The sequence below is a fragment of the Larus michahellis genome, chromosome 1 (genome assembly GCF_964199755.1).
Source record: "Larus michahellis chromosome 1, bLarMic1.1, whole genome shotgun sequence".
NCBI classification, from domain to species: domain Eukaryota; kingdom Metazoa; phylum Chordata; class Aves; order Charadriiformes; family Laridae; genus Larus; species Larus michahellis.
Genome location: NC_133896.1, coordinates 40,377,744 through 40,449,556, shown reverse-complemented (window position 1 = coordinate 40,449,556; position 71,813 = coordinate 40,377,744). Strand labels below are relative to the sequence as shown.

General features: G+C 38.5%; 2 protein-coding genes across 6 annotated transcripts in view; one reads left to right on the top strand and one right to left on the bottom strand.

Moving 5' to 3' along the window:
• The window catches only part of TMEM19 (transmembrane protein 19), a 28,210-nt gene extending 11,537 nt beyond the window's left edge, over window positions 1-16,673 (bottom strand). The window contains exons 1-2 of one of the 2 annotated variants that reach the window (XM_074573334.1): window positions 16,463-16,673; window positions 3,705-3,855 (exon numbers count right to left, since the gene is read on the bottom strand). In XM_074573334.1, the coding sequence (XP_074429435.1) occupies window positions 3,705-3,834 (130 nt within the window). In that variant the 5' untranslated portion in view covers window positions 3,835-3,855; window positions 16,463-16,673. Of the gene's footprint in view, window positions 1-3,704; window positions 3,856-4,093; window positions 4,628-16,462 lie in introns of those variants that run through there. The other variant, XM_074573324.1, reaches the window with a different exon arrangement.
• An 11,301-nt stretch (window positions 16,674-27,974) lies between these two features.
• ZFC3H1 (zinc finger C3H1-type containing) lies at window positions 27,975-71,608 on the top strand. 4 transcript variants are annotated; one of them, XM_074573317.1, is made up of 35 exons: window positions 27,975-28,684; window positions 32,768-33,187; window positions 36,061-36,119; window positions 36,383-36,575; window positions 36,779-37,005; window positions 38,665-38,788; window positions 40,329-40,426; window positions 41,395-41,598; window positions 42,291-42,455; window positions 46,007-46,144; window positions 46,546-46,664; window positions 47,003-47,149; window positions 48,199-48,373; window positions 48,567-48,698; window positions 49,424-49,972; window positions 50,056-50,165; window positions 51,416-51,547; window positions 52,631-52,752; window positions 53,306-53,407; window positions 53,783-53,899; window positions 54,792-54,975; window positions 56,688-56,874; window positions 57,391-57,582; window positions 59,562-59,799; window positions 60,940-61,045; window positions 61,123-61,321; window positions 61,812-61,906; window positions 62,858-62,968; window positions 65,219-65,323; window positions 65,417-65,582; window positions 66,314-66,414; window positions 67,569-67,670; window positions 68,267-68,306; window positions 70,443-70,505; window positions 70,631-71,608. In XM_074573317.1, exons 1-35 carry the CDS (start codon window positions 28,078-28,080, stop codon window positions 70,766-70,768), a joined length of 5,967 nt encoding a protein of 1,988 aa, XP_074429418.1. In that variant the 5' UTR covers window positions 27,975-28,077; the 3' UTR covers window positions 70,769-71,608. The 4 variants fall into 4 exon arrangements, with proteins under 4 accessions (XP_074429418.1, XP_074429409.1, XP_074429401.1 ...); XM_074573308.1 differs by having other exon boundaries at window positions 36,380-36,575; XM_074573300.1 differs by having other exon boundaries at window positions 36,055-36,119.
• The last annotated feature ends 205 nt before the right edge of the window (window positions 71,609-71,813 follow it).

Genomic DNA, 71,813 nt, shown 5'->3' with positions numbered 1-71,813 from the left:
CTGAAGACAGATATTTAAGCTAGGAGATACCCTTCTGTTTCTATGAGTTAATGTGCCCCACATAGTTGGGGAATCCCTTCCACTGATTACTGTTCTCTGACAGCAGCTGCAACAGAATCGCTACGTTACTCAAGTCCTGCCTTGTGATTTCACATAAGTATGGATTTTAGGTTTACATATTTGCTAAGTGAGCAGTACATGGGAATTTAGGGGTGGTAAAATTAACAAGACAGCTCTCAGCTTCCTCTTTACTTTGTTTACTGATTAAGTTAAACTGAGCTTCCCGTGTTACAGCTATTAAAATATTTGATTGTAGCTTATCAGTTTTCTCACAGAGCTAACAATTGCAATATATTACATGGCTTAAATCTATCAATTCCTTGCTTTCATATAAAAACAATTATACTTAATCTAAGCTTCTGTATTTGGAAAGTATACTGCTTTTTGGGAACTGACAAGAAATAAGTCATTTCAAGTCTAGTATTAACATCTAGGCACAAATGGCTTACCTGTTATCCTCCTTGTCACACAGAAAACAAGGATGATAACTTAGGACAACTTAGAAGTATTGAAGTTTTGAAATACTTAACTGGAAATTAGTCAAATCCAAAACTTTTTACAAGAAAAGATTGCTTTTAATGATATTCTTCACTGACAATTCTGAAATTTAAACTGCCAAGACAGACCACTTGAAATATTCCCAAATGAAAAAATGCTGGTTTTCAAAACGACAAATGGTTTACTTTTACAAACAAAACTGAAAATAAAAAATTAAGCTATTTTCACAGTGCCTTCGAAAAAGCTTTTTCTTGAGTTTCCAGTTTGTTCCCTTTGCTTAGTCATTCAAGTCAGTATGATCTGAATTTGAACAAGCTTGCAGAACAGGAAAATATCCCACTCAGCTGCCATAATTCCACACCATTCCATAAAACACTAGTAGTGTCCATAGCAACTTACTTCTAAGGAGACAATTTATTATCAATGTCCTTAACATATGTTTCCTTCTAAAATTCCAAAACACTTACTAAAATAAAAGCAGTTAATAAAGGAGTTGTTGTTGTCCAGTTAAAAGGCATATTACTACCTGACTCAATAAATTATTGCCTTAGCAGTAAGATTCTTACAACCTCCATATTCTAAGACTTTGTTTTGACTTTAAATTGGAATACACAAATTTCATTGCAGAAGATGCCAAAATTACATCTTAAAGAATACTTAAATTTAGAAGTCTGAGAATAAATTGTTCTCTCATACTATAGATTAAAAGTCTTCCATCTTGGCACTCACAAAGACAATAAAGTTATTGATTATAACGTGACCTACACTACTTTGACGGAATTTCACTACCAGAAAAATGACAAGAAAGCCAGTTGACCAGGTGAAAGTGGCATGACCACCTTCTACAACATCAGCCCTTTCAATACTTTTGAACCTGATGTATGGCTCTCAAAAATATACTTTAAACTGATGACTATCTCAGCAAGATTTCAAGTGATAGTTTTTGTTTAAAAGACCCACAATTAAAAAGTAAGCCTAACAGTTAATGTAGCTTTTGAGATTAAAAAAAAATGCCCCAAAACCATGAGAAGTTATTCATCACATCTGCTATACAAATAGAAGACATCACGAGTCTAGCATTAAAGTGGGTCTCAATCTCACAGAAGAAAGATTTCACACAAGCACAGCAGCTTCTCTTCTGGAAGGCTAAACATGACGGTTTTCAACAAGAATTTCTGTGTCAGCAGTAACTAGAGCTTTGCAGATATACAGGCTCCCTGGTGCAAAGTAGGACAAGCATATTTCACAGTAAAAGACTTGTCATTGCAAGCACAAAGATTCACAAGATGAAAACTTCTCTTCTGTGTACCAAAAAGCCCCAGTGCTGTAGGAGGTGTGCAGGGGAGTCTTGCAGACAAGGGCTGCCTCAAAAACTCAAAAGAAAAGCACCACTGCTGTGTATGAAGAGATCTCCAGGGCTGTAGTCTGGTACTGCTAATCACAAACAGAATTTTCATCTTTTTAAGGTAATTTTTAAACTGACCTTTTTTCCTTGGGGGACAAAAAAAGAAAGTATTGGTACTAAATTACTACTAAATGTAAGTAGTTAAGACTAAGATAGAACACATTCATTGGTTTACTATGGATTCTTTGACACTTCCATTTTATCAACATTTTGGTCGCTGTTTGTTGCTTAAGCACTACTACGAACTATAAATTGTAAATTAATAAAGATATATTTGTACTATTTTTATATTTATGGTTTAGGACTGAATTTCATCACTTCCACAGGCTGTAATTATTTAAATTCTCGCTCCCACTTTATTTAACACACTCCTACTATATGCTTCATTCACCTCTTCAAGCCAAGGTCTTTCCATAGTCTCAGGCAAACAAACATGAAAAATTGTATGTCCTTCCTGTTCCATAATCATTCTGTACAAAAAGGAGGATTCATGTGCAGTCTCCTCCTTTGTATCAGTCCCTATCCTGACTGACCTGATACCAGGCCTCTCCACTCTATGCTGTCAACTCTAAATCACATTAGGTTCCAGCAAGGGCTGGAACACCCTAATTAGAGGCAAAACTCAGAGAGATACATCTGGAGAGACCAGACGTGTACAAATAAAAGTGTCTTTAAATCCAACTTGGCTATCTCTAAATGACACTAACAAGACCTGGTTGTGAAGCCTGGTTCTGCATACCTTCTATGTGTCTGGCATCTCACTGCAAACCAAATTACTAGTGGCCAGACAACACAGATTTAATGCTGTACCAAGACTAATATAACCGAAAGCACTGAAAAACACTGATCAGAGACATCCAATTCCCACTGCAAAAGTCAGCTTACACTGGTGGGATATTTATTCTAGCTCTTTCCGGATCCAAGGCGACAGTAGGCACTTGGGGGTGTTCATAATGCAGCCCTAGGCATTTGCAGCAACAGCAACATTGCAATGACACTGGCGCTCTTCCTGCATGAAACTGGCCGAGGTCTTAAGGACAGGTCTTTACCCGTCCTGGGAGAGCAGTTAAACTCTTGTAGGCTTGAACTGACACTGAAGGCAGGCAGTACTGCTGCTTTTGCACATTGCTGTGAAAATGGTCCTAGAACTGAAATGACAGACCACAGAAAGTACTAGCATCCCTGCAACTACACACAACTAACCCACAGCCTGCCTGAGTTGCCCAAACAGAACACAGCTGACAGCGTACACCCACGCCAGAGACTCCATGCATACGTTTCTCTCTTCTTGTACCATTTCCCTCTACCTTGACCAGGGAATTCTTCTCACGTGCTCTGTTCAAAGCCTGCATGTGCATTCTTACAACTGTTTTGAAGGCTTGCACACTCCTCCCTTGCTCTCACAACTTCCTGCCACAGAGGAAGACCTCTATCAGCTCAGTCTTTCTTCTCACTTTTTCATTTTAACCTTGTTTGCTTTCTTTTAGGGAGACAAAGCGCAAAGAGTAGGAGATCGAAAGAAGGGTACAGTGGCTGTTAACACCTTCTGAACTATTATCGGTTGCTGTCAGGGCTGAGGTTTTCAGCTCTACTTGACGATGGCTGGGGCCGTGCGCGCCCCTCTTCCACTCCTCCATCCCCACCAGCCCGCGGGGGCCGGAGGGGAGGGCACGGGGGTGGCCAGTGGCTCGGCTGGCCCCTCGCCGTGCCCCGACAGCCTCTCCCCGGCCTTTGGACTCACCGTAGTACGTATTTGCCGTCATGGACACGATCCAGAACGCCAGAGAAATACAAATGATCAAATTCAGGACGATAATATTCGCCATCATCTTGATGTAGTCTTTGAAGAAATCCTCCTGCTGATAGGACATAGGAAACCAGAGGGAGAACACCTGGTGGGGAAGCACAAGTCGCAGCGCATCAGAGACACCTCTTCTCCCTCCTCCTCCTCCCGCCGGGCCCGAGCCGCGGCCCTGCCCGGCCCGCACCGCCCCCGCCTCTCGCCCCCGGCACCTCGGGGCCCTCATGGCGAGGCGGCTGCGGACACCCCCCGCCCGCTGGGGGCTGGGGCTGCGCGACGCTCGGTGGCTGGATGCCCCCACCCCGTCTCCCCCGCTCCTCGACACCGACCTGCACCCACGGCCCGCCGCCGCCACCATCCCGCCCCGCCGCCGCTCCGCGCATGCTCCGCCGGCCACCGCCTGCGTCTCCGTCGGCGGGGAGAGAGGGAGAGGGGAGGCGGCCTGCGGCCCGTCTGTGCCGGGGCGCTGCCTTCCGCTCCCTGCCGCAGAGCCGTTGCCGCGCCCCGTCAGTTCCTGGCGCTGCTGTCCCCTCAGCGGCGGCTTTTCCCCGCTTTGGTCCTGGGACGCTGCTGCCACGGCATGGGCTCCGCCGGTGCCTGCCCCTCCGCAGGGAGCGGCGGCTGCCGCGGCCGAACGGGATCAGCCGGACTCCCCGGCTGCCCGGGCACCTCCTCCCCGAGCCGCTGCGGCCCTCCCCAGGGCACCCCAGCCCTCTGGGGCGGCCTCTCCCGCCGCAGGGCCGGGTTGAGGGGCGGGCCTGGCGAGCTCGTCGCCCGTGCACAGGCCTCGGTACCGAGCTGGGGCTGCGCTCCCTTCCCCGGAGCCCTTCCCGGCCCCGGGTGGGCTCCCGGGTAGCAGTCCTCGGCGCGACCGGGGGCTGTCCTTGGCGAAACGCCGGGCTGTGAGCCTGCCTCCTCTGCGGCAAGCGACCATCCCTGAGCCAGCCATCTTCCCCCCACCCCGTCAGGCCCGTGGCTGGCCTGTACGCCCCAGCGTTTAGTGCTTTACGCGGTGCGCCCAAATAACAACAATTAGTGTACGTGCCAAAGGAAGAAACATATATATGTCAAATATAAATCCAATTTGTGAAATAAAAACGGGCGACACCACTGTGAAAAGTATTAAATCGGTTGATAATACCAACGTGTATCTGGATGAGGTTTGAAACCTGTTGGAACACCGTGAAGTTCATTAGTGCTAGGAAAAAGAGACTTGAAATGTTTCCTGAAGTTAACTTGGGATGAAAACAAGCCAAACCTGCCTGGTAGCTTTTCTGCGGGCGTGCCAAAATTACTCCCAAAATGCTGGACTATAATGAAGCAGCTAACACGAGTTACCAGGAGGACTCCACGACTCCCCGCTTCCACACATCAGAGACTTTGTCAACAAAGCACAGAAAGAAGTGAAGCTCCACAACTTTTCAAAAACCTGCCCCTTATTTTGAGGCAGCTGCCTATGAAATCAACCAGATTTCAAGCATGACAAAAGATAATTTTGAAGTAGCATTTATATATTCAATGTTTGTTCAGTGGAAGGCAGACCAAAACCCTTCGAGTTTATAAACACTGCTCCAGATGAGTCACCTCCCGAACATCAATAACCTCAGGTGCTTGTTCTCATGGATCTGAAGCAGCAGCAGAATAGAATATTTATTTAAGTATTGAGAGGCAGAGTAATAGGAAAAAGTGAATTAAAATATCTTTTACGTACAACAGGAAAAGTTTTTAAGCTCAAAAGTTCAAGTGAATAATCTTGGTGTAAGAGTTGATAATTTTCTTACTGAATTTAAGACTTTCTGGTTCACTGGTACCCATTCATCTTGCAGGCATGTTCTATTATTTTTCATTCAGCATCCCGAGTAAGTTTCTAACAGGATGTGAACACAGTCCAGGTTGTGGATTCTTTTGCAACACAAACTTAGATATATTTTTGTGTTGTTGTGAAATAAATGCTTAATTATCACTCAGAGCTTTTTCTTTAAATGTTGTCTAAACTAGGGACCATATTCTGCAAAGATTTACAGATACTTGGTTTTAGCTGAAGACAGTAGGCCTATTCTAGATGTTAAAGTTAACACTTAGGTGTTTACAATCTATTGGGTCCAGGCAATTAGATACAACATTTGGACCAGGTGCCTTAGACAAGGGTGTACAGGCTTTACCATATTTTCTGCAATATTTATTTGTAATGAAGACTGGGAACACCCAAATTTTCTCTGAACTAGAGATCCATAAAACATTAATACTCATGTAGCCAGACTGACTTTGGTCTTCCTTCTCACCTCCCAAATTTTCAGTTGTTATGGTTTGAGGAACCCACAACAATTTATTGTCATTTAGACAATTGTTCTATCACCTGATGACCCCTCCAGGAAGGGGAATAGGGAAAAACAAGGAAACCTGTGAGGTGAAATATAAAGAGATTTAATAGAATAAGAATAGATAATTAACATTAATAACACTAAAGAACCAATATTGATCCCGATACCAATATAAAATATACGAGGATTACACTCAGCCAATTCTATCAGCAGGAAGCTGCGCACTCCCAGCAGGGGACAGCAAATGTTGAACACTGCGAGCACTATGGCTCTGGGAGGAAGGGAAGGGCTCAGGGGTCCTGCACTGGGGCAAGAAGTTCTCAGGATCGCAGCCATCACGGGATAGAGAGAACTTCTCAGCAAACTTTCTAATTTATATTGAATGTGACGTTCATGGTATGAAATAATCCTGTTGGCCAGCTTGGGTCAAATGTGCAGGTCTTGCTCCTCCTCATCCCTGCACCTGGCAAGGCTTGAAAACACTGAGACCTTGAAACCCACATACCGTAGCTGGCTATAAAGTAAATATTTTCACAAATTCAGACACTAGAGTCTTCTAAAAGTGCAGTTTTCCCAAGCATTAGAGTAGAAATTAGTCCTGTGTCATTCAAACCAGGACATCATTAAACCTCCATCTGAGATCTGGACTTGAAATCTGAAAATCAGGGGCTCAGTAGCCGGGCTTCTCTGTAAGAACAGGACACCTTTCAAAGAATAAAACCGATATGACATTGCTTAGATGTTCCTGCCAAAATCTAAGTAACCGAATTTTTCAACCAGAACAAGATCAACTCTACTTAGACTGGTGCCTGAACAAGTAGCTGCTTGTTTAGGTGTAACCAACTCATAAATTTATTAATTCAGATACATCCTTCACTGCAATAAATTGCTTTATTTAAATTTATTGCTTACTTTTTGCTTTGGAAACTGTAACAGACTGATACTGGAATTTCTGGTGGAGAAATAAAGGTTCCTCCTATTCCTCCTGTGCAGGAATCTCACAGCCCTGGCTGATAACCTGTGTGACTGTACAACCATGGGACTGTGATTAATGGTAACACACAAGCTGGTGTGAGAGGTTTGTGGAGCTCTAAAGGACCCTTCAGCTTCCTTCATAGATCCCATTCCTGTGTTAAGCAGCACTGATTCAGCGTGCCAGACTATTGCCCTGGCTTATCCACAGACCTTGCGCCTTGGCTTAAAGCCATGGATGCTGCTGCTGGAGTTTACGTGAGCGAGAAAAGCAAAAGAGAGTACTGCTGTCAACACCTGTCGTGAAAAAGGTGGTTCTAGTCATGAAATCTGTATCAACCATTGCATGAATAGTGTTGGCTTTGACTCCGCTTTCAGCTCTGAGACTTTCATGAAATGTGGCTTCATACATCCCTCTCCCAGTGTTTTAGATTATATGAAACCAACACCTTTTCCTGCAGTTGCTTGGTACACAGTAAATGTTACAAGTAGATTAGAAAATGAAAAAAAAAAGGAACCCGAAGTTAGACTGCTTTCTACATTTAGAAACTGGAAGAGGTAGCCACGTTTGTGAAAGTAATGTCTACAGCACTTACTGCCGTTGGCCCAAATACTATGTTTTAAGTCCTCTTTTTTAGATGTTGCCCTTTGGTTTTACTAGGTTCTGCAATTAAAAAAAAATCAAACAACAAAACAAAACCACAGCACTTCTAATGGGCAAAAGTTTTTTTTTTTTAAATTTAAATGTCCAGCTGGACGTTTACAATATTGTGACTTTAGAATTCACATACTTAAAATGCCATCTTGAATCAGTAAGAAGAGTATTATGCATATTTAATACAATACATGCAATACATACATTTCATAAACAATTTTAACTTATAAAAAACCACATATGCCATTCACACTTAATAATATTGATAAACTTGATAACTAAAAAATGGCAAGTAACAGTTGCTTGAGACAAAGAAACCTGAAAGCTTTTCTTCACAATTTCTCACAACTACATACTTGAAATAAGAAAAATCTGAGAAGTTTAAATAAAAAAATAATGTTAGAATTATAAGCTGGCTAATATTGAGAAGAAGAGTTTCTTCTTAACCTTTACCAAGATCTATAGGATGCAAAGCAGGACCAGCGCAGTCTACAAGTAAAAATAAATATGATTTAATAGGAGACAGGAATGTGAAATGATTAAAGGCAGCATGACAAACTGAAGATAATAGCATGTTACTGTACATAGCATCCTAGTCACTCTTTTACATTCATTCTTTTCCGAGGACTACATTAGAATTTAGTAGATTTGCCATAATACAGCATAAAATATCCAAATGTTCATGGAGACTTTAGAAATAGACTTTCTGTTCTGCTTTGCATTTCTGCCTATTTTTTTTTTGTCTCTCTGAGACAGTACTCTCCATTTCTCTTCACTGCTTAAAACATGATTCATGTTTGTGAGGGTTCTGTTTTCATTATGCTAGTCTTTTTTCTTAGTGGCGTAACATTGATAGGAAATGCTGATCTGACCATGGAATAATCCATTTCACCTCGCTCAGTAGTCTTTTTTACAAGATACGAAATATTGTTTATAGTGGAGGCAAGAAGAAAGATAAAGGGAGCTGGACATTGGTTTTTAAAAGCTGAACAGATGACATTATTAAAATTCTGTTTGGAGATAAGTATTGTTTGTGTTATGGCTAATACAGCAATGAAAGGAAAAAAACACCTTTGACGATCCTGATTTTTACTTTCTTTTACTTAGTTATTATGAGAGAAAACACCATACTTGGACATGAACTTTTATGCTCTACTTTCCTTTTTACACTTCACAAGAATTTTTATACATACATATATTTACTTAAGGGAATATTGCTGCTTTTTATCGGTTGCCTTTATAGTTTTTGTGCTTGATAAAATCTATTATGAATAATATAGCTTGAAGCTTAAATAGTAATATAAGCATTTTTTTTATTCCTCTGTTAAACATGTCTTTTCAATAACTAGAGAACTGATTGAAGACAAAATAGTGTTAAATATGTGAGATTAAAAATCTGGAAACATTGTTAACATTGTTCTAAGGATAGCTACTTGAAAGAGGGTACATTTACATTAGATATTAGGAAGACATTCTTTACTGTGAGGGTGGTGAGGCACTAGAACAGGCTGCCCAGGGAAGCTGTGGATGCCCCATCCCTGGAAATGTTCAAGGCCAGGCTGGATGGGGCTTTGAGCAGCCTGGTCTGCTGGGAGGTGTCCCTGCCCATGGCAGGGGGGTTGGAACTAGATGATCTTCAAGGTCACTTCCACCTCTAACCATTCTATGATTCTATGAATGACCGTAAAATTTTATGCTGATAGCATCATTAGATAGTCTACAGAAAACAGAAGGAAAAGCTTAATACTGCATGTAAATACTTGTCTCAAGCAGAGCACCCAAAATTAGTAGTCAGCTGTGAAAATGCTAACCAAATTGCAAACAATCATTTTCATACCACAGAAGTTGCTACACAGATGAATTCATAACATTTCTGAGGCAGTGAAAGTCTTAAGTGATTAACACTGTAGAAAAACCATTCATAGCAGGATTTGGATTGTGGACTATACAGCAACACATGATGAAGAGTAAAGTAAATATCCAACTGCCTCACTGAAAAGAAAAGAACACAGAATGATGCTTCAAATATTAAATTTACTAAATATGTGTGGATAGGCTTTACCTTTGTGTTGATTCAGTATTGTCAAGGATAGTGGCATGAGTTAAATGTATTCATAATATTCTGAAGTGTTTTGGCTTTTTCAGAGCATCCAAAGTATTACTTGAAGCTTTCAAGAATGATTTGGTATTTCACTGGGCATGCCAAATTTATTTTAAAAAAAGTAATTTTTATTTCAAGTTAAGCATTTTGTGCACTTTGCATGCTGTGCAAAACTGAACTTATACCAGATAGAACTATAATCTTCCTTCCCCATCCATAACTTCAGAAAAAGGACTGTGTTTTTCATAAAGCTTGTGAACATGTTTGAGTACTACTGGAAACAACCGTTAGAAGGGGTGGTATAGAGAAATGCTTCATGAATCTGTATCAATGTATTATCCCGGTTTAGCAAACTTCTGCAAGCGCCTGACTCTAAACATATTAACCCTACTGTTTTATGATAAAATGCTTTACTGAGTCAGTTCTGTTCCCTATCTTGATCCCTGATGGTCTGTGAACAAAGGATTTTCCTATGCTTTATTTTAGCACATGTCCCTAATGAGTATAACAAATATTCCCAAACTGACAATGATATTTTGAGTATTTTTTTTATTGTTTGAAAACCTACACTTGATGAGTAGTGATCTATTTATTTCAGTTCCTTTGATTAGATGAACATGAGTCTCTGTTTTCTCTTTGAGATTCTGGGATACTTTCAGAGATGGAAGTCCATCCCTTCTGTTCTCCTGTTTCCTCAGTTGGACACAATTTATGATGGCATTATATGTCCAGAAACTGCCTTATATTGCAGGACAGCTTTCTGATGCAGCAAGATTGTCTTTTTCTAGTGGTGGAAACATTTATTGCACACGACCTACTTTTTTTACAATGTGTTTACTCTGTATTTATCTACTTTAGCAAGTAATTCAGTGAAATAGGGAAGGATCGATATATTGAAAGTAGTGAGTGTTCAGGCTTCTGATACCTCCAGTATATTTGATCTGGGGAGTTTATTTTGGATGAGATAGACTTTGGCCCAGTGCTGCACATCTCCATTGCGCTTGTAGTTTGAAACTGTCTGAAAGATAGACAGCCTACAAAGCTTTCTGTGGGTCCCTCTGGAAACACCAACCCCTTCGTTCATTTAATTCACAACAATGTCATTAACGTATTAGTGCCCATATTATTATCACTAGTATTAAAGATAGCATATGAAAGCCCTTTCAGTGTTATTATTTGTACCATTTCCAAGTGAAACAAGGGCGTGTGCTGTATGGTCTACCTTCCCTGTCCAAGTTTGAACAACATATACGGCAAGGAAGATGTAGGGAAGAATAGTAGACTTAATCCAGCACCTGCAGCAGCAATGCTAGGAAGGCACCATGAACAAAGTGGCCTCCAGTCCTCTGACATGTCCTTTTCGCTGGGGAAGCAGTGGAAGAATGTCCTTCTGATGACCTTGCCTCTCCAGCTGCTTTGCCCATGGTTGACTGGAAATTTATGGGGATGGGAGGTGACCTCAGGCTTGTGGAACTCTATGATCATAACACATGGGATAATGAACACTGGGTGTGAAATTTTCAGATGCGGAGGGGCACCTTTTGAAGGTGTCTCAGCTGGCTGCATTCCTTTGCCGTTCTTGCGTAATATTTTGGAATCCATACTTGTGTTCAAAAGAGTCCACTCCACCTCCTTGTGGAGTCTTGCAACCCCCAACTCCTACTAATCAGTGGCTAACCAGCTTGGCATAGACAAGACCACTGTGGGCAAAACGGTGATCAAAGTCTTCAAGGCCATCCATGAAACACTTTTTGTTTGAATAGTGGCAACCTCCTGGCACTGTTGCTGAGTTATCCTATTGTTTTTGTGATAACTTTGTCACTTTCAGATGAACAAGTAATGTTGTTAATTGGTTTCTGGGAGGTGGAAGGCATTTTACACAGCAGGAAAGTCAAAGAGATTGAACTAGACTGTAAAAATAAGGTAATAAAAAATAAGGGGTTCAGCACTGGGGAAGAGGAACAAGAAGTAAGGCAGGTAAAGATGGGAAAGGACTGTGCACAAGGAACGTGGATGATTGAGGAAGGATCAGCAGAGTTTTAGGAAAGAGTTGAGAGCTGGCAGCTGGCAGTTGAGGCAAATGCTCCCACGGCATTTGGCTCTGTAGAGCATCAGATGGATCCACTGTGTTTGAAAGCTCTGCCTTGCTTGAGAACCTCATATTGGCATTTGTTACGTACATGGTGCAGGACTTTGCGACGGCGTGGTCCTCGTGGGGTCAGGCCCCTCAAGACATTGAGTGTATCTGAGGGGAGACTGGGAAGTTAGGCTCCTCCAGGAGGAATCTAGCTCAGGTACACCAAAACCGCTTTGAGAAACGAATACCAACATGTGGTGGGTAAGAGCAACCACGGGACTGGCGTCAAAGCTGCATCGTTGTTCTGTAACACTGTGCTAGGTAGTCAACCTAGTCTGTGTTGACATAATAACAGCTATGCAAGGGAACAGGATTGGCTGGCTTTTAGATTTAGGTAACTCTTAAATGATTCAGAGTCATTAAGTTACATACATTTTTAGGCTGCAAAAACACATGTCCTTCCACATCTGCCTCAACACAAGTAAGAGGGTGTAACTTGTCATACATAATGACTTAAATCAGCAGTTTGACCTGTTTAGGCAGACGGAGTAGAAGTGATGGAACTATGCACATATATATTTTTTTCTACATAGATCACAGTTAGATTTTAAGACCTTCAGCAAAAGAACTATGTCACATTTATCTCTAGAGTTTTTAGCAGAATTGGTAAATACTGCTAAAGATTTAAGATGACTAACTTTTTGCTGTACTTAAAATAATTTGTAAGAGATACTGAGGGGCAAGGGGATGAACCAAAGCTAAATCACGGGAGGTATGGAACAAAGTCTTAATAAAAAATATCGTCTTCCAGGTTATTAGTGACTAGGCCTGGATTCTTACAGGTTTGCCAAGCTCCCATTGATTTTAGTTGGAAATGGGTGCCCAAATATCTGTGAAGACATAAGCTGTAGTTCTTTAAACAGAAAATACTCAGAAATGCAGTCCAGAGGAAGGGCAGATGGGAAGTATGAAATTGTTGAGCTGGGGCTTCATATAAAAGAAGATTGGTGGCTTCAGGTAAAAAAAAGAAAGTCTAGGACAAAAATGAGGACTGCAAAGAAAAGAAGGGCAGGCAGAATGCCTGGGAAACACTGGTGGAAATAGGCTGGAACATAGGAAGAACCCTCAGGCAGAACAAGAGGTGGAAAAAGCTTTGCTGACTGACACCAGCAAGAAGAAACATAGAGAGGAAGGTAGAAATGGTAACATGATGAGTGGATGCAAAAGTGCAAAGTGGATGTTCCAGCACTTTTTGACACCAATTTTCAGACTTAAATGTGGACAGAGGAAATCCCTTTTTTTTGTTTTCTTGTCAACAAGATCAAATTAAGACCTCAAAAAGAGATTTTTGGCTGCAGACATGACAGTTTCCTCAAAAAAATTAAATTCAGTGCATTTACCTTCAAATGATTTAATGGCCTGGAAATCAGTGGGCACGCAGAAGACCAATGTTTACTCGTCTTTACTTGTCTTCACACAAAGAAGCAGAACAAGGATTAAAATTGGGTTTACTATTTTTGAGCGACTACTCCAATCATCAGACTACTGTATTTTCCAAGGGATGTCCCTATTATAAGAGTTTTATCCACTTTCTGTCCTGACTTCAGGAGTTTCACAACAAAAAAATTAGTCAAAACTGTTTTGATTTTAGCACAACAGCACTTCCCAAAAGGAAAAAAAAAAAGTACGTAAAATTCCTAAACATTTCTTCCTGGTAGAGGAACCACATCAACAGGCTATCAAGTCCGACTATTTGTTGAACTTATGTTTCGTTGTAGAGGTTCAAAAAGTAGACCACCCTATAAGCCATTGGAAGATGAAGAGCAACAGGGAAATATTACTCACATTTCAAAAACGATCTCCTTTAAGAGGACAGTAAACTATGCTTTCCTTGTGCTGTGTCTATGTGAATAGCTTTTAACTAAGATTTTTCAAGCAGTTGCTCATCGTATCTTTATTTGCATCTGAAATTAAACAGTATTGAACTACACAATGGCTGTTTGCAGGGGTAACTGCCAGTGTAATCAAGGGGTGGTGGTGTTTTCATCTGCCAGGTCTCCAATAAGGTGTAACTTCACATCTCCTCCTACTTCCTTTTTCCAACATTTTTTCTGTTGCTGTAAGCTATAGTGGCTCCAGTTCTCTGCCTTTTCCATGTGAAGGAGGGTTGGGATGCTCTTGTGACACAATGGAGACTTACATACATTCTGGGATGAATCCTTTGTGGCTCTATGATGCTGCAACACCAAGCAAGTCACTGAAGATGTGGTGTATTATAGAATGTGCAAGTCTGAACCAAAAACTCAAGGCAGATGCCGTTAATACCATCAAACAAATATTTGCTCACTAATTATTTTTTTAAGAGCAGACCTGATATCAAACAGATCATCAAACAGATATTTGCCCACTAATTATTATTTTAAAAGCAGACTTGCAGTGAGAATTGCTTTTTATTAAAGGAGAGATTGTTTCTCAAACATCACTTAAATGCATTTATTTTCTTGTCTCTGCTTTTTTGCTGCTTGTTCCTTATTATGACCATCTTTTTTAATTGCTTCAGAGAAATAGATATGTGAAGCGGTATTTTTTTATTAGTGATAAATGTTTTCGGAGTGGTAAATCACAAAATGCCTGGGGTTTGTGTTCCCTCTACCTTGTAGATATATCTCCTTTAAACCAGTGGAAGAATTACGCTTAGGTACTTACTAGGCAGCAAAACTATGGGCCACAAAGCCAGCCTTTGCTGAGCTCATGAAGACAGATGACAGCGAAGAACAGATGACGAAGGCACTGTCCCTGCTAGTATATTTTGCTTTAGTTGCCTAAGGCATTACAGCTTGGACTGATATTAGATGACGCATGGATGAAAGTGATACAATTCATATTTCCAGTGAGAAGCGTGTTCATTTCGGTTGAATCATATGATGAATACCGATGTGCTCCTGCTAGTTCTGATAGAAGAAATAAAGTAGTCATCACTTCATGCATTATTGAATGTGCTCTTCATTTGTATTTGTTTCAGTTGATTAAGATTAGAGGCACAATAGAGGTTACTGCACCTGTACTAAATTCCAGGTCTGACTAGGGAAGTATAGAAAAATAGCCTTTGCAACTCTTTTCCGCAAATATGTATTCTTAGATAAAATTTATAAGCCATTTTATAAAATCGAGTGGAGCATGTAAAATGCCTCTTAAATTAACTTCAAAGCAACTTTATTTCACTTTTTTAGCTTACTAAAAAGAAGGGTTAGCTGAAAGCGACGTATCAAAAGTAATCTGAGTTTTAAACTGAATGAATTATGGTATGAAGTCACCTATTAGTGTAACATAATGACTGGATGTTATATGCATCTGAGAGGCAGGGGCACCAATTACGAAGACACAGCTTCAGTACTGCCTCTGAATTAGTAACACACGCTTTGCATTTCCATAGCAGTTCAATCATAAGAGGTTAAAAAGCTTCACAAACATTACATTTCGGCATAGTGTAAGGGAGGGAAAGAATATTGGTAAACGTCTTGTTCCAGACCACACGGGAAACTGAATCAAGAACAACATAAAGCCAGATGGTCTGCCAATTCTTTCATACACAATGAAACATTATATTAAACATTTTATTCAACATTTGGAAAAGACACTGTAAGCCCTAAGCAGAGTCTCTGGATCCTGGAATAAAATAAATGATAAAATCATCCTTCAATGCTTACCTCAATAACTACCAAAGAAACTGTAAGGAAAGTTTATGCTGGAACTATCCAGCTGAGGGGTGTACCTGGATTCAAATCTACAGCACTATGGGACTTCCCACACGTTTCATACATTGTAGAAGAAGCCTTGTATTGATTTGGTCTCAGGACACAGAAGACCCTACACATTAGTAGTAGCCCATTAAAAATGACTACAGACAGCAGTGGTGTCTGATGAGTTTTTAAAGAGAGTTATTTTTCTTAACCTACACTGCAGCATTACTATAAAGATATAAAGTTTAAATTAAACCCCATAATTCTTAGATTTACAGTAGATTGCAAATATGTATTAGATTTACAGTAGATTGCAAATATGTATTTGTAAGGTTATATCTGAAAAACTAGATGTTGTGTAGTTCCTGGACAGATGTTCAGTTTTCTGTTAAACCAGATAAATATTATTTACTTGGAGAGATATATATTAGAGGCCAACACACTTGTTAAGCACACTACAGATTTAACTACATGTTGCAGCTAGATGAAAGCAGCAAGTTCTCCGTGGCCAACAAATTGGATTTCAGGAGATTTGCTTTTAAATAAAGAACAATTTTTGTATCATTAAATACTTCACTCATGCAAATACAATACTTCTGATTTTGGCAGTCCAGAATTTTAGTCCTGGGTTACCTGGGGCAACTACCTGCACATCTAACTGTAAACACTGCTAAGGAGCTGAAGAGTTTTTCACTTTAGAAACTGGATAATTATGTAAGAAATGTGAAGACAACCTGGAAAACCCAAACCACAGAGTGAGGAAGGAAAGTTTTAGGTAAAAGAGGTGATTACAAAAATGTGCACTCAAAAGTTATGCAAAAATATCCCTTACCTTTCAAGACTTCTGTTCAGTCCCGATTCAGTAGAATCAGTGCAGAAAAAGTACTTCAAAAGCAAGATGAGCTTAAGTCCTATGACAAAGAATCGCAGATTCCCAGCGTTGTCAGCAACTGAAGCTTCTCATCAGAAAGAATATTTAACTGCCTATTCTGCTGCTTTGCCATGATAATTTATTCCCATTCTTTCAGTCACAAACAGCAAAGTGATGCCACAGCAAATCATCCTGTCGTGAAGCAGAAGAAAAATGAAGAAATCCAGACACTAACAAACAGGGTGGAGCCCAGTCCACTCTTCTCATGCCAAGACAGTGTCAATTAAAGATTTCTTTTCTTGTTCTCCTGACTTCAGAGATCCACCCAGTGTCATAAATTGGTATTGAAGCTGCAAAGTGCCCTATCACTGTTCACAACACTCTTAGTTACCACTGTTTTAATCTCAGAAAAGATTGTATTTTTGTCTAGCTGTGGGGAAAAAAAAAGAAAAGCATCCTTAATCTGTGAAAGGATTCTGTATTTATTCCCTAACATGGTCATAACAAAAATAAACAAAACTTGGTGCTCTGCTTTTCCACATAAATCTGAGCTACTTCAGTTTTGGGAAGTCTAGGACATCACCATAGCAACAGGAGGTTACCTCACTGCTGCCAAGTCTGGCTACGTTTGATACTTTCTCTTGATGACATAGACATTGGGTAATATGAATGCAGAAAGGAGAATGAATTGGATTCAAACAGTATCTTCTCAGGAGAAATCTGAAGACATAAATAAAAAGTGAGTATTGTTAACATCCGTGATTATTTTAGTGGAATGGGTCATGATTTTTTGATATATTTTGCATTCTTCTGTCTTGAGACTTTACAGAGCCTGCTTTTATGCTAATTATTTGAGCCTCCCACTTTTAAGTCTGTTCAGCTATCTGGAATTCATCTTATATGTTTAATTTCTCTTATGTCAGCCACTGATTTGGTTGTAAGCCTTAGGCAAGCTGGAGCTGTTCCAGTCTTTGTGAGCAAAGTACTTACATAAAAAAAAAACACCTTTTTTTTTTTTTTGCCGAAAAATTCAAACTTTTGTCAAAGGCTTTAGATTCCTCTCTTGCAAACGAAGACCATGAGAACTCTTCCAGAGTCAGTACTGCCACATAGAAAAGCTTCTGATTTATTCTGATCTTACGGTTTCCCTAGAAAATGCTCAGATCCAAAAGATAAATAGTAACGAAAAGTTCTCTATACAACAATCAGGCCAGTGGTAGCTGCTGGCTGATGTAATGTACTAACACTTTTGCAGAGATGGCGAAAGGTATGATGTTCATGGATTTATTTTCTTAGGGCACTTGTGTTGTATATATAAAAGTTAAGTTCAGCCTATGGAAGCCACTCTCCTCTTATTAACACAAGATTCCTGCTATGTGTTACCCCTCTTGAAGTCAGTTGGCATTAGGTGAACTGAAACAACTGGTAGAGAAATTTTTCTCTCTCCATTAACTAAGAGAAGACCTTGGCGATAAATTTATTCTGATAAATAAATAAATAGGACCAGGGTGCAGCTCAAGCACTGACCTCTCCGTAATCGACACTGCTTAATTTGTAAACTTACTCTCCAGCTGCATTTGGACTGCTCCAACTAGTTGTTTCCAGGAGGTCCCTAGAGAGTGGGCTAGTCCTAAGCACCACTTGGCCTTGAGGCCAGGGACTGGACCCAAGCCCACTTATTTAGGAGGACAGACAAAGCCCAGTATTAGCCATCTGTGCTTTAAATTTGGGCTTTTGTGAATATCATCCACTTCTGTTTTCTTTCTGAGTTAAGGTTCCTGAGCTTTCCCGAAGAAAAGATGTTTGGAGCTGGACAAAACATTTCAAATTCTTTAATTTTCATACATATTCATAGTTCAGATTAGGCTGAAGAATAACAGTAAAATGGTGGAAGAAAAGATGAAAAAATTGTCCTGGCACTGAGGGTCGTGACACACCTCTTTACATATCAGTTTAATTCTCCAGGACTGCAATCCCAACACTTTTCACAGCTACCAGCTGAGAAGTAACATGCATACCCCTTTTTTTTAATATAACTTTTATAAGACATTCATTTTTGAAAGTCTGGCTCCCTTGTTGATATGTTTAATAGTATAAATACTCAGGAAACCTGATGGCCCGGGTCCAATGGGATGTCTTTTTCAGCTGGTATGAAAAGACATCCAATGGAAAAAACAAACCAAAACCTAAACAAAAAAAATCACAGAAAGTCACTGCTGCTGGTTTTTTGATTTAACACCCCCCCCGCCAATACTCTGGTCCTGGATCATGCCCTAACTGTTGCCGTTCCCCACCCTGTTACAGCCCTCCTTTTAGAAGAGAAAACACAGCATATTTCCAACTGGCACAAACATATTGTCCAACAAAAACGATTCCTGTCATCAGCCAACTTTTTTTCTTGCTGCTCTGTCCTTAACCCTGCAGCATTCCATCCTGCTCCTTCTGATGGAGACCACCGCCGCGACCGTCTTTTTGTCACAGAACAACCCCTGGCACCCCTCCACGACCTCAGAGATGTTCCCCTACAGAAGACAGACATAATCCTTTTTGTAGATGGATCCTCGTCCTTTCCCCATGGCTCCACAGGGCATCCAGCTGCAGGGTGTGCTGTCTGTACTTGCACCAATGGTCTAGAAGCTTATTCGTTGCCAACCATCTCTTCAGCACAAATTGCAGAACGTGTTGCACTGACTTGCGCCTCTGTCCTTGCACAAGAGCATTCAGCCGCCCCTGAGCAATCAGTGTTTCGCTGATTCCCAATATGCCTTTGGGGCTGTGCACAACTGTAGGCAACTCTGACAACAACTAAACTTCTTAATATCTGGCACTCCTATTCGAAACAGCTGCTACGTTGAAGCTCTTCTGCAAACATTGTTATTACCCTCTCTTTTAGCAACAGTAAAACGCTAAACTCATGTTTTTCCTTATGAAGATATCACATGAGAATATGCCTTAACTGATGAATCAGCAAGGAGAGCGGGACTTCCTGGCCAGCAGGGTCTTGAACATGCTCTCATCAGCCTTTCCTCATTTTGGAATACCCTTGTACTACACAGCAAGCGGGGTACTCATTTCACAGGCCAAGTTGTCCAGCTGGCCTGTAAAGCCCTAGGAATCCAACAGCATTTACCCTGAGGAGCTGCTGAAAGGAAGAATTCTGTTTTAAAAACTAGACTGGCCAAAATTTGTGAAAAAAAAGGCTTTAAATGGCCAGATGCTTTACCATTAGCCCTGATATACATCAAGAGCACCATGAATAAAAAACACACACTACCCCCATACGAAGTTGTAATGGGTAAAGCCATATGGGTACTGCATGGTTACCGCACCTAAGCCACCTCATTGATCCAAGCTACAGATGACTGATGATGTTATGGTGGATTGTTGCAATGAAATGTGTGAGGACTATTCACTCACGGGTAAAAGAGGCACTTCCAGAACCTGCCTCTGAACATGCCACTCTAGGGAATCTGGAGACTTGGGTCTACACCAAGGTGACACACAGACAACTCAAGATCAACAGAATGGAACCCATAAAGATGCCCTGTCTTCTAAGAGTCGAAAGTCCTTATCTCATCACATAAACTATTAAAATACCTTTCTTCAGTTGGCCTACCATTATACTAAAGATGTAGATGTTTCAAAATATTGGGTGTGTTTCCATATCCTTCATCAATCTAATGAATGTGTCACCACCCTTCCTATAGTATGTAATTCATCGGTAAAAAGACCAGTCTGGAATGCCCAGAGGGCAGAAATTTCTTGTCAAAGATTATCGCTAATGACAATACATGGGAACTGATCCAAATTGATCCAACATGGATGTGCATGAAGCTTCAACTCCTGCTCGCCACCTGGCACTGGATGCCCCTGGGGAACATTTGTTACTTGAAAGCAAATGCAACATGCGACGTGTGACACAGTAATTGTACCAAAACTATTAATTTTCAGAATGATACTAGATGTTCATTTGATAACTCATAAAACCGTGAGTTGACATCATCTTCTATACATACTTCCTTGGGACACTATTTCATTAGTGCCACATTTGCATACCTTTGGCTCCCACAGGACTGGTTTGGATCATTACTGGTTATATTGGGTATATAATGCCAGCTGTTCCAGTTGCCGTCTCTCCCCTCTGAGTATTCTCAGAAAAGGCAAGCTATGTCAGCAAAGACAAGAGTGTGAAAAAATCAGGACTGTTATACCTCTCATGTATGAGGTGGCAAGTGCCATTAAAAATGGTTTATTAGCTATTATTTAAACAAAATTGGGAATAACGCTGCAGATTCTTACCAAATAATGATTGAAATGACTGCTACCTGTACAGCCACGCTTCAAAACAGGTTAACACTTGACTTTATGCTGGCTTATAAGGGGGAAACATGCACCTTAAGTGGAAAAGAATGTTTTAGCTCTTTCCCAGCCAATTTTAAACTATTCATAATTTGAGTAAACACATTAACAAAAAAGGCAGCCAAAGCAAAACAACCCAATAACTGTAACATGTGGAGCTGGTTTGAAAACATTTGAAAATGTAGGGTCGCTAGGTAAAAAGAAATTGGATGGTGTTTTATTCATATTCCTGCTGTTCTTTGTACTGTATGTGCTTATTCAAATAATTCCCTGCAGAGTAAAACTGTGTATGAAGAAATGCAGAGACTGTTGCGACCACAGCAGCCCTCGCCTTGCAGATGGGACTCGTGTGCCTTGACATGAAACGAACAGAAGTGGAAAGCGAAGAAGAAATCCAGAAGCAAAGCTGCTTGACACCCAAGCCTAGAGGCAAAAGCAGATGACAAGATGTGACAGTGTTGGTCTTTGGCAGCAGAGCCGTAAAACAGCTGCAGCTTGTCTGCTGCACTCCGTAGCGAGGTGGGGATCGGTCTCTTCTCCCAAGTAACAAGCGATAGGACAAGAGGAAATGGCCTCAAGTTGCACCAGGGGAGGTTTAGACTGGATATTAGGAAAAATTTCTACACTGGAAGTGTTGTCCAGCATTGGAAGAGGCTGCCCAGGGAAGTGGTGGAATCACCATCCCTGGAGGTATTTAAAAGACAGGTAGATGGGGTGCTGAGGGACATGGTTTAGTGGCAACCTGGCAGTGTTAGGTTAACAACTGGACTTGATGATCTTAAAGGTCTCTTCCAACCCTAATGATTCTATGAATCTCAAGTAGCAACACACCATCCTCAGCTGTAAAACTGAGGGGATAAAGCAAAGGGCACTGAGGTTCCTTAGAGGAAACTGCCATTCTTTTTAGCAACATCTAACAGGAGGAAGGTAGCTGCTGGCTGAGTGAGTGCGTTCCATCTGAAGTTATCTGCAGTGATTATTTTATGTTCCTAAAATTAAAGCCTCTTCCAAAACAAAAAAGCTTTGTTCTGGTTTGAGGTAAAACACAACCAACTTTCTGTTCAGTAATTTTTACTTCTTAGCTAGGCCTCTTCTAACTCTCTGAAATTAACAGCATGTTGTGTCTAAAGCGGTTCATTCAGAGTGATAAGACAGTTTGTGCCAAGGAATGGTACGCAGAGAGGCTCTTGCTTATACTTATTGCTATAACAACCAAGGTCAGCTAATTTCGTTATTTTCCCCATTGGAGGGTCAGAAGCAGAAAAGCGTAGAGGGGTCCCACCTGCAGCCAGGAGCGGACAGGACAGGTGACCAAAAATTGACCAACAGGGGTATTCCATCCCATCTGCCCCATGCTCAATATAAAAGCTGAGGGATCGAAGGGTCAACTCTCTTCCTTCAATGGCTGACGTCCGAGGAGGACCCTGTTCATCTGCCTTTGATCCTGATCCCTGTGTTCCTGACTCCAACTCTGGAAGCCGGTTCCGACCTGTTGCTGAGCCCAGCCTGGGACTTCCCCAGTGCCTGCCAGTGACATCATCCTGGGAGCTTAATACGGTTTTGTATATACTGTATCTATTTCATTATTTCCTTTTTATTTTATTATTAATATTTCATTAAAGTAGTTTAGTTTCTTCTAAACTTGTAAATCTCTCTTTATGTCTCCTCCTCCTCTCCGTGCACGGGAGGCTGGGGGGGAGCACCTGTTGCTGGCCATTGGCCAATTTGGCCAAAACCACGACAAGCTTCTTGTACACACTTTGGGAAAGACTGAAGTCACAGAACGAGCTCTTCCATCAAACACTATTATTACCTGAGGTGAAAATCTAAAATCACATTTTAACATCTTCCAGATTTTAAAGAAGTCTTCAACAGTAACTGATGGGCATTGAATAATTAAACACTCAGAAAAAAGATTTTTCTCATCACTGAGTGAATCTCTGAGAGCTTATCAATGTGAGTGATTCATATTTTAGCATTAACTCAGCATAAATACCAAAGTAAAGATTACAGACTAGTTTTTGATTTGAAAATTTTTTCTAAATATTCCTCTTCAGAATATTTAATTTTCATCTCTTATCTCATATAATATCATACTTTTATCTGGTATTTTTAACTCAATGAAGGGAAGGTTCCTTAAGGCATTTAATGTAACCTGCTCAGATATATCTCTTGGTGAAATATTATTTTATTTTAAGCTTTTGATGAGGCAAGTATTTTGATGTATCATTGTACAGCTCCGCCTTCTGTTTGAATGTGATTCTTTATTCTATTTCTTAATCTTACTGTCTCCTCTAATTTTTACTTCTTTTTACTTTCATGGGTCTTTTGAAGGCATTAACTGTGTTCAGTAAGAACTTGTTTACACTTAATGTTTATTTTGAAGTTGGATGTTCCCTCTTGGATATAAACCTCTTTCTTCTTAGGAAGATTTCACACAAGTTTCTGTTGAAAAAAAAAAAAAAAGATGGAAAAAGCCCCAGAAGAAATGAGTTAAGAAACAGAAAAACAAAGTGATGTGAAATTGTGTGACTTGCATCACATCAAATTATGGACTAAGTGAACATAATTCTCATAAATGCAAATACAATCTATACAGTGTTCAACTATTTCTGTAGTGCCTTCATCATAAAAAATGCCTATTTCTGAATGTCTTCATCATAAAATTTGACCCCTTCAGAACCTATGAAGACTCACTTCAGTCACATACTTTGTCCTCACCCCTTCCCCAAATTCAATTTTTAACTGCTTCATGTTTTCTTGAATAAAAAAAATAAAAGATCTCATTATTTAGAGTCCAATGTATTTAGAATTATAATCGTTTGAATACCAAGAAGAAAACAAACAAACAAAAAGGAAACAAAAGGCGCAGAAGTTTCTTAGTTCCAGAAAGGTTTATTGTAGAATCATATAAAAGTTATTACAGTTCATCCTGTCAGATGTTTGGGTGGAAAAAACAGTGAGTACGCAAAAGCAGTAACTAGTAGCACATGTATACGCTGCCCGTGTAGCTGAGGTATCCAGCTGTGCTGGGTTGACCCTTGCCAGCAGCTGAGCACCCACAAAGCTCCTCGCTCACCTTCCCCCCACCAGCGGGATAGGGGGAGTTAACAGGAAGAACAAAAGTGAGCAAACTCACAGATTGAGATAAAAACCTGGTTAACAGGTGAGGTAAAGAATTAAAACCCCCAAGCATTGGAAAGGCAATCGCTCGCCACCTCCCACAAGCAGACTGATGCCCAGCCAGTCTTTGAGCAACAGTCAGCTTGGAGAACAAGTCCCTCACCATCCTCCTTCTTCCTCTACTGTTTTTTATTGCCAAGCATGAGGTTATATGCTGTGGAACATCCCTTTTGGCTGGTTTGGACACACAGCTCTCCTGGCTGCGTCCCCTTCCCATCTCCTGCCACCCCATGGGGTCACGGGCAGAGTGGAAGAAGAGCAAGCCTTGAGGCCGTGCAGGAAAGGTTCAGCAACAGCCAAAACGCTGGTGTGTTATTTACAGTTTTAGACGACCTGAAACACAGCACCGTTCCGGCTGCAATGAAGAAACTCCATCCCAGCCAGACAAAATACATCAATACAAGTTTCAACTTAATGTAAAGTGAATTAAGTTTAAACTTGGCTAGATTAAGTCTCGTGTTGGTGTCAGGCAATTGTAATTGACACTTACAAAGCAGGAATGGAACAGAAATAATCATATAAATAGCCTCAGCCAAACACTATAGTAACAAAAGATACTGCACATCTTTTATATTCTGAAATGTGGCCTAGTCCTTAAGGGTCAGACTGTGCTTATGAAAAACAAGACTCCACTTTACTTGTAGTCATTTAATTTAATTTGTATGGCAAACATGCTAATATTTTTCTGCCTCAAACTTTGAAAATTTGATTTTTTAAATGTTTTGTGGACCAGAAATGAGGTCACTTAAATCAAAAACATCACTGAGACCACTAACTGCAGTATTGTTTTTCAGCCCTGGATAAAGAGTTTGAAACCCGTATTATGAGAAAATGAGAATATGGTAATTATTTATATCAGGGATATTTAAAACTTTAAGAGAAGTAATACTGCTAGGATTAGGATAGCTGCGGTAATGGTCGTAGTTCGCATTTGTAAAATATGCAAATGAGTTGCATTAAAGCTCTGTAACCATCCGTGACCTTTGCTATTTACCTTTAAATACAGAACTTGTTACCAACTGCACCAGCTGAGTTGCAGGAAGAGATCTTGAAGATATCTTTTAATTCAGTGAGTCTTAACTGCTCATGTACACAAATTTCAGTAATTCAAATACATCTTCACAAACATGCTATTTCGCCAGTGCTTTTTTTGCCCATGTCTAGAGGTGCAGCTAATATTCAGGGAATGTGATAAAGAATAAATCAAATTCTGTGCTCCAGTATTAAGATGTATGCTTTCCTATATTTTAAATTCTTAAATCCTTATTTTACTGAAAACATACTCAGTATTTAACACAAAAAATTGTGCTCCAAAACCAATACCAAATCTCAAAGAGAAATGAAGTCAATTGCAGCTAAGATAAAATCACTTTACTTTGGATTTTGTCTTAAATTTACAAATTGCAATGAAACCTCACAAAAAAAATTCTTCATCTATCACCCATGCCATAAGCAAGGAAGTTTCTTAATGTTTTCTCTTTGAATGGCAGCTCCCTCACAGTTTTCAAATGTTTATGGCTTTTTGTTCAAATGTGTAATGCCAAAACCATCAGATCAACACCTCCTTTTTACACATGCCATTTTCTTCTCTTTACAGAAGAGAATTTAACACATCAATTTCCATGTTTATTAACAGTGATGAAAACAGTTGATGAATCCACCTCTTCCTGAAAATTTAGACATAAAATTACTTGCCTGATAACCCTAGACGAGAGAAAAAAGCAGGCAGTATCAGATGACTGAAATAAAAGAAGGGACATATGATACCATAGGATACACAAAACCAGTGGAAGATTCTCAGGATCTTCTTTTTCAGATGGTTAAGTGTCTCAGCTAGAAATTTATAATACAGATCATATAGCATTGTTGAATAAATTCAGCACACTTGTTGGATGAACTGTAGGCAAACACACAGTAACGATCAATAGAGTGGGAATACCCACATCAGGTTAATTTCCCATAGACCTGCTGCTTCTTTGCCAATACTTTACAGTTCTATAAACATTTCCACTCCCACTCTAAAAAATGCTAATTTCCTACTGGTGCGTGAAAGCCTTAGAAATAAAGGTAATTGTACAAAGGAAACTGGAACCAGATATATGAAAAGCTCTGAGATGCCCAAGTAAACAAACGTCTGCTGGGAGGGAAATTTCTGCAGCTTAGGTGTAGCGATATTGAAAATTCTTTTTAACTACAGTAGATCAGATTTCAGACACAGACAAAGGCAGCTAGCACTGTTTAAGAAACTTGCCTGACCTCCAGCTGCGAGTTCAGAAAGTTTTCAGTAGGTCCTATGTCATATCTGCTGGCCCCTTCCAGATGTTGTTATGTAAAATAGTATAAGCCACCAATGAAGTGTGATTTCTAGGGGTAACATCTATTTGAATAGAAGAACTGACACAAATAACACCCTACTGTAGTATGATGGATACCTGTAAAAAAAAAGAAGCAGGCTTTTGCCTTGCTTCATAGTTCCTTGTAATTATCTTACTAGAACCCACACTGTGGAAGAAATTAGAGAAATTTAGTACATGATATACACATTTCATTACTTTACCCTGAGTTTTGTATGAAGTCAAGTCATTGGAACAGTATCTGTTATAAGTCATGTAGTTTGTCCAGTTAGTTCAAAACAAGAGCATGCAAAGTGTTTTGCAAAAAGAAAAGTAAGCTTGTTTGGCATAACATTTCGAACTTTACAAAGCACATCCATTATTTATTCCCCTATTCTTGTTGGATCTAAAGAAAACCTAGAGAGAAAGGCAAAGAAGAAAAATAAATAGTAACATGATGCTGGATTTTATTTTTGGTGCTCATGCTGTCATAGTACATTATTCATGGAAAAAAATCCCTTCATAATTCATCCTCAGGAAAAACTCAAAAAGGCAACAGCCTTTTTCCAAGTATTAGAACCATGGCAAGTCTGCAAAGACTTTTAGCATGCACGATCAAGCAAAGAAACTCTCAGGGACTGTGCCAGAAGTTTTAAAAATCAAGTTTTGTGAGTTTTCCAGGAGACACCAAGTTGACTTAGAAAGGCTGAAAGGCTTTATTTAAAATAAGGTTTCTCCTTCTACCCAAGAAAGCCATGACTGCTTGCCTGGCAACACCCTGCTAGGAGGCTGCATCCCTGGAACAGACAAGGTAGCACCAGAGTACTCAGAAAAGTGAATTTAAACCAAATGATTTAAGGAGCTTATGCAACTGCTTTACTTTTCACTCCCGTCACGAGTCACATTGGGGCCAACCTCAGCTTCAAAGCAATTACAGGTCAGGAGAGTTTGCCAGAAACCTCCCTCTTAAAAATTTTAACAGCAGTTCAGCTACTGGTAGGGAACTGGTGGGTTAAGGATGCGCACCAGGGTGCTGGGCACTGCCAGGACACCCGCTGCTTTTTCTTCTTTAGAAGCCTGTGCACCATTTGAGGGGTGGCAGGACAAGAGCCTCACCAACGGAGAAAAGGGCTGCGGCTTAAAGGAAGGAGCACCCACATGAGTGCCCAGGAGGACCCCTGCTCCAGAAGCGCCGTCGTTTGCGCTGCTCCGGACGGTACTGAGGGAAGCTGCCATTGACACTCTTGTGGTGATACACTCTCTGACACTCCGCCACCATCCTGCCGCTCACCATCGCTTCACCACCACCCTCCTCTTCCAGGCAGCTCACTTCCCTTCAACAAGATGGCGGCCTTTCCACTCGCCTCCTTTACCAACATGGCGAGTCGAACTCCCATTGGCGCCCGCTCCCCGCCACCGCCCCGCTATTGGCTCAGCCACGGGCTTTCCCCGCCCCCCCGCCGTACACGGCCTCGCCCTCGCCCTCAGCTGCGAACTTCATTACCCAGGATACCCCGCGCTCCTCCCGTGCAGCAACGGACGGGGCGCGATCTCGCGAGAGTTCTGGCGGGGCGGGGCGAGGGGAGGGGAGGGGAGGGGAAGCGAGGGGAGGGGAGGGGAGGGGAGGCGAGGCACCGCCCTGCGCAGGAAACGAAAGGGCCCGAGCGGCGCTGCCAGCCCGAAACCGTTGGCCTGGGCCCCATGGCGGCCGCGGAGGCGGCGGCCGCGCCCGGGGAGGCGGTGGCGGCACTGGATCCTAGCGGGCTCTCCCCGAAGGAAGAAGGGGAGCTGGAGGACGGCGAGATCAGCGACGATGACAACAACAGCTTCGGGCCCTATGGCGGTGGCGGTGGCTCCGAGCCCGGCGGCGGCCTCGTCAGCAGCAGGCCCTACTCGAGGCGCAGGCCGCCTCCCGGCCTCCGCGGGGACATCTCCCTCTCCTCCTCCGGCCGGCGTTTCCCCCGCTCACGGCACCAGCCCCCGCCGGAGATGGGGCACCTGCACGGCCACGGCGGATACCGGCCCAAGGACTCGTTCCGCTCCCATCCGCCGCCCATGCCGGCGCCGCGGATGCCGTCGGGCTCGCACTCCGAGACGGGCCCCCGGCTCTCTTTCTGGGAGCGCAGCCACAACGCGCTGGACCGATTCCGCTTCCGAGGCCGGCCCTACAGGGGCGGAGGGCGCTGGGGTAGGAGCCGAGGCGGCGGCGGCGATCGGGGAGGCAACCCTCCGGGGAGGCCGCCCGGAGGGGGAGGCGGTGCCGGATTCAGTAGCAGCCAGGGCTGGAGGGAGCCCTCGCCTCGAAAATGTATCCTTGAGACGTGAGAGGGGGCGGAGGCGGGGCGGCCGTGCTGCTGGGGTGGGCCTGGGTGTGTTAGTGCCGGGTTACGTGGCCGAAAGTCCCTGGGAAGGGACGCTTTTTCCTCCCGTTCTGGCAGTAGGACTCCCGTCGGGGTAACGGGGAGGGAGGCTCCCCTTCCAGTCCCAAGGGCTGGCCAGGACAGCGGGGCCTGCTTCTCAAGGAGAGGCTGCTGGGAAGCCGCATTAGTGCCGTGACCTGGCTTGCCACCCAGCCGATCAGCCCAATGTAGGGAAAAAGTGTAGCCTGAAACAAAGCCTTAGTCGACTGCGTCCCAGGTGGCTGATTTTCTAGCCTGAAGTGCAAGTATTGTGAAGCAGGGTCAGTCTTTTGTGCGGCAGTTTTAGTACGTATAATTAAAGTGTCACGGTTGTAAAACTAAAACCCGAAGCTTGTTAATTTCCCTTATTGGGCAATGAAGGATCCAGTGTTTTTTCATTTTCGCTTCCAGCTCTTCAGAGGCTGTTACACTTAGTTAAAGCTAACTTTAAAGCTAAACCTAAGTTGAACAGGAACCACAGAATGTGGTTTTTGTGGGAGTTTGGAAAGCTCTATTTCTGTATACATACCCAGCATCCCTTGTAGAATGGTCCCTATCGATTGTAGGGATGGTTAGCTGACCTTTTAATAGAGTTCTAATGTTTCCTCCTTTTAGGAGTAGGAACTGCAAAAGTGATGGGAAAAGCTCCTCTCATTTTCCAGGGTTGCTGTAGGGCAGAAAAACCCACACAACTGATGCCCAGTGTAACTAAGGTGCAGCCTGGTACTGAAACTTGATGTAACTGCATTGTTGCCTAACTGAAAATGTAGACAAGTGTAAAAAAACACTGAGTGAGAGAACTAGTGGTTAAAACCTATTCTCCAGGATCTTACAGTGTTTTATTGTCCTCTGTACCAATAGTCAAAGGATGTGCGTTGTTTGCTTGACTCTGCTGGTTGATCCCAGGAACAGGAATTTTGCTACTGGTGCCAGGACTTAAGGCTTTGAAAGCTACTCATTGGATCCTTGTGTTATTTTAGATACAAGATTATCTATCCATGTCATTAATCATTTTTTTTTGTGTCAATGGGATATGTAAACTGGTGATAAAAAGATGCTTTTATTTAATCTCATGTGGTAAAGGTACAACATTACTGAAGCCTTTATAAGAAGCCTTCTTTAAAGGATCTTATCTTGAGATGCAGTGAGTGAAGATGTGATTTGCCCAAGGTCGCACAGTAAGACGGTTCTAGTGTCTTACCATTTAAGCCTAGTCTTTTAATTTGCAGTGTTGCTCTTGAGTACCACAAGATGGTTACTTTCTGTGTAATGGGTAATTTATTTGCAGGGCAAATGTGATGATTGTCATAAACAGACCTTGCAGTGCTTGTTATTACTGATACACAGTCTCCTTCTCTCTTTTAATTAAAAAAGTGTTCAGAAAGTGGTAATTCTATTTTCAAACTGTGAGCTGACAGGCCCGACGCAGGAACAACCACAAAACCACAGATGAGATGCAAAGAGTACATTTATTTTCGTTAACCTTGCAAACTGAGGCGTCTCTGAAGTAGCACCTGGGCAGAGGCACACAAATGGGAATGCAGGCACCATGCAGCTCAATCCTTGCTAGAGAATTTTTGAACGTGTTGCTTTTGCCTATATATCGGGGATTCACACAGGCGTACTTTACCACTGTGCTTTGATCTTTCCCACAGCAGGGCAGGAATCTCAAGCATGTTTGATAGGGTGCCTCTGAGTCTGTCACAGGTCTGTGTTATCTAAACACAGATATTCTACTCGTCAAGCACATGAGACTAAGCAATGATTAGTATGATATAATGTGTTTTTCTGCATCTCAGCTGCAGGTCACTTAAGTGTGTTAATAACCCTCCTTGCCGACCTTTCCTTATTTTCCCCATAAAACCAAAAGCAGAAAAATAGGAAGTTGGGCTTCTGTTATTTTTCTTTAATGTTTTAAGTGTCTGTTAAGAGATACGTCTTTTTTTTTTTTTATCCTTGGAATTAGTACTTTGCACAATGCTCTGTAGAAGTAAGCATATGTATAAATGAAGTAGACGGCACAGTGGAGCACTATAAGAATTCTTGTTACTTCTCTTTGGGTATTAGCCTTTAATAGGCTTTTCTCTTTTAATTCCTAGCAACTTTAACATGAAGCTGTTGGATAGTCATTCTGCAGAAATTCTTGCATGGAGAATTGTGGAATTTTGAGACTGAAATATGGGACCAAAATGTGACTTTCTCTTTCCATTGAATTCTGAACTCTTCACAGTATACTCCTTTTTTTTTTTTTTTTTCTTCTAACCCCCCAGTTTCTTTAGTTGGTCTCTTTTTGGTTGTAGGATGAAGTTTCTCTTGCATTGATTGAAGAGTAGCTGTTGTTTTTAATGTACATGTGCCTGTCTGCTTTTCATAGCATACCACGTAGTCTTGCGTTCTCTCTGTAGAGCCACATATAAAAAAAAATTTCTACATAAGTGAAACACAGAATTTCTGATTAATACTGTTGTGGGAGCTCTAGCAATTGCATTATCCTGAGCACCAAAAACATCTCAAAGCTTTGTCTTGTTACCCAACTCTAGATGACTCCAGAAGCTGTTGAAGTATTTCAGTATCAAAGAATAGTTAGACTTATTTTTATAAGTGATGTTAAATCACTTAATTAACTTCAGATATTCCTGTGACTCACAAAATCACTAATGTAGTTGTCTTTTTGGAAGTAGAAATGTGTTGGAAGTGAGTATGGCAAATATGCTTAGTACATAATTTGGCATTATACTGCACACAGCTCTGAATATTTTCAGCATATTTATGTTTGTTTGCTTACCTTCCAGACTTTATGTAGCTCATCTTTACTAGCTTCTGCTTTTTGTGCTGAGGCTTAAGAAAGCATTGTATAGCAAAACATTTCCTGATATTACAGAAGTTGGTTTTGTGGGATATGTACCAAGATTCTTCATACTTACTTTAGAAGTTAGCATAACGAAACATCCAAGTTGTTGATGCATGATGTGAGCAGAAGACAAATATAAAGTTATATTCCTCTGGATTCAGTATGTCTGTATTCAGAGGACACCTATTTTAGTTTTACTTCGTTTATTGTTTTAACAGATGACGTTGATGAAAAAGCATTTCATGTAACTGGGTGTGAGTCAGCTGTTATCACAGCGGGGTTGATACTGAAAAGTCGAATGAGTCAAACCTGACTTGGTATCCTAAAAGACTTATCCCCGAGCATGATTATTTTACAGGATAGTTTAGTTTTCCAAGTGTCAGGTTAAGGTACGAGAAAGTGAACCTCCAATAGCAAGAACTTTTATTCTGGATACAGTTGCCTAAGAATATTTCCATTGCCTGCCTTGGGCAACATGTTGTCAAGAAAGTGTATCCCTCGTTCATACATAGACAACCTTTTCTGAGTAATTAGTAATTCCCAATCCTTTTAGCATTTTTTTTAAATATTTTGATTGCAAGACTTTAGCCACTTTTTTTTATTCCCTTCGGTTGTTGATTGTTCATTTGTTGAGCTACAATTACTGCAGTGTGTAATTGTGCTGTGACTAGACTTAGCGTTTTATGAAAGGATAAAATAAGTGAGAACTAATTTAACCTGTCTTTTTCAGAATGTCAGATGGGGAGTGAATACTTGAGTTATGAACTATGGAAGTCTGACTTACTCTTTGTGATAGGAAACCTTCTCAGCATTACAGCTGTTATTTCTGGGAGGATGGTGTGAGGAAAAGACAAGACTTCTTGGCAATTCATTAAATTCTTGTCATAAGTAGGATATTTTAAATTGTGGGTTTGAGAAAATGTTTATTTAAGCTGTCAATATGTAATAATGGATATATTTTTTGTATGCTGCTTGTATTTATAAGGGATACTTTTCAAGCTAGCCTTAAGTTAAAATTAAAATAAAATGTATGGGAATGATCTTAAGTTCTGTTTGTCATAATTCAGTCTTCAGTGATAATATTGCCACTGTTTTAAGGTTATACATGTTCTTGTCTTAGTTTTCTTGACCAGTAATTCAGCCAAAACTTTTGGAAGGTCCCCATCTAGAAAGCAGAACTACTCTTCTAAAAATGAAAACTCAGTGGAAGAAAGCTTTGAGGATCTGCTCTTGAAGTATAAGCAGATACAATTAGAGCTTGAACACATTAATAAAGATGAAAGACTGGCTTTGAGCAACAGGGAAGAAAGTGAACAACAAGATGATGATAAAACAGTGGACACTGAGGACCAAATAACTGTAGGAAATGACAGTATTACAACAGATGCTATAAAAGAAGTATCTCCTGAGGAGAAAAATCCGGTTATAGCCTTTCAGGCATTTGAACTGAAACCTCTCAGACAAAAACTGCCTACTCCAGCTGAGAGGAGCAGATTAAAAAAAGGCAAAGAAGGAGCGAAACAGTCATTGCAAAAGTCTGAAGTCGCAGAATCTGGCCAAGGTAAAATTTTGTAAAGTTGTTCTAGCTTGTAAAGTTATTCTTGCTTCCTGTTATCTATCGTATTTATTAGACGTTGGGGAAATTTTTACTTTAATTAAAATACTAATTTTAATTGAAATGTTAAACATTTTAAGTTATAGATTTAATGTACGTAATTCCTGTTTTGTGTAATTCTTTGAATTACATAAACATGCATGGAAGCGTGTTTTTTTCGCTTTTGTTTTTAACTAATGTGTTTTCTTAGACTAACTGATAGTTTGGCAAGAAGCACGAGGACAAGTCTTGAAGGTTTTAATTACTGTTCACAGTAGAAATCATTGGCTTTGACTTAAATTTTTCTCATTTTCCCTTGTTCCTTTTTGCAGAAGCAAAATGTGATTTATTCTTTTTTTTTTTAGCTGAAAAGATAACATTTGGAGACATTTTTTTTGCATTTCATCTTCGTTACGTATTTTCTTCAGTGTAACAAGCCTGTATGAGATTTTCACCAGAATTATTTTGGTCATAATTGCTATTCAGGAATAGTGAAGAAATAGAAAGGATTTGTAGAAGAAATGTAGCCAAAGGGTAGAGTAAGTGTCTTGCCCAGATAGTTCTGGACTGCAGGCCAAAGAGGATAATTGCACAGATGCATGAACCAGTCAGTGAGAAACAAGTTACTGAGTCCAGCTGACCTGTAGTGAAAGTCCTTGAGATTACTTTTAAGTCTGCAGTAAAATAAGGCAGCTAGTTTAAATTTCCTATTCTGAGGCTTCATCTAGTTCTTAAAAGTGTTCACTGTGGTTGAGGGTGTGCTTGTGGATATCACTTGTCATCTCATGTTAGCTAATTTGTCAGTGTGAGGAAACTATCAATTTGAGTGGGAAGAGACTGATTGGTAAGTGGATGGATTAAGAACACAGGTGAGTAATTAGTAGGAATATTAAGAAAGGTAGGACTAGAACACTGAAAGTCAGAATGATATCTACGTAACTTCAGGATGAGAATTTAGAAGACAAAGCCTATAAAAAGAAATCGGAAGAGAAAACTGATAATTGGTAGCCAAATCACCTAATTCTAAGTATTTTTTCCCATAATAAAAAAAGGCTCTGGTATTCTTTAAGAGGTAGCGTAGTTTTTAATGGGAGACGTAAGGAAAAACCACAGATCTTGACTATAGAAGAAAAAAACAGTACTGTGCAAGAAGACAGCATAGCAAGGCAGGAGTAAAAGAGATATTTAAAAAGCAAAACAGTCTCAAAAAAAAAATCCAACTTCAAAACTGAGAAGCACTAATGTTGAAAATACAGTTCATATGATAGTGAAAATAGATTCTATAGCATGGACGTTAAGAGCATCTTAATTTTTGCACACCACTCAGTGTAAGACACAAAAATGATCTGAAAGCAGACAGATTATGTATGAGGGTAACTGTTTGCGACAATGTAATACAGGCTTCTGAAGTAAAAAACCCAGCTGATTTCAGTTATTGTGGATTCATGTGTATCAAGTGAATGTATACTACTTGGTTATGCATATATTAGGAAATGAGCAAAACTTGTTTTCCCATTGTATTTATTTTTAAATGGTGTACTGGATGCTCTCTAGACCTGTTCAAGATGAAGAACTTGTCTTAAAACTCAGGGAAGTTTGTGTCTCCAGAATTCATTCTCTGTGGTTCAGCTTCTCTGACAGAGGCTTTCCTTCCCTTCTTGCCCATTAGTCTGTTTTGCCTCTGTTGTCCTCTTGTTTGAAAGAGCGTTTTAGTTGTGTAGTATGTCCCTGCATGTGTCTGCCTGCATCACAGAAACTACTGTACCAGCTGTGTCTCCCTACTTCCATTCTGTGGACTGAAAGGTTAGGATTGTTGCTTAGTGTAATAACTCTTTTGAATTTTCTTTTATAATATGTATGGGTATTAGATGTTATTTTTCTTCCTCTTGTATGTGTGCTTTTAAAAAATAGATGCATATGCAAAAAGGAAGACCTTCAGCATTTGCTACATACCATTTTTCTTTAGCTGTAAGGTCTTGGTATATTTTAAACAGTGCTTTTTTGAATGTGACTCTGTAAAAAGCTAGGAAGACTAAAAGCTGTATGGAATGCAAAATTTTTTTCTGCCAATTTGAATTGTGGGAAGGAATCCCTTTTTGAAGAAAGCAAAATTATTTTAATAGCTATTAGCTATAATAATTATATTATTTAATAGTATATGATATACAGCATGTATATTCTATATAAAATAGAATATGTTAATGTATGTATACACTATGTAATAATCAGATGGATATATGGCTTTTGGGCAGTCTAGCAAATTAATATCTCAACATCTTAATGTTTATCAGGAAAGCATTACTATTTGTTATTCATTTCCATAGAATAACTCTTTTCTATTTTCCTTTGGCATGAAATAGAGCAAGTGTGTTCTTACTGCAGCTTTTGGGCTTTATATTTAATTCTGCAAAAGACTAACCAGTTACTCAAAATAGCTTCCAGTGGAATCTGAGATGCTTAGGACAGCAGCTGATATGAGATGGGAGCATAAAACAGATGGCAAGAAGTCATCTTTTCCCCTTGTCTCCAGATCTGTTTTTCTCTGTTTCTTGGGGCAGTATGTGTCAACCTTAAGACAGAGAATTACCAAAAAATGACAAATCTTGCCTTGGGCTTATGGCGTAATGATGATGCGGATTTCATCAGACATGGCAAGTTTATATTAATGTTTGTTAATGTGCTTTTATACATACAACTGCTATTGTGTTTTACACTGTATACCAATGGTACTGGTAAAATATGTCTGTATGGATTAAATTCTGCACATAATTTTAATGTAACTCTGTCTCGTGGGAAACAGCTTGTTCAAAAATACGGTATTTTTCTTTTGGAAGGTGCAGAGGACAAAGAACAAACATCAATGCGAAAGCTTAGCAGTTCAGATGTTACATCTGAAAAGGTAAGAAGGTATTTCTCCATAGATGAGGCATAATTGCATTATGATACTCTGATGGCTTTTTCCAAATTGCAGTCCAGAAGTGTTTCAGTAATAGAAACAGTCCGTTCTTAAGGAATGACACTAGCGCAGTAGGATTTTTTAAGCTTTCTCCTGGTAAAAAATTTGGGACAGACTTCAAAAGACTTTTTAAAAAAAGATTTAGTTATTAAATGATGTTTCTTGACTTTTTGTCTTATCCTTTCTTCTCTTTTCTTCTCAAGAAGCTGCTTGATGATGAGGAGGAGATGTCTGAATTGCAACTTAGGCTTCTTGCACTTCAGTCTGCCAGTAAAAAATGGCAGCAAAAAGAACAACAGGTGATGAAGGAAAGCAAGGAAAAGTTAAAAACGAAAAGTGTAACACAGAAAGTCAAAGCCAATACAAAAGCCCACTCAACAAAAAAAACTAGTGCTACAGGTAATAAGTTTAATACTACTGAAATGGCTACAAATGGCATGACCTCTAAAATAAAAAACATAGTATGTTAAGTGAAGCATTGGGCAATGAGCCTTTAATGCTTCTAAAACCCCATACATCTACTCAAAGCGCTTGAAGAATCTAAGATTGGGGGAACTATTTAGGTAAGGTGGAGTTAATAATTTTTTTTTATTTATTTAAAGCCAAGCAAGCTTTGAGGAAACAACAGACAAAGACATCAAAGAAGATGCAGCAGCAAAAGGAACAAGACAGGCGTCAGAAAGAGGAAGACCTGAGGAAACAAGAAGAGGAGGAGGAGAGAAGAAAGAGAGAAGAAGAAATCAGAAAAATTAGGGACCTCTCAAATCAAGAAGAGCAGTACAATCGATTTATGAAGCTAGTTGGAGGAAAGAGGAGATCAAGAAGCAGGGTAACAAATTTATTATATATGTTGTTCAGGTGTTACATTTGTGATTCATGAGTAATTTCTGTCTTTATGTCCCTCCTGGTTCTATGTGCCTTCTAACCTGCCCCTCCTTTAAAAAAAAAAAAAAAAAACAAACAAACAAAAAGAAAAGCTCAAAGTATTTCAGTGTTTAGAGTGTTTTAATCCCATGCTGGACAGACATTCCCTTTGGGTTTGGTAACATCCGTTTTGTACGAGTTGTACATTTGCAAGTTGGTGGAAGAGCATTTTTCTCCTAAAGATTTTTGAATGTCGTGATCAAAGAGTAGTCTGTAATCTAACACAAAACAGTCAATCAAATTTCCTTGGCTTTGTTCTCTTAGATTGCAGTTTTGTCTCCACGTTTTCAAAGTTTTTGGGTCTATATAACTTCAGTGGCCTCTACTTTCAAAATGTTTTCTGAGGCTTGGTTTCTTTCTAGTGTTTGTTTAATTTGTCAAGGTGAAAAATATGCCGAGAAGCGAAAGATAATTGCTTCAGCCTCATCATAGGATGATGGAATTGTGTCAGATTTATGAAGGAACAGAGTTTCTGCAGGAGTTGTCATGCTGCACTTGTAGGCTGTCTTCATTCTGTCATCTTGAGATTAGCAAAAGGCACTTGAATCACTAATGTTGTGTCTCTAAAACATTGGTACCTTACAGAAAAGAAATTCAGCGTTTCTTCAGCATTAATTCTTTCATCATGGAAGTACAAGCTGCTGCAGCTAGGTGCTTCAAGGGCTTGGAGCTACTGATGCTGTAATGAGAAATGAAATTGCAACTAAGGGAATTGGGACTCCCTATTTGAGGTCATGTTATAGAAGAGTCCCATTTATAACAATAAATGTGGAGAACAGTGGAAAATTGAGGCTAAAAGTGTTCTAATTGTAAACAATAGAAATTCTAAAAGCTACTAAAATGTCTGCTGTATGCACCTGAAAGATATGCATTGGGCAGTCTAAGAAGTCATACATACATGTATGTCACATACAGTCATACATGTTCTGCATATTTTCACTGTTCACTGAACATGGGTTGGCACCCATGCAGTGTTAGGCATTCTTTGAACAATCTGATTTGTTAATTGACAGTCTCTGGGCATGTGGCTCCTTCTGGGACAATAAAAGGATTCTCTACCCAAGACATCAGTTTTAGAACAATCAGAACATGTTTAACCTAAACACACAACCTTTGTCATAGTGAAGATGATTCTCATGCAATTTTGTATTGTTTCTAACAAGGGTAGTTCAAGCACTCTTAGTAACTGCCATGGCAGATTAACAGAAATAATAAAGCATTTAATTCTCTTTCCCTGTTTCAGAAATAGAACCATGGCACTTTCCCGATACATAATAACCTAATAGGTATTTAAAAATTGCTTCTGTGTTATCATGATACCACCTGCCCCTCCCTGAAAAGGTGCAGTTTTAAAACTGCCTGTTAATTTGTCATGTCACTACCTGCTATGGATTTGATTAAAAAGTAACCTTCAGTTTGCTCTTTTTGTACAAGCCAAGTAAATGCATTTATAAAGCCATTAGAAGACAAATTTTAAGTGCCTGTTTCTAAAACTTACTTTTAATTGGTTTGCTCTAAAAGAATAACATATAGCTAAATAAAATACACTTATTTGTGTCTCTAGTCTTCAGATACGGACTTGAGATGGTCTTTGGATAAGCCGTCTACAGATAGTGCAGGAGGCATATATCAGTATGATAATTATGATGAAGTTGCTATGGATACAGATAGTGAAACTAACTCTCCAGGTAAGACTTACTTTCAGTTTTCTTATATGGTGAGTCGTAATAAGAGTTAAAAAGTAGGAAATGAGCTATCATTTTAGAAGGAAAGTCATTCTTTCGGGATGTGGCAGTTTGGAACTAACATTTTAAGGTGGGCTAATTCTATCTTGTTTTAATGCTGACTCTTTCCTCTCATCTCTGCTGTAATGGCATTTTGAAGGTCCTCAAGGTTATACTGTTCTCACTGCAGTACTGTAGAGTTTATTCTTTTACATTCCCAAGCAATACAAAGTAAGGGCCCCAGGGAATTGACTGGATAGACAGCAACTTTGCAAAAAAGGGCCTGTGGCTCCCAATGGACGTTAAGTCATATGTGAGTCAGCAGTGTGGCTTTCGATGATAAAGGCAAACTGCAGCCTTTAAAGATAGTGATGTACTAGAAGGAATCTGATTAAGGGAAACTATCAGGCTTGTTTTTCATAAAGTTCATTGGGGACTGGAGCTCTTGATTTATGGAAAGAGACTGGGAGAGCTGTTTGCATTGAGAAGAGGCGGCTAAGGAAAGCTTTTGCTGCTGTCTTCAACCACCTAGTCAGCAGTTACAGAGAGGACAGAGCCAAACTCTTCTGCGGAGTGTGTGACAGAAGGACAAGGGGCGACACTTAAATTGTAACAAAATAAATTCTGGTTGGATATAAGGGAAAAGTTTCACAGAGGATGGTCAGATGCTAGAACAGGTTAACTGGAAATGTTGTGGAATCTCCATCCTCAAATATACTTTGACTGGACAAGGACCTTAGCAAGCTGACTTTGGGGGCTGCCCTGCTTTGAGCACCTGTGCTGGGGCAAATGCCTTCCAGAGATCTCTTCCGGCCTAAATAATTTAATGACTGAGTTGAGGTGCATTTTAAGGTATTCAGGTTTCTTTGTTCCATCTCAACATGTGGAGTGTTGAGAAAGCTTCATCAAGTATATTACTTTATTGGCCACTTTTATTCTCTTGCTTTTCATCTTCCATCTCTCTCTCTCTTTTTTTTCCACTCCTTTCTTGTCAGGCTTCCTTATGTGTTAGTTTGCTAAAATACTGCACCTGCTGTTTTGGATGTGTAAGCTACATGAATATTCTCTTCATGAAGCATCTCAAGCTTTAGTTTTATGTTTCGGAATTCACTATGAGCTCTGCATTTGGTCTGCTTCTGTCCCAACTTGTATTGCATTTTTGGTAGCCACTAATCAGGAGGCTCTCTGAGATACCTAGTTGAAGATAAATTCTTGCAAATTAAATCAAATATGAGGTCTGAATCATTACCTTAGTAGTACTGTGTGGCTGTACTTGCATTTTGTATGTAAAATAGAAGAAGGACAGATAACTACTCTATTTATATACATATATGTAAAAAATAAATGCACTATACAGGGTCTGATGTTACCTTTCAAATTGGCACATAGCAAAAATATATCTCCTCCTTCTACTGTGTTAAATCAGTTGAAGTATCAGCATGAGTTGGTGTTCAGTAATTACCTGCCACGTTTCTTATGCTCGATAACTTTTTTTTAACTACAGCGTCTTCTCCAGTGCAGCCTCCTTTCTTTGAGTGTCCAATAGGATATTTCCCACCTCCAGTTCCACCAATTTCCTTGCCACTGCCACCTCCAATTCCAGTAAGTAACCTTGAAAGAAGTGTACGCTTCAAAATGTTGGTAATTCTTATTTCTAATGCTAAAGTTAGGATTAAATTTAGATTCTGTTTTTGATGCAATTCTGTTTGGTGATTCCCTTGAACTATCTGATAGACCTGTGGTGGTTTTTTATAAAACTTTTATTTCAGCTATTTTTTTGCTGATCCAATTCCTGTTTAATGGAAGGTCTCCCTATTGAATCAAAATTTTCCCTTCACTTAGAGTTATGCTGTTTCATAACAAAACAAAAATTGTCTGAAGCACATGAGGAAAAATAATGAATTGGAATTGTTAGTGCAAGGCAACTTTCCCTCTTATTTCTAGGCCATGTACGTAGATATGCTTATCCTCTGACTTGTTACCTGGTGGGGGGGAAGCACAAAAATGTAGCTCATCAGTCCTTCCTTCGAACTTTGTGCATTTTGACTATATGCTGTCTGTCTGCTCACTTAAGAGTCCGCATGGAAATTGAATTTGTTTAGTTTTTTCCCCACCACTTTTCACTGTGTGATTCTTACCCTTCTTAGTAAAGCAGTAGAAAGTTGCCATTCCCTGTCATGACAGCTTCTGGATTTTTTGACTAAAGGAAATTGTCATTTTGTTATTCAAGACAAATTCATAAAACTGTTTAAGGACTGTTTTTTCAAGCAGTGTGAACCTATCTGGTCAGCCATACTTCTGTAGCTAGACTATCTGTGGTTCTGAATTCTCATTTATGTTTAGTTTGTATATATGTACTACTTGACTATCCAAATGGAACCTTGTTGTTTTCCATTATCTTCTTTGAGAATTGCTCACTGTTTAGTAACAGCGTTTGACAGTGGTCTGAATCCACTGCAGTTTGAATTAGTTTTAAACCATGAATTAATTTAGGACTCAACCTCTGTTAAATGATCACAAAGTAGTAGTAATTTTCAAGTTTCAAACCCTTGTTTTCTGTTTTATCTCAGCCTGTACCATCTTTGAGCCAACTTTATGTGGAGGGTATTTCTTGTGTTTCTCTTGAGCCGCCTCCACCTCTTCCACCTCTTCCCCCTGAAGAGCCTGAACAGCCACCAAAACCTCCATTTGCAGATGAGGAAGAGGAAGAGGAGATGCTCTTAAGAGAAGAATTACTCAAGTCTCTAGCCAACAAACGAGCTTTCAGATCTGAGGTACTGTATTGGTTTTTGAATGTAAACCTCTAGATGGCAATCTTGACCAAAACTTAAATATGACCTGCTAAGTGAGGATTACAGGCTTTCTCATGCTGCCTTTCTGATGACTTAAAAAAAAACCAAACCAAATTCTGAATTTTCATCACCCTCTACTCCTCCTCCCCACCCCAAAGAAACCAAAACAAAACCCACCCCAGAACACCCTTTAAATCGTAAATCACAGCTTGTCTTTTATTTCTGAAAGAAGTATGAAACTAAAAGTTTCATATGTTCAGGGGAATGGGGATTTTATTTTCTGCAAAAGATGTTTGTTATTTATCAGGTATCAGTTAGAAAACAAGACACCTTTGTTTCAAGCTTCTAGCAAAAGGAGTTAGGAGAGGTTAACTGTTCTGTTTTTTATTGTTTTGGGTTTTTTGAGTGAGAAGCAAAATCTGTGGTTTTGAAAAATTAGATTGTTTTTGACCTCATTAAAAGGTCCAAGATCTTGTGCTGCTGACCTATGAATAACTCATATTCTTCTGTGATTTTTTTTTTAATATTATTGCAGAATTGCATTGTCTAATGTGTTTGGATAGTCTGCCTAAATTACAATTCCAAGTCATGTATGGAACAATCTCATTTATGCTTATGTCTTTTAAAAAGCTGTGTATAGTGTGTATTTTTGACTGTATTTTTTTTTTTGTTAGGAAACCTCAAGTAACAGTGGTCCACCTTCCCCTCCTGTTCCAGATAATTTGCAGTCTGTGCCAAGAAGCAATCTGTCCGCTGTCAGTATTAATACTGTGTCACAGCCACGGGTACAAAACACAAAGTTTGTTAGAGTACCGAGGCCTCCACGAGCAGTGATCACAGTAAGGAAATATTGGTGCTTTCTGTTAATAAGACTATGAGTTGAAGTTGTCCTCAGTTCAAGTGAACAGCAAAAAGACTTAAGGTTTTTTAGTGAGACAGCACAGAATGGTGGAGTTCCAATTAAACATCTGAATTATTAGTAACTTCAAAAATCCACGTGCTGTTCTGGAAAGAATTTGGCACTGAAACAAGAATTTACAGCTTAAGAGAGCATCAAAACATGCCAGCACTCATCTGAACTAAAAGAAACTGTAAATGTAGTTCAATTAATTTATTTTCCAGATTAGCACAGACTAAAGGGTGCTGTTCAATGGTAGCTGAGCCAATCTAATCAGTTTGTTGCCAAAAAAGAGGTGATCTTGCTCTTTCTCCTGCCTCTGGCCAAATGGTGTCTCCCTTTTTTTAAACTGGGGTCTGGAGCATCAGTCCTGTTGCTTACCTTAAATTTAACGTGCTAAACTGTTTAGAAAACTAACCTGGGGGGGGAAAACAGTACTTTTCCTTCTAGGGGGAGTTGAATTTTTTCAGTGAACAGTGTGTGAGCATGAGAGGTAGCACAAAAGTGGTGGCAGATGGCATGTCTGTGGGAGGGTGTGAGACAGGAGAGAGTGTTCTCCTTCAGGCAGCAGCAGACTTCATCACATTAGCTCAAACCATATTCTGTAACTTGACCTTCATTTGAATGGTCATGGGAGCTGTGTGCAGGTAGCATTTGATTTGTGATGTCTGCAGTCTCCTTGGATTGTTGGAAATGTGTTATAAAAACATATTTGCCTGTGTTATGCCAAACTAGAAGCCCATATAGTCTACTGTTCTGTTTATGGGAGTGAACACTACATAGTGGATGGTTTGTGATGATTTTAACACCACATCTTACAGAGCTTGCTTTGTTGTAGCTCTTTCCCATGCAGATTTTCTAATGAATAGTGTGGTTGAGTCCGTACCTCTGCGTTTCTGTCAGTGGATGTTGTTTCTAAAACTTTTTTTAACAAAGTTTGGAGGAATATATAGTATCTTTGAGGCTATTGTATCACTATGAAGTCTAGCTGTAGCTGGCCAACAGCTTGCTTGCCAATGAATACAGACTGTATGATCACTTGATCACTGTATGGTCACTATGATCACTGTATGGTCACCTGATTCCATAATGGAAAAAAAAGCTTTAGATGGTAGAGACCTGTATATTCCTTTTTTGGTCATTCTAAGGCCTACTTTCCTTTCTGTAGGAAAATAGTGCTCTTAAGCTTAAGTGGATGTAGGTGTTTTTTTTTTTCTATACCAATCTTCATAATCTACTTGAAATTCTAGATATAACTAGAGTAATTGTTCAATTTGGGCATGTTCTATCCTTTCTATAGTTGCTTCACGTTTACTTAGATTTTTAAGGGTTCCTATGCTTAAATACTAAACCTATTCTGAAAAAAACCTTAAATTACCACATATTCTGTTGTCCTGAGACTTCATTAACTGCTGTTGCGTAAATGAGGGAGACCACATGTTACTGGGGAGCTGTTGGTTTGTTTTAGTAACTTGATAAATGTCTCTTATCAACTGTACATTATGTAAGCATTAAGAAAAACTGAAATGTAGTGCCTGTTGCTAATGATGGTTAGCTTAGTTAAAGCTGACAGATTAATACCTTGTATTTGAATCAGCTAGCTTGGCTAGGGCCGTTTTTACAAAAGTGATTATAGAAACAAAGCATTTTGCATTTGTTAATTTTTTAATAGCTAGGGATATAGAATATTTTTACATAAAATAAGTGCATGTATCACCAAAAAAGTCTCACAGGAGACTAGTCTGAAAAAGACTATTTGTCTTCTGTGAAAACAATATAAATTACTCCTGTTAGTTTAAGCTTTTAGAAACAACTTGTATTGAATGCTTATGACTCTCTTAGTTTTTGTAGTATTTGGTACTTCTTACTAGAACATAAAAAAAGTGAACTCATGAGAATTTTATTTTGAACTTAACTGATAGTTTTTCTGTGAGCATTTTTGGATATATCCAGAAATTAAAAAAATCACAAATGCAAATTCTTCAGGTTTTGAAATCTAATTTCATAGTTTTGGGGGCTCGGTAGCTTTTGAATGTTTGAGTATGCTGTACCATATTTCAGAAGAGGTTTTCTATTTACAAACCTTGGGATTTCTTCTGTGGAGTTGAGGACCTCTGCATAGTGAAATAGCCTGCAGATACTGGTTTGCTTTTTCAGTGACACCTTGTGACCCTCTTTCAAAGTAGTCATGGACACTCAGGGATCTATTCATCACAGATTGAAAAGAATGTCTTAGAACATCATGGAAAGAGATCTGCCGTTACTGCTGTGGTTCCCCTGCAGTAGAAGTTAAAAGCAGCCTGGCGTCTTTGTTCTTTCAATACCAAGAGCTAGTGATAGGGAAGAGGTGTATCTGGCATCTGAAAATGAGGAGAAGGGTGGGGTGCCTTGCCTGATTAATTTAGGTTTCCATGGAGCTACAATCAGAATATTTGTGAGGAGAGGACCAGTGCCTTGCTTTGTTTTCTTTCACCAATATAAACTGGAATTTCATCTAGTTATGCTATGGTGGTGCCAAAGTGATGTAACTCTAGTACATGCAGGAGTAGTAAATATGATCCTTATTCTAAGAACTGTCCAGAAAGAGAGTATCAGAAACAAACATTAGAAATTGGGTATTTTTCACTCTTTAAAAAGTAGGGGGTGTTGTGGGTTGTGTGCTTTAAAAGACACTTAGAGCTTCAAAGAGGTCCTGTCCTGAGATAAAGGTTAATTGTATAACTGTAATTGTCCAGACCTACACTAGGAGATGGGAAGAGCAGTCCTGGAAATGTGAACTAAATTGCTTCTTTTCAAGCTGTAACTCCAGAGCATTTGAGGTTAATCTAAATTATCTGCTTCTTTCTGCATCTTTCTTTGTGCTGGAACTGGCAGTCATCTGATCTTCAGTGAGCTGTTCCAGTTAGTGATGTTGACAAAAAGTGATGAATCTTTTTTCATATGTTCTTTATGTACTGTTGATGTTCTGCCAATTTAACTGCCTGAGTGGCTCACTGTAAGGTCAGCTAAGTATAACTGTGGGACAAGAGGCATCACAACTGTGTGGCTGAAAGATGAGGGAGTTTTGGTATGTGTGCTGCAGCATTTCTAATGCAGATTTGATTTATTGTTACCTCTCAGTTACTTAAAAAAAAATTGCTTGCAAATGGCAGATCATAATTTTCATTACAATTGAAGTAATTCATGAAGTATAGGAGTCAAAGGTTTGAGATTTGTATGACCATGCAGATGTAAATATGCTGTGGATACTTGGGAATACATTGAAAATGTTGGAGTACCTTTCATGTTACAGTATCAAGAATTGGTATGGTATCTCTGTCTTTTAGTGGAGAAGCACAATATTTTTTCTCTTTTTTTCTTATAATGTCGAATTGGTGTGCCATGCTAACAAAAAGAGTCAACCTCCTTTTTCTCTTCTAGTAAGTATATGCTTAGTTGTATCTGTCTCTAGCTTTTCTTCTTGCTGTGAAACTCTTTTAATTCTCCCCACAGCTTCCAAAACACAAATCTGTTGTAGTTACATTAAATGATTCAGATGATAGTGAGTCCGATGGAGAGCCATCTAACTCAACTAACAGTGTATTTGGAGGACTAGAATCTATGATAAAAGAAGCAAGGAGGAATGTTGAGGTAAGCGTTATCAGCATTTAATAGATTTATTTTGTGATGAATTTGCTTTGTATATGGAATTTAAGCTTTAGAATTTGGTCAAAAAGTACTGGATTACATCAGAAACGGGTAAGAGAGAGTACATTACTTCTGACTGGACCATTGCATTGAAATTTGGATTGCACAAGCCTAATTGAAATTATTTTTTGGTTAAGATGGCGTCTTGAAGATGGAATTCTGGCTTCATTTTTTCAATTAAAATTCAGTGCGTATTTAACTACTAGCAAAAAAGTATTGGCTTAGAAGATGTGGTTAGCCTTGAACAGCTTTAAGTTTGTGCTGAAATGCCTCTTAAAAAATAGTAATTAATAGCTGTATTTTAAATCAGTGTGACTAGCATTAATTTGAACCTCATTGTACAGGCCTCAAAAATCAAAGCCCCTCCAAAATCAGAAAAAGAAAATGATCCAATGAGAACTCCAGAGGCTCTACCAGAAGATAAGAAGATAGAATATAGACTCTTAAAAGAAGAGATTGCCAGGTACAACTGAGTTTCATTGTTAAAGTAAAATGTATATTCTTTGTAGTCCTTTACTAGTCTATTTTTGTAACCAGAAGGGAAATCCAAGTTTGAAAACCTTGCCATTACCTTCGGGGGTTTTTCCCCCCTCAGTTTTTAATAAGACAACATATAAATCTGAAGAAAGTCCTTGGGTTTGAACTGACTTACAGTAGTTGATTGTGGTTGTGGAAAGTTCTTTTTCTTTTAACTTGAAATCTTGTCCTGCTACTTTTTTGAAGACTTTAAAGCTATTGTAAGTGCACCGCGAATTTAATATTGAAGCTGAGGAACATCCTTGCTTTTAATCTCTGTTTTAGTCGTGAGAAGCAACGCTTAATTAAGTCTGATCCACTGAAGAACAGCTCGTCCCCTGCAAATTCTGATGGTGAAGTTGATGGAATTGGGAGAATAGCAGTAGTGACAAAACAAGTTACAGAAGCAGAAGCGAAGCTTAAGAAAAACAGGTGTGTATTTCACTGTCATGTTATATCTTTTTTGCTTAGGATTAAAATTGTAAATAATCTTCTTAAATGTGTGGCATTAAAGTACAGCAAACGATTGTTTTTCTGTTATCTTGAACTATTCACTCTTGAATTCTATTGCCATACTAAAGGAGTTGTGTTTGGTAACTTCTTTAAGTATGGTTTGTTGTGCTGTTTTCAGCTCTGTTTACATTTAGTGACTAGAACATCATCTGTGCCACCTAATAACTCTGAAAGATCAAAAAATGAGTGTGCTTTTCACTACTCAGTACACTTTGAAGGTAGCATGTTTCAATGGGATATGTCTGATATGCATAAATGAATGAGTGTTCCCGCAGGCTAGGTGTGCTGTTTGAAGCTTTTCCTGTATGCCTCTCCTCTTCTAGCATGCCTCTTGTTTCTCACCCTTCTTCCAAGTTACTGTAGAAAATAAAAGTTCTTGGCATTCTTCTCTGCTTCTGTTGCCACTAGACTATTTCTGCATGGTCTTGTGGACAACCTGGTTCCTGGTCAGACATAAATTGAAGGAGATTCTTCTGCCCTGCCTTTATTCATACCCATCTATCTACATCTTTATCTTGCTTCCTTTAATGCATAGGTCTTATACTTAATTACTCTGATACTGTGCCATAACACTATGGCCTGTAATCTGCTAATGTGCGTATGTGCCCTAAGGAAGAATTTGGTTGTTCCTTAACAGAAAGCAACAACATGTGTGTTTGGGATGTCTTAATGTTAAAAACAGTATTAAAGATATACCACTTGCTTACCTTCTCTTGTTCTCATAACTAGGATGTTTTCATACTGACATGCTGAACTTGGGATACTGAAATCTGCTGTATGTACTACCAATATTTAATGTCCTGTGAATGTTAAGACTACCTGGAGAAACTTAGAATGTTGTTTGTTGATAAATGAAAAAGAGCTGTGTTCTTAAATAACTAAGGTTTCAGAAGAACAGTGATAGGTCTGAGAAACTTCATTTTGGAAAAAAACTTGTTACATTACTTTTCTACTTTTTCTACTCTTAGACTTCTGTTGATGAAGGATGAATCTGTCTTGAAGCATTTGTTGCAACAAGAGGCCAAGAAGAGAGAGAATGTTAGAATTGCTGAAAATAAGATTAACAAGCTGGCTGAACAGCTACAAGCAACAGAGAAGATCTTGAATGCTAATAAGATGTTTCTCAAGAAGCTTCAGGAACAAGTAACTTTAATTTTGAAATGTTTCTGTTTCCTAGAGCTGGAAATCTTGAAATGGGAAGCCTGATTTTTGGAGGCAGTAGGCTTTCTTTGAATTGATTATTAACTAATTCCCATGTCTTTTCTGATGATATTTCATTGTGTGGTCACATCTGAAAATTTGCATCTTACTGTAGTATTTCTTTTTTTTTTCTTAGATTCATAAAGTTCAACAACGAGTTACAGTAAAAAAAGCTCTGGCATTAAAATACGGGGAAGAACTTGCTCGAGCAAAAGCAGTAGCAAGTAAGGAAATTGGGAAACGAAAACTGGAGCAAGATCATCTTGGAGTAAGTCTGTTGCATACCTTTGAACCATGCTGTACTTGAAAAGCAGTAGCAATTTTGATTAGCAAATGTAGTTCAAATGGGATTTCAGGAAAATGGGAAAATATTTCAAAAGCACTATAAGAATCTTCCTGTTGGTTTCCTATATTTTTGAGAATTCAACAGAAAAACCACTAGGTATTTAAAAAAGAAAACTGTTCAAAGCCTGCATTTATCTACCAGGGATATATTTTTGTCCCAGTAGATAAATAATAAGAGGAGCTATATGCCTGTGAAGGAAATACTTTACTGTCTATAGACATCAGGGATCTTGTTAAAATTACCTATTAAGGATGCTGAAGTGAGGATCTGATCTTCTTGTTTTGAAAAACAAAATGTAGAAAAACAAGGCTAAAATATTTTTGTACATTTTTTCTTTGTGTTCTCCCTCACCCCTCCAACACCTCTGTGTATGCTTGTTTTATAGCTCACCTTTTAAATGTAGCCACAACTTCTGTTGAAGCCCTGTACATGATGTAGACTAATTTTTATTTAAAAACCTGCAAACATGCCAGTTGAGTTGTGGCAAACTCCTTTGTGGTTTTCCTGCTGTTTGTTTGAAATTTTCTAGCAAGAGTTTAAAATATATTTTTATAAACTCTGAATTAAATATCTTGCCCGTATTTCATTTACATCCTGTTGATAGATCAGTAAATGTGAAAATAAAGGGAACTTTTTTTTCTTTTCAGCCAAGCAAAATGTTGAAGTTGGAGAGCTCCCCTGCATCAAGTCCAAAAAAGCATTCAGCAGAATTGATTGCACTAGAGAAAAAACGACTACAGCAACTGGAGTATGAATATGCTCTGAAGATTCAGAAACTGAAGGAGGCCCGTGCACTCCAAACCAAGGAACAATCAAATATTGCACCTCAGGCAGAAGAGGAGTCTGAATTTGCGTTACCTCAGCCATCACTTCATGATCTTACACAGGATAAGCTGTCTTTGGACAGTGAAGAAAACTACTTTGATGATGAAGTTCTGTCTAATTCAAACCGAGAACGAAGGAGGTCTTTCAGAGAATCTAATTCTTTCACTAAACCAAATCTTAAACACATGGACACTCCGAAACAAGAAACTAAAAACAAACTTTCTAAAAAGGCGTCAGAGGAGCCTGAGCTGTTCCTTGGGTTGAATGTTGATGAACTGAAAAAGCTTTATGCTAAAGCTGACAGCTTGAAAGAGCTCCTAGTGAAAAGTGCTTCCTTTATAGTACCTAAGGAAGATCTGTTGTGTGGTCAGGTAAATGCTTTAAAACTAAATATGAAGGTTTTCTTTATTAGGTGGTATTGCACTTGCTATATAGCTGTTTATCTGTTTCCTAGGAAATTTCAGTGGACATGGATTTTGTTACATCTCAAAACAAACAAACTGAAGTGAAACCATTTCCATTTGGACCCTATCATAGTCCTCTCCTAGTATTTAAATCCTACAGGTATGAAAACTGTAGCAGCTGTTTGACTACTGTGTATATGTGTTCTTGTTCAAGTATTCTTCACTGCTCTTCCTTAATACCCAGGCATGTACAGAAAGACAAATTGCAATGAGAAACTTGACTATCCTGAAACAATTTTGTCTAGTTTAGGGAACCTAAAGATTTAGTTACTTTTTCTGGTATGCTGGAATCCCTTGCTTTTGTGCAGTTTCCTGCTTTTACATTGTATTGTGTACTGTTCCCTTCAACTGAATTGTTTGGTATAACTAAATTAAAAAATAATAGTTAAGCATTTGAAAACAGGATTTTTTCCAGGAAAAAATTAGCAGGAGTGTATTTTGCTTATGCAGTCTTCAAACTTGGCTAGGATTTACATTGCGAGAGTCAAGATTGAGCCAATCACCTGTTTTTAGATTCCTGCTCAGTGGAAAGAAGCATGACTACAGTGATGCATCTTGACTTAAAATAGGCACCTGCAAGTGTAATCAATTTGACACATCTGTTTTTTGACTAAAGAGACTTGTTCCTACACATTAACTTTTAGAAAACAAAAGTTTGGAATTTAAACCGGAGCAGTTGAATCCTACCGTATGCTTCAGGCTTTTTATTTCTGTATTCTTAAGTAGCAAAAGATGGAGTATGCATCATAAAGTATTCATTTTATCTTCTAGTAGGTGATGGCTTCAACTCCTTAAGGAGCTAGAAATCCCAAAATTGACATATTCAAACTTCAGCTAAAGATTTAAAACAAGCATTTGTCTGCTCAGCTCAGACTGTTTTTTGTTTGTTTACATGTTCTAAAATCTGATGGGGATTTTTTCATTGTTTTTTTGAGGTTAATCTTCAATGGTTCTCTTCATACTTCCATTTGACGTTGATCTTACGCTGACCAGAGCATGAGTGCATTTTTTCTAGAACTAAGCTGAAATTTGATTTCAGTAGTTTGCGTTCTCTACTGGATGATTACTACACTTCCTCTTTTAACATGAATGAAGTTCTGCACCCAAGGGGGAAGAGACTGCTAGAGCAGAATCTGTTTAGATTGAGAAGTACTGTTTTGTTCCCCCCCTCTCCCACTGCTTTCACCTGTCTCTTAACTCACTGGTCAGCAATGCCTTTGGTTCGTAGTAGGGGTTTGGAAATAAAGAGATTTAATACAGAAAATGTGATTTTTTTTTTAACTTTTTGTTTAGTAAAACTGATGTCTTACCTTGGAACCTTTGTCAAAATAATTCATTGTTTCGTTTTAGGTTTAGTCCGTATTTTCGAACCAAGGAAAAACTGTACCTCAGTTCAGTAACGTATAGCAATATGATTGAGCCAAAACAGTGTTTCTGCCGTTTTGATTTAACAGGCACATGTAATGATGATGACTGTCAGTGGTGAGTTCTTTCTTAATTTTGTTCATTTAAACTAAACTTCTCTTCTAGATGTCTGACTCAAAGACTGAAATATGCATGATTCTCACTTCTTTAAGAGGTCTGCATTTATGATGCTGTGCACAAGTTCTAGAAAAGTTACTTTTAATACCCTATCGCAGATACTTGGTTGGCAGGAAAGCCATGAAGAAAGGAAGCTCTTTAGATGTAAATTTAGAAAAGCAGTATGCACTGTTAAAGAATATTTGACCTTCTGGTTTCCTTGTAATTCAGATGGGACTCCTCTTGCTTCATTGCTTCAGTATAACTTCAGACCATCATGGAACCTCAGGTGGTGGCTGATACTGTTAGGCACAATAGAGAGGTATCATGCTGCTAATGGGGGGGAAAAAAAGCATATACCAAATATTATGTAATTATGTAAAAAACCAAACAGACAAACTGTTGTAGTAGTGGAATCCTAGTTTTCTGGGAAAATACTGGCTGAGTTTGTTTCTTTGAAGCGTGGTGTTAAATGATATTAAAAATAGTTTGTTAAACAGCGTTGCACAGTCTATTTAAAAAGTTGTTACAAGTATAAGTGGGTATGAATTGGTCAGGAGTAAACTCAATTTGGAAACTTCTAACTACTGGAAAAATATAATAGGAGTGAACTTTATCTCTCTTTTGCCCTTTTCAGTGGCAGGTGGCTTTTTGGATCAGCTTTTAGCTGCTACCATCAAACCATAGTTTGAATCTTTTAAATACAAAGTGATATCTATTTCTTAAAACTACCTTGTTTGAACGAGAAAGTTCTGAATACAGTGTTTTTGTGTTAGTGTGAAACAAGTGTGTAGAGGTTTATTTTAAAGAGTAATGCTTTAGTGAAATAATGAAGACTAGGGTTAAGTTACTGATACAGGCTTTAGCTTAGAGAGAAGACCCAGATATATTTAGCAGAAATTTCAAAGCAGGCTGTAGTGTTTTCTGTGGGTGTCATTTTCTTTATGCCTCACCCTAGTGTGTATCAAAACCAACTTTCTAGTTATAAGCCTCATTAAATTGCTGCTGTGATAAATATATTAATTGCTTATCTGTTTGTTTTAGGCAGCACATGAAAGATTGCACTCTTAGCCGTAAGCAGCTGTTTCAGGATATTCTGTCTTACAACTTAGAACTGATTGGCTGTTCAGAAAAAAGCACTGATGAAGAAATCAGCACTGCCACAGGTTTTCAAGTCTTTTGTTCACTTTTATATCCAAAGATTCATTTCTGAAGGGAATGGCTTTCATCGAAAGCTCTGGGTGCGAGGACTTTGATGTAAAGCAATGTATAAGATACAGCTATACGAAAAAATTGGTTTCTGCAGTTGTCCAATTCAGTCCTTGAAGTGGGTAGTTACCTTGGTGTCTTTACAGAAAGAAAAAGTCATTAATCTGTGGAACACTTCAGTCAAAAAAAAAAAGTATATATTGCTAGGATTTAGGGGACTGGGGAGTGATGGGCATAGTCTTTCCCCCTCTCCTTCCAGACTTTTTGTAACTACTGGACTGGTCTGTTTCAGCGGAGCTAGAATTTTATAATAATGCTGTTGCCATATAGGCAAGTTGCTGAACAGAACTCTTTCAGTTTTTCATTTCTTTGTTCTAGTATGTTAAATTACTATACCTCTCGAAGCAGTTATATTTTGTGAATTCAGCATAAGTTGTGCTAAATTGCTCTTAAGTTACCTATCCATTTTCATTTATGTGTTTACCTAAGATACAAATATTCTTGTTCCAGAAAAATATGTTGAAAAACTTTTTGGTATAAACAGAGACCGTATGTCAGTGGATCAGATGGCCGTTCTTCTGGCCAGCAACGTCAACGAGAGTAAAAGTCACAGTAAGTAACTTTGGTAGATTAAATACAATATAAACTTTTAAAATTACATAAGTACCTGGATGATTTTTTGTAGACCAAGAATATTTTTTGTTGTTGTTTCTTGGTTTATTTATATCAGTATTATGTATTCAGCTTGTGGTACATTAAAGGCAGCAGAGTTTGTTTTAAGGCGGTAATATAGTAGTTTTGGAGTCCAACTTGGAAAAAGTGACTTACGTACTCGAGCGCAATTGATTTTTAAATAAGTAGTGTTGAAACTTATACACTTGTATTGCACTCACAGAATGTTTTTTATCTAAAATCTTTATAAGCAAAGAGGACTTAATCTTGAATATAGAAAAGTAAAAGAATTTCTACTACTTTGCTTGTTTACAGCACCTCCGTTTACAACATGGAAAGATAAAAGGAAATGGAGACCGAAGTACTGGAGAAAACCTCTGTTAGATAGTAGCAGCAGTGAAGAGGAACAGTTCGTTGGACCTATTAAATACGGTAAGCTGGATTGTGGCATCCATTAAAAGAGTACTCGGTGTGTGGGGGGGAAATACCTACCAGCCTCTTCCCAACACCTAATTTTTAAAGTGGTTCTTAAGAAAATCAGTGCTTTTAATATCTCTCTTAACTTTGTATTTCCTGTACGCAAACTTTATTTTGCATAAACTTTTGGGTAAAGTTTGACCTTAATTTGTTGTATGTAAGGAAAAAAGCTATCTAGTATAATGTGTGACTGGAAGTTGAAGTGGAATTTCTACTTACCTGTTCTTAAAAGGAATGTAAGGAACTGTTTCCCTAGAATGTTTCAACTTTGCCCATAGACCATTAGGGTGGGTTACTTTTTTAATTTTTATTTTTCCTTCACAGAACTAGAGGTAGTAAAACTTTGTGCTCAGTTATCCTAAATTTGTACAGAATTAATGTTTGGTGTTGAGGTCAGGAGTTAAAAAAAGCTGCTGTTTAAATGGCATTTGAGAAGCAAGCTTGCTAAAGCATCAGTAACCCAACAGTGTTTAATGTGTGACTCATGCAAGTAGGAGCTTTAGGATTTGTTTAGCAAATGCTGTAAAAAGAATTCTTAGAGACTTAGAGTTGAGATAAATTTTGCTTTGTCAGATGTGTTTATTTCCTAATGCTGCCTAATGAACTACCTTAATTGGTGTCTGTTGATAAAAGCAGCCTTTTACGGCTATTTATTTCTTGCCTTTGCATTTGAAAGACAACCAGTTTTCTACAGACTACACAGCTCTAAGTTTAAGAGGATGTTGAAATAACCATATTTTGCTCTGGTCAATGGCTATACTTGAAATACATAAATGCCACCCCTTGTGAGTTCTAATCTTGCAGGTCACTTCTGTTTTGAAAAGAAATATATTTCTTCTTATTGCAGCCCATCCCACAGAACATAAAAAAAGAGTTCCAGCTCTTGATGCTGTGGTGACTCCAGATGATGTTCGATATTTTACAAGTGAGACTGATGACATTTCCAACTTGGAGGCAAGTGTTCAGGAAAATCCCTGTGATGTACAGCTTTGGATTAAACTTGCATACAAATACTTGAATCAAAATGAAGGGTAAGTCTGCTACATTTTAGATTTGATTTTGTGCTTTACGCATGTTGCTGTGATCATTTCCTTTCTGATGTTTAAGAACTTTCTTCAACAATGTGACTTAAAAGCAGGTTAAAAAGTAGATTAGATTTCCTGTTGTATGCAGTATAGTATGTGAGTAATAAATGGCAGTGATGTTTTACCTTTAGGCAGGTTCTGATTCCAAATGGAATTTGATGGAAAGTAGTGTGGGAGAAATAATTGCTGGTGTTTGAAAAGTGCACAACCTAATGTATTCCAAAGATTGCAGTGGAATGTGGTACTTCCAGTGATAAAGTAGTGGACCGATGAACTCAAATCCATTTCTCCTCTATGGAGTGAATGGTTGGAATAATGTTTAAAATTGCTTTCATCGGAAAGCTTTGTTATAAGAACAGTTCTGCTATATGGTTTTATCCCTGTACAAATTATGCAGTTGAGCACTTAATTTCTTATTTTGTCATTTTTTAACTTTTTGGATTTCTAAGTTTATCTAGTTTATGTTCCTTTAAATTATTCTGCAGGGTACCACATTTTTATTGGCAATTTCAGTAGGAATTTTGTCATGATGGTTTCATGCTAGAGATTGACTAGGTACTGGCTTAAGCAGCTGCAGCAGGGAGGAAAATGTAGGAAAAGATTGGTTTATCTGTATCAGTGGCTTCCTGAACACTAGAAGGGATAAAATTGGAAAGGCCAGTACTCAAAAGAAAATACTACCAGCAAGTGGTAGGGTGAGGAGAGCACACTTTTTAAATATAAGCATACTTGGAAAAATACCAAGAAAAGAAGGGAGAAAACCTAATGTAAGACAATGCATCCTTTTCTTAAAACAGCCACCTCCCCCATTCCCTACCTGCCCCCCAACCTCAGTATTCTGAAGAGACTGGTTTAGTAGGTGGCAGTGGTGACAGAAGGGGTTGTGAAGGCTTCAGACTTATACATGGTTAACTGCGTTAATTTTATTTTGGGACATCTGTTTTTCCTCTCATAAATGTCTATGCAAAGTAATTTCTGAAGATGTTTTCAGAATAAGTGTGACCTTGGAAGCTTTCTGTGGTTTCATGGAAGCTTGTTTATGAATTAAAGCTCAGCTCTGTGGTTTGAAATATAGTCAGTTATTTGAGCTAATCTTGTATTACTTTGCTGGTATCATCTCATGATGGTTATCTCAAAAAGTAAAATTTTTTTTAATGATTTAGAGGCAGAGAAAATCTGTGTGACATGCATAGAAACCTGAAATAAAGGCTTGTATTTGAAGACTGTAGAAAGTAAATTAAATGTGTAACAAAAATATTCAAACTTACTTTACTAAGCCTTTGAAATTTCCACTTAAGTTTTTAAGTTTGTGTTATGTAAATGCCTTTATATGATTGCAGCTTGAGACTTCTGCTTACAGGTGAATCCTATCCATTTTCAATTAAACTAGACTCTTATTTGAATTGGCACTCCTCCTAGAAACAATATTTTTTCCATCCACCATGGTAATTGCACCTAATAATAACTTCTGAAGGGTGAAGAGTTACTGAAACTTCGAAACTTTCATAGTAAAGGACAGCACATGTTTAAAATAAAAAAAGACTGACAGTCACTTCGATTCTAATCATATAAGCATCTATTTTCATGTTTGATATCATGTAAGTCATGATACTAACACAGTTGATGTGAATGCCTTTTTAATTTTTTCATTTTTACAGCTCATCGTCTGAGTGTTTAGATTCTACTTTAAATGTTTTGGCCCGAGCCCTTGAGAACAACAAAGAAAATCCTGAAATTTGGTGTCATTACCTCAGACTCTTCTCAAAAAGAGGAACCAAGGAGGAGATACAGGAAATGTGTGAAACAGCAGTGGAATATGCTCCCTCTTATCAAATCTGGTGGACAGTAAGTAAAAAAAACCAAAGTGTATGTGAAATGTTCGTGTTAATTTTCTACTGTGGAAAACCAGTATGTATGACAGGGGAACTGCGAAATGAAAAGCACTATAGCCTTCTGAAAACTCAAAAGTTCCTCAGAAAATGAAGTGATTCAAAGTTCTGTTTGTAGGATATTTGTAGAAATCATCACTCTTCCTCAGGTAATAAAAGGTGTTTAAAATCAAGATAGAATCATAGTATAGTTAGAGTTGGCAGGGACACCTCCCACTAGACCAGGTTGCTCAAAGCCCCACACAACCTGGCTGTTGCATTTCTTATTTTTTGTTACTTAAGTTTGCAAATTTTAACTTTGACTACTTGATCTTTAAACAATATTTTTGAGGTTTAATGTGAAAATTCAGTGTGAGGTAGGGTGATATGGTTCATAAGGTGGTGTAAGACATTATGTGAAGTTTGTGACTTTGACTTGGAAGCTTTATTAATAATCTGATTATTATTAGTAATATGAATTATTTCTCTCTAGTTTTTGAATTTGGAGAATTCCTTTGATGGAAAAGACTATGTATGTGGGAGGATGCTACAGTTCCTAATGGAGGTGACAGATGGAGAAGAAAATCCAAATCTCGTGTCCTTTCAGCTGCTGGAGACTCTCTTGTACAGAGTTCACTTAAGCCTGTTTACAGGAAGACAGCAGAATGCTCTTGTTGTGCTGCAGGTAACTTCCAAGTTACCACCCCAGGAACTGTCTTCATACCTTCACCTTTATAATGCCTGTGACTCCGATAGTGTCAAATCTAGAACTGTTCCTTCCTTTATTTGCTGAAGGAATTCTTCTAGAGGCTTCTGTTTTGAGATATAATGCTGTTATAAAATTTGGATATACCTTTGGGGTTTTTGTTACCTGTTTTGCTTTGCTTGTGTAGCTAATAGCCTGGACCACTACATCTCAAATAATTCCCAAGGAACTGCTTTACTTGATTCCTGGTAAGCCCTAGAACACTTTTCTGCAGTGAAGTAATAGAAGCCATAGAATGTTTTTCTGCCTGTGAGTAATGGATTGCCTCAGGTGCTCAAATATTTATTGCTACAGAAATGTTCCAACCAGTAGTTCTTGGGAAGAACGTAGTATGATGTTATTTAATAGTATTGCTCTGCTCCAAAACTTGGAGACTCTTAAATCGGATGTTATTGATCCTATGAACTGCAGAGTCATGCAGTTATCTCAGGCTTTTATTGTGACTGTAGAAAGTATTTAAGTCACTGTTACCGTCAATAGAAGTGGTGCACGAAGGTGGGAAATTGAAAGCTGAAATCAGCTCCTACTAGAAGTGGGAGCTGCTGTAGCTTTAGTTGCAAGTTTTTTCATGCCTACCAGCAGGTGGCACCTGTTGCTTGCTACACCCTAAAACACTTTTCTCAATTGTGTGGTTTAAGGCTGTCATGCGTTTTTCTGGCTCCAGTTTAAATAGAAAAGTGTAATACTATGTTGACTTCCTCCAAAAGCTATTCTAAAGACAGCAGTACTGATAAATGTAATGCTGAATGTTTGACTGAATGAGCGAAAAGAACAGAGGGAGGAAAAAAACTCGGTTTGTGTCAAATTGACATGGAAATCCAGTGTTTATGGGGCAATAACGTGTTGGTTTCCCTTACCTTCCCATCATCACAAAACCAAACGCTTTTCATATTAATTGGAAAGGTGTAGTTGAAAAGAATATCTTTGGGAGAGATTATTTAGCCATATTTGAGAGAAGATAATTTCTAAGTAAATGCTACTTCAGAGTAAGTAGCAATGTGTCTCTCTGAAAATTTGGGAGCAAATTTTCAAGTAAGTATGTATTTTGAATGGTGAATAAGTTAAATGGCTTTGAAACTTCAGGTTTTTGCCTATTACAGGAGAAGTGTCCTGCTGAATTTTGTCTAAATTTGCAAGTGCTTTCATTCCCTGGGAAGTACATTCTCTGATTGTACTCCATTTATCCAGAAAAAAGTTAGTATGTTGCTAGCCAGGAGAGTCTGTTCTTGTTTAGGAGCAATTGTGTTTAGACTTTGTCTAGTTGCATGCTCTAAGGACTTTATTTGGGATCTGCCAGTTTAACTGGATTATTCTAGTTTTTGCATATGACTGGCAGGAAAATTCGAAGCTGTATCCTTGTTCGCAGTAACATTTCCAACACTTTTATAAACAATATGCCTAGAGATGGTGGTGCTTTCAGTAGACTTGGATAGCTGTAATTTAGTAGCTGTACAACTAAACTTAATAAAAAAATCTTCCCCAAAACCCAACAAACAAACAAACCCACAAAACTCAGTAGGACGTAGCAAGCTGAATCCAACTTGTAGATGAGTTGTCTCTAGAGCTAATGTATTATTTGTATCCAACAGGAACTAATTGTCCAAGAATTAAGCAGAAAAGTAGAAAGTACTTTGGGAGATGGTTGTTTTCAAAGTCTATTTCTGTTCACTCTTCAAAATAACAATCTTCTACAGTTTTTCTAAACTTGTTATTAGAAATTATGCATATGATTTGGATACAGTCACATAAGCCAAATATAGCCATGATTGATGTAAAGAATTAGTTCCTGTCTCTCTTATAGAAAAGATTTGAAAATATTAAACCTGTTTCCTTGTCTCATTCCCAGACCTTAAAGATTTTATGGTTGAAATACACTGTATTTCTTTTAACCTTTACAGAATGCTTTAAAATCAGCAAATGAAAAGATAATATCAGAACGCCTTACTGTAAGTGACCGTTGCTTGGCTTGGCTGGCTTACATACATCTAACTGAATTCGGCATTCTCCCAGGCAAGTTCTATGATCCAGCTAATGCCGGTCCTTCAAGGATCATGAACAAAGAGCCATTTTTAATACCATGGCAAACAGTTCAAGATGTGAAGACTGATCCTGATGTGCTGCTAGCTATGTTTGAAGGTAAGATTAAAGAGGTAATCTACATAATGCATTGCTTGCTTGTAAATCAAGAAATACTTTCTAACTTTCGGAATTTCAAGGCAGTGCAATAGTGCTGGTGACTGTGTTAAGCCATTGGGATTAATCCAGTGAGTATTTCATCTTGATTTGAACAGAGTAGTGAGGGAAGTCCATGTTCTCAGGTACTTAATGCACACATTGAGGTTTTTCATCGGTGGCTCAAAGCCATAGCTTTTTCTCTGAACTATGATATTCTATCAAGATAAAGACCAGTGGCTTGTGACAGTGTGACATTGCTAGTTTTCTTGGGTTTATATGAGCATAAAGCAAAACTTCGGTTGTCATTCTCTCTTACCCTACCTCCCCTCAGTGGGATGTGTCTATTGGAAAACTACTTTCCTAGAAGATTATTGTGTTTCCTTAGAGGCAGAGCAATGCATGTGTCTGTCTTCATTCAAAGTTAAGTAAAGGGAATCGTTTTTTTTTAAAGATGTAAAATGAAGATACTAGAAGAAACTGAATTCTTGACTTGTGGTGCTGCCAGAGGTAGACTTTATAATAGCATTGTATAAATGTCAGTACTTAGCATGTTAGCCAGCAGTAATGTTGAATTGACACTGGAAATATATCTGTGCTGCAGATGGTAACGTAGGGTGGAAATACTCAAGGATAGATTGAGTAGCCCAGCTGTGGGAGTGAAGGTAGTCTAGCCATGATAACAGGGTGCTCATTATTGAGTAACGTTTTATTATGCTGAGAAGAAAAATAATATCCTATATTAGCTTTTGTTTCAATAGCTTTCAGCAGCTATGCTGGAAATCCTGGAATGTAGTTTTCAATATAGTGATACACTGCTACCTGTAAAGTGGCTTTAGTACTTCATTGGTATTTTAGATGAACGGGGGGTGAAACTTCTGACGGGCTTTTGTCTTTGTGCTGTGGTGATAAGTGTTAAGAAACCTTTTTCAAAGATGACAGTCCTCCTTTCTTTTAAATAATTTGTGAAAGTAGCCCCCTCAGAAATATTTTTCCACACTTAACGTATTTTCATTATGTTAAATGAGACTTTTTATTATGTTAAGGCTTCAAATAACTTTGACATTGCTTGAGGTCTAAAGACTTGATTTTATACTTTTGAAGATGCTGTCAAAACATGTACTGATGAAAACCTTGAGGCTGAAAAAAGAATAGCTATCTGCTTTCCTCTCTACAGAAACATGATAGCTTTGCTGAAACTTCTTGAAAGGTAAGTTGTTTCAGAACACTTTTAATTGGAGTACTCAACTGTGCTTTTTTGAAAACTTACCTTTACTTGTCTTTAAGGTGGGAGTCTGCTACAGAACTCTGTAGATCTTTATTGGAGCTCTGCCCTAACAACTGTCAGCTCTTGGAGAGTTTGGCCGCCTTGTATTTGCAGATGGAGCAGAGTGACAATGCCTACAAAGTGTGGATTGGAGCATTTGAGAAGAATCCTCAGAATGCAGAAATTTTTTATCAGTTGTGTAAATTCCTTGTTTCACAGGTAATACTCTACTCCAAAACTCATTTTGTTGGTCTGCTGACTTCTTAAGGTTTGGGGTTTGTGTGTTGTTTCAAACATTTATGAAATTGATATTCTTGATATTTTTGAAATAATCATGAAATGAAATTCATGATATTTTTGTAATGTCTAGTTCTCCTTTATATCAAGAGGAAAAAAATATAATTGGCAAGATTAGTGACATGATTAAAGATAATTAAAGGAATTATATAAAATCATGAATGTATAGTTTGGCTTGTTCTAATTCAGTGTTAATATCCTTACACAAGAAGTAAACCCTATAATAAGTTTTCAGCTTTTTCCTGCTGCCTGAGACAGTTAGATCTCATTCTTGAGAAAATGATGACAATGGAGCATTGCACAGATAAACACACCACTTTATTTATTGCGCTTAAATTGTTCTTGTCATTTTCAGGTTGATGTCTGATTTTATTTTATTTTTTGTTTTAAAAAAATAAAATCCCCAAAACAGGAAAGGTCAAGCAGTATTCTTCCACTATTGCAAGATTTTGTGGCAGCTTTCTTTGAGAATACATGTCAACAGCAGAGTCCTATGGATCTCTTAAGGTACACTTAGAATATTTTAAATTTTGGTAATATTGGCATTTTCTTGAAAAACAAGGCAGTCTAGAACTTTCAGACTCCTCTATTTTTAGCTTGGCATGTTTTGCTAAAACTTCAGTGAATTATGATTTGATACTTTATAAAGGTTATACTTGTTGTTTGTGCATATACACTAAATGGTAAATCCACAAGCATTTAAAGATGAAGCAGCCAACAAGTTTAATGTTTGGATTTCGGGGATGGAAGTCAGTCATATGTATGCCAAAGTTGGTTGTGTGTGTGTCTTTTTTTCCAAAGCTAGGAGCCTAAAATTGCATACCTAAAATACTTGCAAAAGACCTCAATCCAGAGGTCCAGCATGCTATTAATCAGCAGACTATGATTGCCGAAAAGACACAGGTTTGTATTTAGCCTGCTGATTTTCAGTTGAATTTTGGCAACTATTTGAGAGACTTATCAAAGTTCTGAGATATGCAAGTTCCCTATAATCAAAGTAGGTGCCTCTGAAGGCCTTCAAAGGAAGACCTTATGTGCTAAAGTTTATGCAGATGAGGCTTTGAGATGCTTTTATCTCCAAGTTAGGTGTTAAATTTCATTCATGCGTACATTTTTTCGTGTTACTGTTTACAGTACTGCAATGCTGCTTAGCTGAATGTAGGTAGATGATGGTACCTTACTTGATGTTGGTATTTCTGGGTGGGAAGTCTGAGATACAAAGGAACATTTAACTTGGTACGTAATGAAGGAGTAAATGCTTTCTGTATGAACTATTTCTATATTTCCATGTAATGCTTTCTGTATAAACTGTATCTGGAGTTAAACAAAAATCTAGGAAAAGTACATCTTTTTTTAATATGTCCTGTGAACTGCATTTTGGAACTAAATGTTACATCCACATAGGACTCTTCCATGTAGAGGGATATTCTCATTTACTACTACTTTTTTCTCGTGTAGATATCTCTTGAATTTTCCAATGCCAATTGAATTTACATCACCTCTCTATAAAGAACAGCTTACAGATGATGTTGTCAACCAGCAAATCCCATATCTGTGGCAGATCTACTGGTGAGACTTTCTAAAGTATTTCCGAGAAACAGCTATTGGGTCTGTAAATTGCATTTTCAAAAGCAGAACATTCGTTATTTGCCGAAGGGTATATCACCTTGGGTTCTTTGAATAAACAATCTGCCAGGCCTTAGAGAACCTACCTGCCTGCTGCACAACAGAGACAATTTTATGGAACTGAATTGCACATCAACTTAAACTCTCCACTTGAGAAATCTTTCAGAAATTCTGCCCTGTGGGAACAGTAACAGGTGTGTTCAACTCACAAAAATGATTTTTTGTTTTGTTTTACTCTTGGTTTAGGTTGCTACTGCTAGTAGTGTTCTTTCTTCTGGCTTTCAGTTGTCTCCCTTTTATTTTACAGTCATTCCCCCCACTCCGAACTTTGTTTAGCCTTGCTCTCCCCACTTTCCTTGACTCACTGTTTCAGCTATTTATGGAGCTGCTATCAACAGGCTCTAACAGTTGGAACTAGCCACAGGCGCCCCTCTGTAGGCAAGTAATACAGCAAAGTGACCCTTTCCTCTGCAAGAGACTGCAAAGGTGACAGATCTTTGTCATGTATACGCGATGTATACATTTATTTTTTTGTTGCTTTTGGTAGCAGTAATATCCAGGATTGGCAAGCACCAAAGAATTAGCCATCTGTAACTCATACTGGTAGAACTGTGGTTACTGAGATGTTGACTTAAGCTATTTAGGAAGCTTACCACTTCATGGTCTGGATCTGTCAATCTTCACAAGTAGCTGTTTGGCTTTTCAGATAAGTAAAGGGGCAAAGATGAGAATGCTTCACATACTGAGTGAGGACTCCTCAGAACTCCTTCAGCACTGTTGCTTATAGCTTTTAATTGGTGGACAGCTTATAAGCAGGTAAAATGTATGGTTTTCAAGAAAATCTTTACATAATGTTTATATTAAGTTATCTTAATGTTTTCTTTTGATATTGTCCATTAATAGCAATTTAAACAAATTGCTTGTTAACTGAACTTGGGAAGCAGTATCTTCTAAGTTTGGTACTTGCACTGTACAAACACTGTTAGGAAGACGCTTAAGGTCACTGTTTAGTCTAGTCATTAGGGACCTTAACTTAAGCTCAGTTGCTCCTGCATTTTAGTACCTGCTTCTAAGAGGGAAACTAGTGTTCTTGAAATAAGTGCCTAAATTACTTTCAGAGCTAGTAATTGAGTGTTTCTGTGGTTGAGTTTTGCTACATTAAGTGCCTAAGTATTTGGGCCTATCTATGTGGGTTTCCTTTTTTCAGGTACAGAGAACAAAAGACATAAAAGTTCACTTTCACCAAGTGAAAATAGTTAGATTGAAACCAACAAAGCCTCAAAGCTCAAGAAACAATATTTTACTTGGAAGGATCACTGTGTATGTGTGCACATATGTATACACACACCTCAATAGAGAGTAGCAAATTGGTGATTTAGTTTATAGTGCTTGGGGAAAGCAGGAGCAGAATCAGGCACTCTGATTATGGGACCTTAGTCATGATGGTTCTATAGCAGGGTAGCAACATCAGCCCTATGTTATTTTGTGTTTCTGCAGTCTTCCTTTTCATGAGGTTTTTTTCTTCTTACAACTTACCAAAAGTCTTACCTTTTCTTCTACTGTTACTTTACGCTTTGAAATACAGATCATTCACTGAATCTGGGTCAAAAAACGTGTCTACTTCTGTCTTTGGTGAGGTCCTATATGTTGGTCTGATCATATGTTTGAGGGGCTGTGGAACAAAATGAAGGGGATTTTTGGCTGTTCTTGTCAGTTGTATTTTTTTTTTTCCTGACCTGATCCCCACTGATACTTGTTTCAGAGCATTCGTTCTGTTGCCACAGTCTGATAACCATTTCTCAAGTGGTTTTAATCTGGCTTTGAAATTTATTCTGGAGCTTTCCAAATGGAAGTTCAAGACTTGTCTCCCTTCTGTAGCAGTCAGAGCATCCCTATTATGAGGATTAGTAAAAGGGTACTTTACAAGAGTAGAAGACAATTCATAATATTTCATTTCTATTTAAGAGTTGCATTTTAAACTGCATGGTTTCTGTATTATTCCTTATTATCTGCAGTTGAGCCTTACCCATTTTAATAAGTTGACTGATACATTAGTCCGTAATGTTGCTAAACTGAAAACACCTTTTTCTTGCATCTCAAATGGGAAGTTCTTCACTGTTTTTTTTATTCTTAATATGTAAGAACATCCATTGTTTATGATATACAACACTTCTTAACTTTTAATATAAACAGTTTGTGCCAGTCTCTTCACGCAAGTGTTGGTGAAGCACTGGATGCTTATGAAGCAGCTCTGGGGGCAGTGATGCAGCAGGAAACTGTCCAGAACATCTGGCTGGAGTAAGTTCTTAAGGAAGGATAGTAAATTAATCTCAAAACTATTAAGTGAAGGCTACCAGAACCATCTTTCTTTCTCTTTTTTTTTTTTTACAGTTACCTTGTTTTTATCAATAGCAAAGTTGTTGGATCCAACAACAAAGTTCAAGAATTCAAGCTTTTTACTGACCTAGTGAACAGATGTCTGGTTACAGTCCCCACACGATATCCAATTCCTTTTAGTACTGCTGATTATTGGACCAATTATGAGTTTCATAATAAGGTAAAAATGTGTCTGTGGACGGTTTTAACTAAACAAAGAGACCAATGATGACCTTTTAGCAGGTACCTGTAATTTACTTGTTCAAATACAGCACCAGTAGTATGTGAACACTGAGAGCTAGGAATTAGTAGAAAAAGAAACGAGTGTCAGAGGAGAGTAGTGTTGTGAGCAGAAGACTGTCTAGCAGCGACCTTTTCAATAAAGGCTGTGTAAGGCAAAGAGAAACTTTATGGCATGCTTTAATACTGTGAATACAGCTGTTAATGACGAACTGTTCTTTCCTAGAGAAAATGCGTAAGGAAGGGAAGAGATGGTTGAGCAAGAGGGGTCTGCAGAGCTGTAACACTGATAGAAGGAAAGAGTCTGTAAGCTGTCAGTTTTAATCATGGAAATTACAGTGGTTGAGAAACAGAAGAAATAAAGTAAAAGTAGGAGTAAAAACAAGTTGAACACTTACAGACAGAATAAAGCTTATAGAAATCCTGCGTCCCGTTTTGCTAACATCCGGTGCATTTCTCTTTACTCGCTAAATGCAGGCTAGAAGGACTGAAATATGTGGTGTTAGCAACTTGACACTAACTTTTTATTACACAAATTGATTTCTGTACTCTTGAAGGATGAGGTTTGTAGTTGGTAACTCACTTTAGTCATGTTCATAGTTTCATTCCATTATTCTTAGCAAAATTAGACAGCTATAAAGTGGATTAATGTTTATAATTCAAATTCTACAGGTAATTCTTTTTTATTTGAGCTGCATTCCAAAATCTCAACATTCCAAAACTTTGGAACGGTTTTGTTCTACCATGCCTGCTAATCCTGGACTTGCACTGAGGTATGTAAAAATACTGGTAATCAAGACAAACAGTTAGTTAACATAACTACTGTTTTTTGAGCAAGACATGCATGATTTGCTTTCTACTATGCTTGCTCCATTATTGCATGTTGCTTGAGGCATATTGCGCCTTCTGACATCTCAATTTTTCTTTTATTTGACAGGGTTCTGTTCTGTCTACAGAAAGGTTATAATTATACAGGAATTAACTCTGCATTGTACATGATGTGTACAAATGATCAAAACTTCAAGTCTGTAGAGAAATGTCAGATATCCATTAAAGTCTTGTTACTTAATGATCTATGAAATGTATAGTTCCAGCATAGAACCAATAAAAATGGATACACCAGTGTATAACAGTGCGGCCTTAAGGCTTAACTTCATGTTAACAACAAGGCTTAACAACATTAGCAAAGATAAGCCATTCTTATTTTTGGGAAGAAACTTATGGGGAAACAAACACTTAATGTAAGCATCACATTGATTCTTACTTTAACAGTATTTTAAACTGTACTCTCTCAGGATTAGGGTCCATGTTTTACCATATTCAGCTGCAGTGAACTCATGAACATTTGATTGAATGATTTTGAAAAGTCCCCAAGCACTTACTGGTCATCATCAACAGTGACCCCAAAGAATTCAAAGCAAGACTTGAAATAAGTGTGTGTGGTTGGGAGTGTGGGGAGAGTATGACACACCTGCCTTTGGCACACAAAGGTGAATGCATTTTAAACCAAGTTGCGATTCTGTCTAGATGGAACTTGCAGCTCCCTTAGACAATGTTGATACTACTTGAAATGGGTGAGCAGAACTGACTGAACAGCCCCTCCTCGCCACAGGACTATAAAACTAATTAGCCTCCTGTCAAATATACAGTTACCTTGTGCATGCTAAAAATGGATCTTGTCATGTGCCAAGATCATATTTTCTCTCTGATTTCACACTCTAGTTATTCTCTGAAAGTATATCTTAACTTTTTGTTCTGAGAGCATGTTCAGTCAATATTGTATATGGTGGTCTGGGTTTTTTTTTCTACTTGCAACTCGGCTTAGATTAGGTGTAATGTATTTCGTGTAATGTGTTTGTATCTTTGGATTGCTTTTTTGTTCCCAGTGATTACAGCAGTGTTCCTTTCTCATGAACGTCTTTTACAGACTGCTGCTGCGATACTGGGAGGAGAGCAATGTTCAAATTCTGAAACTGCAAGCCAAGATGTTTACATATAATATCCCAACATGCCTGGCCATCTGGAAAATGTAATGCAACAGTCATACATCTGTTTTCATAGATATTGCTTTTGTTTATAAGGTTTACATCACAAAGGTAAATCCAAAACGTCCTTCCAGTTGGGCTTATACTGGAAGTCTCTCTTTCATTAGCTTATTATTTAAGCAGTAACTGTTTGTTACAACAGACAGAGGTACTGTCACTTGTGTAAAATGAGAAATGAAATTCCCTCTTGGGGAAACTTATGTGAATGGATATTATGCAGATAAATATGAATGATGTATTTACAAGTTGCCTTTTTAATTCAACTATTGACTTCTGTCTCCTCCTCTCTACCCTCCCCTTTATATATCACAATAGCAGTAATCTACATTATCCAGTGATGCTGAACTGATCTTTTTCTTCAGTGTTTGTTCATAATGGGGAACCACTGAAATGTCTTGCTCATGTAAGGTTGCTTTTAAAAAATGGCTATTTTTATCTTGTCACTGTAGAATAACATCATTGGAAGTTAGTCAGTTTCTTCTCAAGGAACTTGTAATTCCATTCCACAGTCAGTATTCTGCCACTAGTGGCATTTAAAATCATTCAAGAATAAATATTTTTATATATTTCTTTTCCTCAGAGCCATTGCTGCCGAGTGCTTTCTAATGGGACAAAGAGAAGTAAGTCAACATACTAAAATGAGTGATTAAAAAATGCTGTAAAACTTTTCATACCATAGCTTTATCCAAAGCAATAGTCATCTCTTAAACCAAAGATTTCTAGGTAGTTGAAATATTCTATGTATAAATGCCAAAACATTTGCCTCCAGTGTGAGAAATATTTGGCAATCAAGGTAGAATGGATTATATCATTAGTACTTGTGCATTCTGTTTGTGTATCTTTCCCTTACTGGGCGTGGGGGGGCTGTATTCTTCTCCCACTTTTTTTTTTTTTTGACGTGGAAGAGATTGCTAGCACTTACAGTAGAGGGAAGGAAGGATTGTTGTGCTGGAAGATGCTAACAACTATCTTTACAAGTAGTTGGAAGGATGGGTCCGCCAAGGCAAAGTACGTAGAGAGTTTGAGTTCCCGACCCCACGAAAGACATCAGCTCTCTTTCTCCAAAAATAACAAGTTCACTCATTGGTACTTTGGGGAGGGAAATATTTTTATCACCCTTTATACAAATACCAAGAGGGTTTTGGCACAGCAACTAAGTCACTTTTCAGTTCAAACAGAATGGATCTTCTTGGTATTGTTGCTGTCGCCTTCAAAATATTCTTCTACCAGTGGAAAGATGCTGTGTGTTGGGGGGGTTCATGGGGCCCTGTGTTTGTGACACCACTTGCCTGTGGTGTTTCTGAGCTGCTTCTCTGCTGTATCTTGTTTTGGGTCATTCTTGTAGTGGCTGATTCTCAACGTCCTTCTTTTCTGATAAGTCTTTCTTTGAAACAGTATTAAAGCTTTAACTGATTCATAATGGGTGGCATGGCTATTGTTAGACTCACATATGAAATCTTTGCTTTCCTTTTTTACTGTCTCCTAGAATGTTTTAAAAGAACACCCCCTAAGCAGCCAGTTATTTGGTTTGTAAGATCAAATAGTTCAAAGTCGGGAGATATCAAAGGCATGGTTGCCTATTCAACCTTAATTCTGTCTCCGTATTGATGGTTTGGTGTAATCTGTAATTAGTCACAGATCCCTGCTTCAGTCATTGTATTAGATGGACTACACTTTAAGGCACTGCCTATAGTGAGGCTGGTGACTTAAGAGATCCCTGCTTTATTTGGTTAGAAAAATACATTTCAAAAGAATCAAAAAGAGGGTCCTTAAAGAAAATGAACCAATGAGAATGAAGGCATATGTAAAACACTGTAGTTGGATTACACCCAGAAGAAATCTTGTGTTTTTCTTCTGCAACCACATGACTAACTATACGGTGTGGAGTAAAATATCTTAAGTAGGCACACAAAGTGCAGTTGGGTGTTTTGGGTTTCTTTTTTTGGGGGGGGGGCGCTTTGGAATGTAGTGAGCATTTACGACTGTTTATGCAAATCAGTGGCTGTTCCAGATAACTGGATTTTCTAGTAAGCAAGTTACTGTTTTAAAATTGAATTGTGATTCAGATTCTGGATTTCCTGTTCCTGGAGAACTCGTCATTTATTCCCTTCAGAGGTCATGTAAAGGTTTGCTAAAAGAACATAAAAATGGATATGAGTATTTAAAACGTCAACAAATACCTACCCTAATGACTCTCTGATAAAAGTTGGTGCTATAGATACCAGTGGTTGAAGGAGACTTGTGTAAATACTTGAATTAAACATTTTGCTCCTCTACTTCCAACCATAAAATGGTAAACCCATTTTTTTCTTTTTAGACAGTTGCAAAGACACATACTGAATTGTTAAAGCACAGATAGATGCTGAAGGAAAAAAGCCTATGAACCAGTTATTTTCATTGCAGGGTTGGGATGGTATGCAATAAGCAAGACCTTGAGACTACATATTGAGTGGTGAAAGAGAAATATTCAGTAAGCTGCTTCATTCCCTGACTGTGTTCCATCCTGTGCAATGAATGAGGCAAGAATCTTGTGAAGAAAAATAGAATGTCCTCATGTAATTAATCATGTGCATACAAGGGTCAGAATTAAGGTCAGACATAAACTTGCCTTTGCTTCTAGTAGCAATTTAATGCTTGACTTCAAAACGTTTTTTTTAATAACAGATTCTAGAAATTATTGCAAGAGATTTTTGTGCTTCAGATCTCTTGAGTGCACAAAGTTGTGCTGACTTTTAATACCTGTTTTTATTTTACAGGTCCATCATTTATATCAGAGAGCCGTTCAGAAGTTACCTCTATGTGCAACACTGTGGAAAGATGTAATGTTTTCTCCTTATGATTCAGTTTGAGGTTTCATTTAAATTTTCTGCATATCCCATATCCATAGATGTGGTGATGCTCAAGCTCTGGCTAAATCTTATATCTGCTTCCCCATCTCTTACAGCAACTCTTGTTTGAAGCATCAGGAGGAGGTAAAACTGATAACCTGAGAAAACTAGTTTCCAAGTGCCAAGAGGTTGGAGTCAGCCTAGATGAGCTTTTAAATTTAAACACTTACAGAACAGAAAGCAAGAATCACTGAACGCTGGGTACGGTCAGCCATAAGTCCTATTAAATGCCAAAATCAGTTGAATGATTCTTCAGGCTGATCCGTGCCTAAGGGCTGTGTAAGGCAGATGAGTATTGCTGAGCATATCAAGTCTCCAATCTGCTCTCCTTGAACCTGGAAACAATTAACGTGACCCTCCTCTGGAAAAATGAACTCCCTGTCTGGCCTTGCTTCTGGGCCCTGCCAGATTCTCATAACGTCATGTACGTAAGTATAGTTAATCAAAATGACAGACATTATTTTTTTATGTTTTCTTTTTATTTTCTGTTTTCTTTGTTTTGCTGTTCCTGATTCACTTGACACTCTCGCTGATGCCTGAGAGATCTGTGTTTGGGATTAATTTACTGGGCTGTGTTTACAGTAAAAAGCAAGTAGTCCATTTTGGGGTTTTCCTTTTTTAAACCTTTTTTGAGACTTTTTCATTACAGGATTTAAAACAAAAGCAGCCGCTCTTAAGGAAAGTGTAACTGCCGTGGCCACAAGTATGCTTCTTGCACTTGAAGGCACTAAGAGGGTTGCTTACTGCCCTTTTCTGCATTGGACTCACGGCAGAGACTATTAAACTTGAAGATTAAAGAAACTATTGCAAATGCCAGTGCATCAGAACATAAGAGTGGTCAATTATGTGCAATTTTTTGTAAAGAAATTTTAATTTATAATAAAGTTTAACAGTTTAAAGAAAGTTAATATTGATCTGTTTTGTATTGATACTACCTTGTAGTATTACAGGTGTTTTTACAGAGATATTTTCAATACAAGCTGACCTTTTAAAAAAAAAAAAATAAATAAATCTGTTGTCTTTTGTTATTTTGAGCTGCCTGTTGTGGATGTAGAGTAACTGCATAGGAAAATAGGCTTTCTTTCCTCCTCTTGCCTTACATGCACAGATGTTTATCCCATAACAGCTGTTCCTGTCAACAGTACCGGTTTGGTAACAGAAACTATACTTCATAATTTGTCCTTTTCACCTGTAATGAAAGAAGTCCCCTTTCCAAGTCTCTGCATGTACATTGCAGAG

Coding starts and splice junctions, on each gene's coding strand:
- ZFC3H1 (XM_074573291.1), top strand. CDS start 28,078: ATGGCGGCCGCGGAGGCGGCGGCCGCGCCCGGGGAGGCGGTGGCGGCA. Junction 65,324..65,416: donor GTCCAGAACATCTGGCTGGA/GTAAGTTCTTAA, acceptor TTTTTTTTACAG/TTACCTTGTTTTTATCAATA. Junction 68,307..70,442: donor TTCTAATGGGACAAAGAGAA/GTAAGTCAACAT, acceptor TTTATTTTACAG/GTCCATCATTTATATCAGAG.